This window comes from Fringilla coelebs, assembly GCF_963513975.1.
Source record: "Fringilla coelebs genome assembly, chromosome: 2".
NCBI lineage: Eukaryota > Metazoa > Chordata > Aves > Passeriformes > Fringillidae > Fringilla > Fringilla coelebs.
The window spans coordinates 115,443,044-115,514,400 of NC_140029.1; the positions used below are offsets into that span (position 1 = coordinate 115,443,044).

Below are 71,357 nucleotides of genomic sequence, written 5' to 3' on the forward strand. Positions count from 1 at the left end.
TTAATGACAGCAGCTTGTAGCTCCCAGAGACTCCAGAGGATTGCATCTTCTTTCATCAGGATTGAATTTGATCCAGAGTGTACAAGAGTTGTGTTGTGCCTCACAGCTAATTGAGGATTTGTGGCTCTCTATCTCTCAGTTGGGAAAGGTCAGCCTTGAAATTTCCAGGTCAGAACTGCTTGACAAGGATTTAGTGTCATCCACAACTTGGGACATGCCAACAGGATTTCTTGTTTAAAGGCAGTTCTCTAACTGTAAAAGGAGGCTAAGAGGGCAAAACTGGGAGGAAAGAGATGATTCATTCCAGTGATTTATCCTTGTACTTCCAGGCTCTCAGACTGAAAGATGTTCCCTCTCATTGCACGAGGCATGACTGACCCAGCTTTCCATTACTGCAATGCTGTGCTGAGTTATTGCAGTTTAGAGATGTAAACAGGACAGATTTCCTAATCTGTGGGGTTATTTGCACAAAATAATTTGTACCTTCCTGGAAAGCCTGGATCCTTGCTTGGTGTAACAGGGCAGCCCAGCCAACTTCTCTGGTCACTTGGGAAATCAAAGACAACTCCAGAGATGAGCAGTGGAACGCACCATTTAATTATCAGCAGTCTTTCTAAGCATTCCTGTTTTTCCAAGGTTATATGGCCGGACAGTTGGAATTAGGTGCAGCCTGGGAGAACATTACACTGGCCTCCTGTGCACCATATCCCTTTTCATTGACAAACTAACACTTCTTTAATGAGATGTGCTGAGCTCGTTATCCAAAATACATTCCTTATCCCGGATCTCATCTCTAGCACCTCTCCCAGGGGCATCTGGGAGTTTGGACCCAGACATATTTGCAAATCCAGGGCTTGATCAGGTCCCAGTGAAGTCAATAAAAATATTGTTGGTGCTGAGCATACATGCATTAGACTCAAAGGAAAAGTAAAAGCCATCCAAGAAAATTACGGGTTCTTTTTTCAATCAAAATATGTCTTCTCTCTCTAATTTTTTTCTGCTGTTTTAACTTTATAAGGAGTTTAAGTAACTGAGAAATGTTTAAATTTTTAAATGTTGAATAGTCCTGGCCCAGTGCCCAAAAAGTTAGTGTGACCTTCCTAATACATACTTCTTATTAATTTTGAAACTTACTGATTCCAGTGAAGAATTTTTGGGGATGACAGAACACTGACATGTAGAAAAAGAAATACCAGGAGGTTGAGAAGTGAACTGTAGTTCGCAGACATCACCATTTCCGGAAAAATGGAAAAAGAAGAATGAACACTTGCAAAACTTTGGTGAGTTAAACATTTCATAAGCACAACCTCTGAGGGTTATGTTAATGCAATCATTTACACGGGAATATTAATTTTTGAAGCTTTTGTGCCTTCAGTTAAGCTGTTCCTTAAAGAAACAGTGGACTTGCAAAGCAGTCCCTGGAAGCTACAGGGGCAGGTCTGTGCATCCCACCACCCATCCTGACCCTGCCAAGCATTACAGGTGTGCACATCATTTTCTTCTAGAGCGGTCATAGGTTCATTTGCTGCTTGCAGGGGAGCATGAGGCTGGAGACCAGCATCCCTGCAGAGTCCTGCAGCCAGAGAGCACCTGTTCCTGGCACTGTCCTGGGACGTGCAGAGGAAACACGGGATAAATAAGCACTTTTGTTTGTCGGTGTGGGGTCCGGACCTCAGCAGGGGGAAATCAGTCGGAATCCTCAGGGGACCCCTCTCTCTCACCTTCCCAGAGCCGTTCCAGCCCAGGGAACAGGCCATTTGCCATCTCCTCCCGTTCCACTGGCAGTGCTAAGGTGCGGAGGTGACCGCGGTCACCTGTCCCCGCTGGAGCCCCGAGCGGGGGGCGGCGGACGAAGGGCCGGGGACAGCGGCTCTGGGCGACAGCGGGGGATGACCCAAGGGTCCGAAGTCATCCCGGAGGTCAGAGCAAGCATCACCTCCTGCCCGCCCACTCTGCCCCGGGCTCGGGGAAGCACAGTCCGCCCCGGTGGATGACAGCTTGCGACACTTAATGACAGGCTGGTGCAGACAAAGACGGGAAGTTCGGCGCTGCCCGGGGCAGGGGCCGGGGCCGAGCGGGGACACGGCGGGACCCGGGGGCTCCATCAGCCCCACAGAGCCGCGGCCGCTCCCTCGCCGGCTCCGGAGCCAGGCACAGACCTCTCCTCCTCTTCCTCCTCCTCCTCGTCCTCCCCGAGCCCTGCGAGCCGCAGCCCCGGCAGGACGCGAGGTAAGCGCGGCTCCGGCCGCGGGCACATCCCGAGCCCGGCGGCTGCCGGCGATGCGAGGCAACCTCGCGTTTTTCACACTCACACACGCACTCACACACACAAAAACATCTCTCTCCCGCCGGTCTCTCTCGGTGCCGTGGCCCGGCTTCCTCCGGCTCTTCTCCTCTCCCGCTTCCCTCTCTACCGCTCACTCTCGCTGGTTTTCTCCTCCCCCCGAAGCCGCCCCCCCTCCCCCTTTCCGCCTCCCCTCAAGTTTCTCCTTCTGTCTGATTAAATGAGAAGGAAGTGTGGGAGTGGTGGTTTTGAAGCTCTCCCTTTAAGAGGCAGCCTGCAGTGACGAATTGTTGAAATTGCCATTGCAGGATGGCATTCCGCTATAAATTCATTGTTCCACCTCCTCTCATCTTCACATTTCTCTCCCTTCTCCTCTTGTTCACATCGACAGACTGGGGATAACAACAACAACAACAGGAAAGATACAGGGAGGGGGCTTTTACAGAAATCCAGGACGTTTTCCGCTTCTTGGGGGTTTTTTTCTCTTTTTTTTCTTTTTTTTTTCTTTTTTCCTTTTTAACCATCTCACCGGAGACGATCGAGGCGGTTTTTGGTGCCTGAATTTCTTCTTTCCCCTTCTCCTCCTTCTCTTCAAAACAAAAGAGGGCAAAAGAAGGAAAGGAGCCCACCGGAGCCCGAGAAAGTGCCGAGTCGCAGCAGACCTGCCCCTGCTGCTGCTGCTGCTGCTGGTGATGATGATCCGGTGACTACAGCGGAGAAGTGGAAGGGGAGTGGGAAGTGCTCAAACTTCTCTACTTGCCGGCTCCGAGCCGTCTCTCCTCCTTTTCCTCTCTCCTCACTTTGCCTACCCGGCAGCAGCGATTTGGGATTTTAATTTTTTTTTTTTTTTGCCTCTCTCTCTCTCTCTCCCTCTCTCTCTCCCTTTCCATGTGCTCCCGGCTCTTCCCTGCAGAGAAACACAAAGTTCACACGCGAGCGGCTTTTGTTGACATTTTTTTCTCTCCCACTCACACTTGACTTCGGGAGAGAGAACTTTTTTTTTTTTTTTTTTTTTTTGATTTGTCGTTCCTTTCCCCCCCCCGCTCCCCTTCCCCTCACCTCTCCTTTTCTCCCCATCCCCTAACTCCGCTGCCGCGCTCCGCCGGCCGTCTCCCGTTATCCCCATCATTATCACCACCACAATTACCATCACCCCGCTGCCCCGCGCCGAGGCGAGGATGCTGCCGGCGCTGCTGTGGCTGCTGCTGGCCGCCCGTGCCGGCCGCGCCGCGCCGCCGCCGCCCGCACCTGCCGAGCCCGGCGCGCCGCCCGGCCGGTCCCCCGCCCCCGGGCCGCCCCGCGGGGCCGTGCGGCGCCTCGACCCGACCTACGCGGGGGGCGGCAGGGCGGGCTACGTGCTCTACGCCGGGGGACAGCGCTTCCTGCTCGACCTGGAGCGCGACGGGCCGCGCTGCCACTACCGCGGCACGGTGGACGGCAGCCCGCGCTCGCTCGCCGTCTTCAACCTCTGCGGCGGCCTCGACGGCTTCTTCGCCGTGGGCCGCTCCCGCTACACCGTGCGCCCGGCGCGCCGCGCTCCGCACGGAGAGGCCGCGGCGCGGATCTACGGCGAGGGCCCGGCCCGCGCCCCCCACGTCTTCCGCAGGGAGAGCTTCAGCTTCGAGACGGTGCCGGCCCGCACCAGCTGCGAGACCCGAGACCCCGCCAGGCCGGCGGGAGGGGACGGGCGGCGGCGGCGGCGGCGGCGCTCCGTGTCCCGGGCCCGGCAGGTGGAGCTGCTGCTGGTGGCCGACGCCTCCATGGTGCGCAAGTACGGGAAAGGGTTGCAGCACTACCTGCTCACGCTGGCCTCCATCGCCTCCCGGCTCTACGCGCACGCCAGCCTGGAAAACCACGTGCGGCTGGCCGTGGTGAAGGTGGTGGCGCTCGGCGACAAGGAGAAGGGGCTGGAGGTCAACAGGAACGCCGCCACCACGCTCAAGAACTTCTGCAAGTGGCAGCACCAGCACAACCGCCTCGACGATGACCACGAGGAGCACTACGACGCCGCCATCCTCTTCACACGCGAGGTAGGCATGGCCCTGGCCCTGGGCATGGCCGTGACAGCCACCAGGTGTCCCTGGGGTGGCCGGGCTGCCGGACCTCCGGCCACCCTGCTCGGCTTTGCTGAGCTCATGGATCCGGCTCGTCCATCGGGCAGTGCAGCATCTCAGGGACCGGCACCCACTGCCGGGCATGGCAGAGGGCTTGAGATTTGTGTATGTCCCCGGGCCTGTGCCGTCACCCCCGCCGTGGGTTCACCAGCGCAGTGCTGGGACCCCAGCCCGGTGGAGAGGTGGGAGCTTTGATCGTGGGACTCAGCCTGACGTCCCTTTGCTTCAGACTGTCCTGTCCGTCCCTGTGAGATGTTTAACACTCTCTGCAGAGGTGGTCCAGTCTGATAGCACTTCCTAGCCTAAATTAGCCCCGGAATAAACCTGCTAGGGAAGGTGGTGGAGAGCGCCTTAAGAGCACAGACATCTTGCTGGTGGAGCACATCGGGACGCTATTTCCAGCAAGGATAGCTCCACCGCGCTGGAAGCCAGCAGCGCTTGTGGTTCAGGTGTAGGACGTAAGTGCAGACCGCAGGTAAACAGGGCTGCACAGGCTGAGTGAGCCAGGCTGGGTGGTGGCAAGGTCCCTGTCCTGTCCCCCAGTGGGTGCCCTCGCCAGCTGTGGGTTGGGTCTGCTCGCATTGCCCATGCAGAGCCGTGCCTTGTTGCTCCACGCTGGGTTGTTGATTAATTGCATTGCCAGAGGTCGTTAAGGGACATTGCTCTGGTAGACATGTGGCCGAGTTTATGCAATGAAGTTCTGTAAGAATATCCCTTTAGCGGTTTGGGTTTGGTGTTTTCTTTTTTTCCCTTTCCCCAAGTACGAAAAAAATAACTGCATGACTTTCCGTTCATTTGAGTTCTCCGGCTTTGCTACATCGTAGGAGCCTGCCAAAAAGGATGCTTTGGATGGTTTGTGGAAGGAGTTGCTCCAGAAGGGAGAAAAAAAGCGCCTGGCTTGCTTTTATAGCTGTAAATAGTTGAAACATTAGGTTCTGTGTCAGACATCACTTGTACAACAGGAGCCCTTTTTAGCAGTTTAAAGCCCATCAGTGCAATTTGCAAGCTTTCATTTTTTTATCGCTGTAACATGAATGAAAGCAGGCTACCTAGACTGGGTCAGAGTGTCTTTTGGTTTGCTGTAAACATCTTTTCCAATGGCTTATTAAGCCTGGGCCAGAATCCATCACTTCTCTCTGAAGAGTGTTTATTCCCACTTATTTCCCTGGGCTACATGACAATTCTGAAACAGCGACTGTGAACCTTTAAGTCAATCATTAAGTTAATTTGAACGAGGCAGGATGTGACTTTAAAGTGCAGTTGCTTTACAGATGCTTAGCTGTAATTCTTTGCATGGACACCCTCCTGCCAGAATAAGAGGGTGCTGCTAATCAGTAATCAGCTTTCAAAGACTCATGAGCAATGCACAGATTACCTCTTTGGAGTGTATAGAATAGTGCATAGAATAAACAAATCACCACGGTTGCTGTGGTCTCCTTGCACTCTTAAGATGCAAATGTTGCTTGCACTGCTGCTCAAGGCTGCTTCATGAGAAGAAAAGCGCAGGCTTGTGTTTTCTTGGTTTACATTTTAACAGCTTTAACTCTGGGATTAGCCGCTCGATGCAGTTCAGGACAACTTAATCTGCTTTAATGCTTTGCTGTGTGCACACGGACATTGTTTGGCAGTGTTTGACTGAATTAAGAACCAGACTGGAGTTTCTTGCTACATGTGTTCATGATGTTCTTTGCAGAGAGTGTGTGTGAGCCCACACGATTTTTATATGCTTACCCTTGAAATGTCAACATGAATCTATTTGCTCCCTGTGGAATGTAAACACGAAAAGGGTTAAAGGATGAAAAAGCAGCGGAGATGTTTCCTGGAGAAAACAGCCCCGCTTTGAACTAAAGGAGAGATTTTTTCCAGTTTAGCTTTTCAATGAGAGTGGCAGCAGTTGGCAGGAGAGCACCACTTTTACAACTCTGTTTTGGATGGATGAAGTTGGTTGCTAAGCTACAAGACGCCGAGCCGTGGCTGTGTGTTTTGATGGGCTCTGAATATCGTCATGCTGATTTTTGAACATCCAGATGTCTCTTTCTAAGTGCCTTGGGTTTCAGGCATTGGGCAAACGTGTGAGGTACATTTTCCATCGATGTTTACTGAGGCCACCTTGAGCTTCGTGTTGTCAACAGAATAATATTTGCAGATCGTTTGTCAGCTGAATGCGTGGCCTCAGCTGTATGGAATTGGCTCTGTGCAGATAGAATCTGCATTGTGCATGGCTGATGCCATACAAATCCCTAAATAATAATTATCTTTGTTCCAGAGTGACATTTAATTGGATGGTATTTTTTTACACCAAAAGAGGGCTTTATTTGAGTTCCTGTATGAAGGAAGAATCCCGACAGAATTCTGCAGTGTTGCTTCATCCTCTTTGGTTGTCTTTACTTCTTTAAAGATAAATTAGTAACCATTTATTATTAAATTAGTGGTGGTTCACACTTCATTATATAAGTTCAAATTATGGTTGTCATCATCATCATCATCATCATCATTTATACTAGGAAGTACTTCCTATGTTAAAACATTTAGAAGGAAATTCACTGATTCTGAGTTAAAACAGCCACTTGCTTCTGGTCATAATCTCTATTTAATTGGATAAGGGCTTTAAAGCAATTATTCTGCAGATCATAGTAAATCAATATGAACATGAATTCAGTTTGGGGTGATACAGGCAGCATATAAAGCTGTTTTTAGGCTTTGTGTTGATTATCAGTGATGGGAAGGGTCTATTAGCTGCAGTGGGTCCTCTGCTTACTCTGTAAATGCAGGGATCACTACACTTACATGTCTGGCTATTGTGAAAACCTTAAGTGGACACAGAAATCATCTGTCATTAAATATTGCAGAAATTTATTTGGGTTCTACAGTGATTTTCAAAATCTGATAATGAGAAGTGTATTTTCCCAGTGGTTGCCATCTGTCATTTTGACCCATGAGAAGCAGGATGAAGCGTGGCAGAGGTCTGACTTGACAGTAAGCAAACATGATAATATTCTGATATTTCTAAATTTCCTCAAGGCAGCTTGACCGTAAGAGCCTTAGTGAGTACATGGGTCCCTGCTGTTGGACTACTTTGTGGTTGAGTCCTTGGCAGCAGCTGTAACTCTTTGGGCCTCATGAATCCTGCAGCGTCCTCCATGGAATGTGGTGGTGCAAGGGTGCAATTCTGGTGGCCAGGTGAGTGTCCTCCACCCTGCAGAGAATTGGCCATGTGGTGGGGAGGAGAAAGAGCTTGCAAAGCCCTCTTTCCCTGGAGATCACTTGTTGTCCACAGCAGTGAAGGCAGCAGCAAATTTAGAGTTTATTCTTTTTCAGCCTTTTTTATAGCGAACAGTTTGCAGGAGCTGGAAGCAGATTATCTTCAGATTTTTATGGGTGCAACAAAACACTTGCCAGATGATTTGCTGCCGTAGCAAAACAGATTATATGGGACTTGCAAACTGCAGTTGAACTCACACTGTTCCTTTTCTGAGGTCCAGCCTGGCCTGCAATTATCCTCTAGAATCCATCCAGTCTATTTCATTAGTGGCCCTTAGTTAAATTTCAAGTGAACTATTGAATGCATTTGGACAAAATCCAGCTCTCTTCCTTTCCCCCCCGGTTCTGAATCATCTGAAGATTAAAATAGATGTTTCTCACAGTAGATACAGACATTAGGAGCAAGGAGAAAATCCTTTCCTAAATGCTTGTTAGGATCATCTGTGATAGTACCATCATGCCTGGCTCGAGCAGAGGGTTCATGCTAGAGCCAAAGGCCACTGTCCTGCCTTTTTCTGCACAGTAATTATATGGGGCTGGTGTGTTTGATTTAGTTTAACTGTCCATCTGGCAGTGCTGTTGAAATTTAACAGCAAGCTTTGTATTATCTCAGCTCTGTAGATGATAATTTCACTGCATGGAGTACATGCTTTCTTTGGCTTTGCTTCTTTCTTCTTTTTTTTTCTCTTTTCTCTGTTATCATCTTCCAACAATTATTATCCCCTAGCAGTAAAACAAGTCACTGTACCAATGGTCACATTTAAATAACTCCCTAGGGAAAACAAAGTGGGACAAAACTGATAGAGGAGAAGTCTCCGGGTCTGGAGAGATGGTGTGGAGTTTCCCCACAGAGGAACTGTGGCTTAGGCAGGTTAAATCACACGTTTTTATTTGGTCATCAGTCACCAGTTTCATAACTGAAACTTCTCCCCATGCAGATCCCAAATGCTTTATTTGCATTTTGCCAGTATTTTAAAATAACCTGTAGTTTGTAACACTTTGCTGTTTCTTCTTTTTCTTTTTTTCAAATGCTCAAGCCCCAGGCTCATAAGTAAATGACCTCAATTTTTAAGCTAAACTGCTGGGGAAATACATTTGGGTTTGGCCAGTATCACCACTGTGGTTTTCCTCAGAAGGTAACCAGGCTTTGGCCACCCTGTCAAGGGGAGGACAGAGCAGTAACCCAGCCTTTCCTCACCCAGGATCCTTTTTGCTCATGTGAACATTGCATTTGAAACCCCGTGTGGCATCCCAGGTTGCTGTGACATCAATGAAAGTTCACCCATTTTGCAGAGGAGCTGAAGGGAGGGTGGATGTGTGTGTTCCTAAAGCCACCTGACCCCATCCTCCTGCCCAGGCCTGCGGTGGGAACGCTGCTGCAGGAAGTCGGAAAGTCGTGCTTAATTCCTTCCTCTGCTGGAGGGATTTTAGGTCTGTATCGCCCACCTCCCAGGAGAAGTCCTTAACCAGGAGGTCGTAAGCTGTTCCAGGTGTTAAGGAAACTTTCCACCCCTCTGACCAAAGGTCTGTCACTGTTTAGTGAGTAATTCATATGGTGAGAACGAGGGGGATCGTGACCTGAAGCCGCTGAGTGGAGCGCAGCGCCTGGAGCAAGGTGGTCTGGGTTCCTCGAGCACGGAGAGGAACTGTTCCTGTGATTTACCACAGGCTGTTCAGTGGGAAAGAAGAAGGATGAGCAGTAGGGACCAAAAATTGGGTCCCTTCCCTGACTGAACTTCAGCTGCAGCCTGGGCTAGGGAAACCTTGGGCTCAGGGGCTGCTCCAGGAGGAGGCACAGGTCCCTGTGTGCTTGGCAGGAGCCTGGTGTAGACCATAAAGTGCTCACCTAAAAAAGATGCTTCTAGTTGGCCTCGTCTCTGGAAGGACTTTGTAGCTGGATCACTGTTCTCACTGGGAAAAGGCTTGAGCTGAGGAGCTGCTGCAAAAGGACCAGAAGAGCAAGTGAGCAGAACTGTAAAGGTTTTAGTTGTGCTTTACAAGAAGGTGATGTGCAGCTTGGCCTGCTACAAAGCTTCATCCTGTGGGTTCCACTCATTCTGGTCTGAGAAGCTCTGTGGGCTCAGCTTCCCTCAGGGCCAAAGGTGGAGAAACATCTGAAACATCTGAACCCCAGGAAGCAAAGTGCCCAGCTGTTCCGGGCTGTGGAACTGTGGCACTTTGGGGCCCACAGGATCTCAAACTGCAAACCCTATGAGGGGTGGATAACTCAAAAGACCTGAGGACATGTTCTTCTGCCCTTAAATCCCACCAAAGTGTCCACGTTGGTGCTCACGTCGTGATTTGCATCTGGTCAGCGGGCTCTGACCTAACACCACGTTTCACTTAACAGTTTATTCTTGTTTTGAAACCTGCTATAGAACATATTTCAGGTGAAATGAACTCCCTGCTTCAGCCAGGACATAGTGACAGTTACCTCCCTTCACAACAAGGCCATGTATACATGGCAGCCAACCAGCTGCTCCTGATGGATTCAGAATGCCAAGAAAACTTGGCCTCTAATGAGCTGTCTAATTAACTACTAGACTTGTGATGTACAGCTTAGTTTTACTAAGCCATTCCTTTGCCAAAGCTTAAGTCTTAACATCTCTTGCCTCCTGTATAGCAAATGCATTTCCTTGTCATTCTTCTGTTTTGAAACTACTGTAAAGTAGATTGAGGGCCATGCTGCTTTCCTTCTTTAGAAATATCAAAAAACATTCTTTAACTCTTCTGCCATTGTTTCAAGGCAATTGAGCATCCAGATCTGAGCAGCTATTAACTTTCTAGTAGAAGCAAAAAACCCCAGAGTGAAATAATCATTGGAAACTGATTTTATTTATCACGAGTCCCCTCCTTCCTCGTGCTTTAGCTGGAGTATGAAAAGTTGAGGCTACCCACACAGATTTTTTAAGATTGCATCATTACATTGAAGCCTGTTTTTAACAAAAAGTTAAAATATTTTCCGGGGAAATAAAACCTTCTCCTGTGCTCCCAGAAAGTTTACTTCATGAAAGTAGTAGACTGCTTTCCAGGACTGCCCAGGAAAGCAAATATAGCTATTGATTCTGGTAGTAAATAATCCATAGCCAGTGTTTGATGGCTGAGCGGGCATGATTTTCAGTAACATCATTTGCAGTCAAGCTATTTGGAAGCTGGTATTGGTGAATTGACCCAAAAGCAAACTTTTCAGAATATTTGTCTCAGAGATGCTGCTTGACAGGCTGCACTTTTGTTTTTAGTATATACTAGGAACAGAAATATATTCCAGTTCAAATCATGCAGAGGCAGGAAAAGGGAAGAAGTGAATGAGATAATGACAACAAAGAGGAGCCGTCAGTAATTTGCCTAAATGATTATTGATAATGTCAGCCTTAGCTGCATATGAGCATCCTCAGGCAGCCACCGAGGGCTGGAATTGACAGGGAAAACCAGGATGCTCAATCCATGCTCTGCCCAAAGCATTGCCATGCCATTCCCTGCTCTAGCAGCAGATGGGCAACCCCCAGACATCCCCATAACAGCTTCTGACAAACGATCTGATGCCAGAAAAAATTTCCTGTCCTTGTTTCCAAAATCCTTTACAAGCCCCTCTGCTGCTTCCCAGCTGGGATTTGGCGGCGGCTGCAGGACTCCCACACCGGCTGCTGGGGGACCACAGGGAGGTGGCCACGGGGCCAGCGAGGGAGCAGGGCTCTGCTGGAGCACTGCCCACCCCTTTCTGACCCCAGGGTGGGCACTCTTCTCCTTTGTGGGGATGGCTGGTCCCACGTCATCCAAGGACACCTGTTTGCCAGCTGTCTGTGGGGAGTTGGAGGAGCTAGATGATTTGGCATATCAGCAGTTTGCAGAATCATGTCTTTCCTGCTGTGGGATTTTCTAGGACCAGCCCTGACATCTAGGGAAGACACTGTAATGCAATCCTGAGCATAGCTTTTGAAGTGCTGAGGGGAGATTATGGTACCATCTCTGCCCTAATATTCCATGCTCCACACATCCCATCAGAATTAGCTCTGTGGAAGTTTACAAGATTGCCTGCTTAGAAAAATTTATATTTTTAAAATTACGTTTGTGTCATCAAACCTGGTGAATCATCGTGAAGTCTGACTGTGGCTGCTGGTGTAAATTCCCAGTGTAGCTGCTTCTTGTGTGCAAATGGGAGTAAATCCTGAGTGCCATGAGGCATCTGGGTGCTGATACCATTGTGCCACGCTGGGAGCAGCAGTGATGTCAGTACCTACATTATAATGACACCCAAATACCAGAAAATACTGAGTGACATAGAACCTGCATGCAGAGACAAAGCCTGAATTAATGCAGTTTATACTATTTTGGCACTCCCAACCTGTCTAGCCCTCCTCCAGTAAGCTGCTTTCTGTCTGATTTATGTGCTTTTCAGTACTTGTGTAAGAATTTCAGTTCAGCTGCTTGTGTGGGTTCAGGTTATATTTTTCCCATCACAGAATCACAGAATCAATCATGTTAGAAATGACCTCTGAGATCACTGAGTTCAACCACCTTGTGCTAGACCATGGCACTGAGTGCCACATGCAGTCTCTCCTTGAACACCTCCAGGGATGGGGACTCCACCACCTCTCTGGGCAGCCCCTTCCGATATCTAATCACCCTCTCTGTGAAGAAATTCTTCCTAAATGTCCAACCTAAACATCAAGCTTAGGATGGTGTCTTCTTGTCCCACTGATAGTTTCCTGGAAGCCAGAACTGAGCCTAAAATTTCTCCTCCATATATGTAATACTGCTTTGTATTTTTAGCTTGAAAAAAATCCTTTGTTGGGAAAAAAACCCTCTTTTTTCTTTTTTTTTTTTTGTGTTTGTTAAGAGATGCTCTGTCACAGTATCTGTGCGCTTAGGTGTGGTTTTCTTTGACTTCAGTGGGATTTGAATCCTGTGCTTTTCCAGGTTTGCCTAACCTGTCATAATCAGTGAATGCTGCTGCTCTGAAGCCTCCTATAAGGTGTCTGTTATTCAGGTGGATTAATTATGAAAGGCTTCATAAAAGGAAGTCCTTGTGGAAAGAGATCTGAAGGGAAGAAGAGAATCTTGAAAATGAAGGGGGAAAGTGCTCTTTGATCATTTTGATAATAACATTTGTCATGCCTTGAAAATGACAATTTCATTCGACCACAGTGAAATGTTGAAGTGTTCCAAATAGCATGGCTCCTACTTCTCATCCAAAAAATGTGTGTATATGTGCATGCACGCTAATATTCTTCACTCTGCTTCAACAGAAACATGGAGAAATTACTGCTGGTGAGAAAAACACAATGTCTGACCAAAGTTGAAGGACAAAACCTGATGCTACCTGCATGGTTTTCAAAGACACCTCATATCTACATGTGGGAGGTTGTTGGGATTTTGAAGTGGTTAAGTTGTTGGGATTTTGCATTTTCTCATACCACTGACTCTCAGCAATCTCTGAGAATTGCTAAATACTTGGTATGTTATTGGGCAAGACACTAGTAATTGTACTGCTTGACAGATGTGGAATGAGGTTTCACATGTAGCAATCTCATTTCTATTAAATGAGAATACAGGATTGGCTTCAGAAAAGAAAGGTGATCTCTGGTTCAAGGACTGATCAGGAGGCTGAAGCATTCTCTGGGCCTTGGTTTACATAAATAACGAGAATTTTCTGGTTTCATTGTCAATGAGGAAATGCTTCCACACCATATTTTCAGCACCTATCTCAGTGTAAGCGTGAGCATCGCAGAAATACAAATTTACAAATGTAACAAACGCAACTACAAATTAACCTAACAACAATTAGCTGTAACAACTAACAACAATTAGCTGCAGAATGTATCCAAAACCCGTTAAAGTTTATGGAATATACTCCCACTGACCTTACCAGGGATTGCCTTGCTGTGCTTTTAACATCTTTAGCTGGAACTTTGCACTGATATTTTCATCCGGGACCTGTCGCTGGCAAAGGCGCCTTTAACCGGTCGTTACCGCTGGGTGTAAAAATTCATTGTAACGATTTTTTTTTCTTTCTTTTCCCCTTCCTGGGCAGGATTTATGTGGGCATCATTCCTGTGATACCCTGGGAATGGCAGACGTTGGGACCATCTGCTCCCCCGAGCGCAGCTGCGCGGTGATTGAAGACGACGGCCTCCACGCAGCTTTTACGGTGGCTCACGAAATTGGTATGCAGTGCCTTTTCTGTTCCCCTGCCAAGCCAAACACTCCCAACAGCTGCATTAGGAACCAAAATACCCCGCAATTAATTCCAGATTTCCCCCGGCCCAGAGCCCCGCCTGGGGATTAGGGCTGTGTACATATGCACTTCAGGGTTAACTAATAAGGGATCAGAAGGCAGGGGAAGGCGCACAGTAGGTGTTTCCTCCCTGACAGTGGCCTTTCTAAGCAGCAGTTGAAGTGAAAATTCAAAGGCTGCTGCTACTGCCCAGAGATGTCTGTGCATGGCCCTCCTGAGAAAGCTTTTGGCCCATCTGTTGTAATTTGCATGCACTTATTTGTTGGAAAATAAGTCACATTTTTCAGCTGGTTGCATGCGCTGCTGTTAGGAAGGTTTTTTTTTTGTATTACCTGCCGAGAAAAGCTTTTGTGGCAAAAATCCAACATAATTCCAGTATCTTTGTAAGTGTACAGAAATTCGTTTGAAGTCCTGTAATAAGTGAAATAGTATTTAGGTGATAAAAGGTTGGTCACAAAACCTGTTTAGCTTTGTTTCAGTTTCCACCTCAGAGAACAGCAAGTAAATTAGGAGCCTTGCATGTACCCTTCAGAAGGGTTTAGGATAGAATTAGTGGCAGAATAAAGTTTGTGTTCTGGGATATGAGTTATTACTTATTATGTCATGATATAACCCTTCAAGAGAGATGCTGCCATCTTGCTAATGTTTAATTTGCTGATGTTTTGTGTACTGTGTTCACTGGAAATACATGTGGTATAAGGACTGTTCACTTTGGGGAGTGAACAGCAATTTGAAAGTGGAGAACGTTCTTTTTTTTCTCTTTTTTAAAAAAAATATTCTTGGAAGGAAATAACAAGGAAAGGAGAACTTTCAGAGAGAGCCAGCTGCTGAATTGCCTTGTACCTCGTGCCAAACCAAAGTAAAGTTTGCTTTGGGAGTATCATTGCAGTGGTTCCATTTTCAAGGAGCTTGCAGGTAGAACCTGAGACCTGAGTGCCTTAAACATATGGCTGAGGAAACAGAGATCACCAAGGATGGAAAATGACCTGACTCTTCAGTGACAAGTGATCCTAACCCTGCTCCTCTTATGGCTCTGCAAAAGAATTGCATCAGTGGTGGCTGGAGAAGTGATCAGATATTGCATGAAAACATGAAATACTGTTGCAGGATGAGTCCCCAAAGCAGAAATTTTATTTTAGTAAGCAGTAATGTCACAAGAAACGAAAAGGTCCTCTTGAATAACTAATTCAGTGCATTTAGAGAAAGCTGCAGCAGTGTAGAAAGATTGACAAGGGCTGTGGATGCTGTGTGAGCCATCACAAATCTGGGATGGGTTAAATAGCAAACTTAGCCTGTCATTCATAGCCAGAGTGCTGGGGACACTGCTTGTGTCCCTTGCACCCAGAAGTGATGTGTCTGCTGAGGGTCATGGATAGGGTTGGGCGAGGAGCCCTCTTGTTGGTGGTTCTAGTGTGTGCTGAGGAAGGCAATGTCTTTCCTGCCATTTTGTCAGCAATAAATACATTTTTAGGTAGATTAAAAATGAAAGAACACAGATCAGTAAAGATAAGGATGAGCAGTAAACGTTCACATTGTTACCTTGAATTCCACACAGAGAAAATATAAGCAAAAGTGAATTATTTTTGGTGATCTAGAAGTGCATTTTGGAGAAAGGCCATTTACATACCTAGGCCTTTACAGGAATCTCTAAAAACTATAATTTTCAATGTAAAAAAGGCATGAATTGAAATGAATAAATAAGAACCCTAATGGACATAAAACCTCAAGTTTGAGGCTGTTTAAAATAACATCCTCTTTTTTTTTTCCTCCTCACCAGAAGTTTTTAAGAAAGGAGGGGTGTCAAGTCACAGAATGATCTTTGTGTGTGTGGCCTGAAGTGGGAGAAGCTGAGAAGAAAACACAGCTAAAATTGCTTGAGTACTTAAATTAAATCAAAGGTCAAAAAAGGATGAAAAATAAAAGTGTGGCATGGATACCCTTTAGTTAAGCACTTTGGGGAAAACCTTGCTGTATTTTATTTGGAGACCAGATTTCTTCCTGCAATCCAGAAATCTCCACGTTCCCCCTGTCGTGTGGGCAGGGCGTAGCTTTAATTTTACAGTGGCTCAGTTCCTCATTCAGAGGGGATGCTCTGAGCCTGAGATGTTCTTTTCTTTCACTTGGAAGGTCAATTTGAGCCACTGGCTGAAACAGAGTCACTCTCCACTGTCAGGGGGTTTTTGTGCATGGGGAGCAGATGCAGCATCTTTAGCATGGGCTTGGTCCTCTGAGTGTCCTCACTGTGACTTCCAGTGGATCTGAATGCTCTTTCTTTCCCTCTGAAGGATCCAAGAGCATTTTCCAGGCTCAGATTCTTTCTCTGGAAGGCAACCAAAGTAAATTGAACTGCAGCTCAACCCAACAGGAGGATGCACAGCCCGGGGGCTCAGGTTGGATTGTGCACAGGAAGCCAAAAAGCAGCTTTGCTGCAGAACAAACCTGCTGCTTCTGTTGCCAGGGTTTCTGCCACATCACGTGGGAGATGTTTGTTTTATTTCTTCCAGATAAAATAGATGGATTTTGACCAGTATTTTTTGAGGGAAAGTGAATGAATGAGCAGCAACAGGAAAACCCTCCACAGGTCTGTAGAGGAGAGCAGAGGAAGGAATAGATGCAACCAAATTCTTGGTATAAATGATTAGCTGGCAATAAGAGGTGGAGATCTTCATATAAAGTTTGAAAGGGTAGGACCTAAATCTTGTCTTACTCGTATGTAGAAAAATCAGTAATAGCTTGTCTCCAATGTCAAATGGAAAAAAAAAGAGGATAATGCAACAAAAACCTGGAAAGAAACCTTATGACTTTGAATGTGGTAATCCAGTTTCTCCTCAGAATACAGAGGAGCAGTGCTAGTACCATAAATGTTATTTTGAAATCACAGCCTGCCAGGACATCCAGCCACCAACAGTAAATCCATATCTGGTTATCTTCTAGCAGGGTGCATACTGCTGTCAGGGGACAGCAGTAGCTTCATTTTCTCAAAAATAAGCCCCTGGATTCTTGCCGGAAATCATCATCCTGTTGTGGCATATGGATGCTTTTTTTTACTTCTAGCAACTCCTTCAACTACACCTCCAGAGCTCTGCAGAGCTGTCTGAGCTTAGGCACAGTATATAGCCATTCTCTAAGCCTTTGTTATCAGCAGCCTATTGTCTGCAAAAAGTGATGTTTCCTTGCTTCATGCACTTCCCAGCCTCTTGGGGACATGTGGAGGAGAGCAGTGAAGAACCTGAGATTGCTCAGAATCTCAACAGTTATTTAATGTTTTCATAGGGCAGCACTACATTGCTTCTCCGTGTGTCCCTTTTTAAAATAACCATCAGGAAGCAAAACCAATGAGATTTGCACTCTAATAGCCTGGACTTTTGGATCAGAGATTTGTTACTTTGACAGTGCTGAATTATAAACTAGTGAAGATCAGCATGATCCAGCAACAGGCACAGTTGGAATTACATTTGACATATTTTGTGATGGGATGTTTCCATGTTTTTCACCCTGCTGCTGTGTTTGAGGTACAGTCATGGTCAGAAGTTTGTGCTGGAGTCCCACTGTGCTTTGGCACAACCATACCACCACCCTGAACAGTTTGCCATCTACAAAAGCAAAATGAGAAGAGTTCAAGGGGATCTAAGAGGAGCTACTGCTTGTTTTATCTATAGGAAATTTCCCCAAATCACAAAGGGAATCCTAGGGAAAGCCAAGAATTAAACCTGAGTTTTCATCTAGAGTCTCCTGAGTTTTAATCTGGTCCTTAAGTACAAAAGCATCCTTCCTGCAGCCTTCAGGCAGGCAAAGCTCCAGTTCAGCTCAGTGGGAGTTACATTTGTCTAATATTATAAATTATATTTATTTCTGTTCTTTCCATCAATCTTAAGAAACTTACTTTTTAAAAAAGAGGCAATACAGCCATTTTTTCTCAGTGATAATGTTCATTTGACCTTTTGCAATGTTCCTACTCCTCTGTTACACAAACACTCTGGCATGCAGTTACTCCTTCTGTCCTCCTGAGTAATATGGTTTACTGATGTTCTTTCCAAGTATTTTATTTTTAGGCTATAGCTTTTGCATTGCTGCGTGGAACTAATTAAACCTTTGTTCATTAGTTGCCTTTTATCTTTCACATGTGACTTTTGGGGAGGCAAGGCCAAAGGGTGGGATAAAAGCAGCCTTCAAGTACGTTAAAAAAACTGCTGCAAAAATTTGCATAATAAATCATTCCCCATGTCCACCTGGGACAGCACAAGGGGTAATGCCTGAAATTGCAGCAGGGGAGATTTGCTTTAAGCATTAGCCAAAATCATCTGAGCAGGACAGTTGAGGGCAGGAGTGAAGTGCTTGGGGAGGCTCTGATTCTGGAGGTTCACAGGAGCCATCTGGCTGAAGCAGCTGTGGCTCAGGGGATGCTGATCCTACCCCAGGGCAGAGGGATGCACAGGATGCCTTGTCAAGGTCCCTGCTCAGCATCATTTTCTGTGGTTATGAGGAGTTATCACAACATCCTCCACAGCTGGGATGTGTAATGCCTGAAACCAAGGGGCTGCACAGAAACTAAAACTCAAAAATCATGGAATGGTTTGGGTTGGAAGGGGCCTTAAAAATGATCCAGCTCCACCTCCTGCTGTGGCCAGGATACCTTCCACTATTCCAGGTTGCTTCAAGCTGGCCTTGAACACTTCCAGGGATGGGGCAACCACAGCTTTTCTGTGCCAGGGCCTCACTGCCCTCACAGCCAAGAATTTTCTTCATATATTAAATAACGAGTTTGATACCAAATCTTTTCCAGCATGGCATCACTCTCTGGCCTCTGTCACCACTGAGGACACAAGTGTCATGAGCACTGTCAGCAAAATGTATTAGAGAGCATCATTTTCTGCAAAAAAGCCATTTTAGAAGTGAGGTTTGCTCCTGGCATCTCTGCTCAGGTGGTTCACTGAAATATGTCAGAATACCATGAACTCTGAGTGGGTTGGAGCTGTTCATTCAGAGCCTGAGCTGTGTTTAAACTGCAGGGCACTGAGGAAGGAATACCATGTCTAACTTAGAGCAAACTCTGATTCTGACTCCTTCAGTAACAAATGAAACTGAGAACAATGTGTGTGATACTTAGAGAAGTCTTTTGATGTCCGTAGAAGAGTCAAAAAATCCTCCCACTCCCTGTTTTGCCGCATGTGCTCATTTTGTGTACACTCAAAAGTAACTAAAGACAGCAATCTTTCCTTTGCTGTGTTCTGCTGAACATGCAGCCCTTTGATTTCCAGGCTGTCAAGATAAAGCAGATAAAGACAAGCTTCAGACCTGACAGCTACAAATCTCCTGGAGCCTTTCATTTCAGGGGGGATACATTGCCAAGGGCACAGAGTCTCACAGCCACATGAGAAAAACAGTGGAGGTTGTGAGTCTCATATTAGGTTTCCTTCATCACAGATGAAGTTTAGGCAAATATCCAGGTAATCGTAATTAGGCAGATTTGCTTTCTTAAAACAACAAAAAAACCCCAGAGAGTACACTCATTTAAGTCTTCTTGGCTGACACACATCAGGAAAATTGCTTGATTCCACCTCTTTGAACCTTTTTTTTCCAAAGTTCTATCTTAATTTCTGCTTGCAAAAGCTCTCAAATGAAGCCTTCTTGAACATACCTCTTTTGATTAAGAGGAAAGGTGGGCAGACAAAGCTACGCCTTCACAAGAGCTGAAGGTGGGGCAGAAAATTAAGCTGATGCCTCAAAAAGCAAACATCAGCTGTCTAAAAGGTTGCTGGTTAAAATTTTGAATAAAAATTCTTGGCTTGCCCAGCAATATTTTTATTAACTTGTAATGTTATATAAAATATATCATTGCTACACCTGCAACAGATGTGGTGCTTAAAGCAAACTGTAAAACTCTGTGTTTTGCCTAATATTTCACAGCAGTCGTTATCAAAAAATATATTATGGATGTGGTTTAGTGGTGGATTTGGCAGTGTTAGGTTTCTGGTTGTGCTCAATGCTTTTTCCAGCCAACCTAAGTGATCTCTAATTTTATGATCTTAAAAGAAGTCCAGTGTTCAGCCTGGGCCTCCAGCCTTCCAGACTGCAGGGTAAAGTAGGGATTGCTTTCCTCCTTGGCAGGTGGATAATACCATTCCAATAATGTAGTTTTTGTGGGGGGAGGCTTCTGGTGCAGCAGACAATGCAATTTTTACATTCTTGCTCTGTATACTCTCCCAGAGTTCATTCATTTACCACGAGCTACTGTTAATTATGTTCTTTCCAAGCTCCTCTGAATTGAACAGGTGTGAAATAGGTGTCACCATCTCCTGCTTCTTCATTAAAATCAATATTTCTCTTCTGCATGCCCCATTAATTAGTGCAGTGTGGACCTCCAAGGCCACATCTTTTTAAGGATTACTTAAGTCTGCGTGGACACAGTGGTCTCTGATTGCCTGGGCAGAGCCTTGCCTGGGAATTGCCAGTCTGACAGGGCTGATGGGTCTGTGATCTCCCACAAGTCTGTTACAACAAGCCAGCTCAGCACAGGTTTGTTTTGTGTAAAGTCTGCAGCACTGGTGGGTAAATGTCTGATTGGGGCTTTTTTTTTTTTTTAATGTCTGCTCCTGAGAAGAAGCTGTACTCCAGACTATTGTTTCATTGAGTCTGAAGAACTCTTTTAAGCCAGAAATATTAAAAACTGCCTCTGGGCTGGAGATTTAAAAGAGAGAGTGATTTTTAAATCCTTTTTCTTTCATAAGTTGCTGATAGCAGTCAAAGAAAAGAAAACTGGTAGTAAAGTTCAAGAATAAAAAAAAGAGGAATGTCTAGTTTTATATTCCATGCTTTTTTTTTTTTTTTGGTAAGCTTGTGTAATTCAAATCACTTCTGTTTATTAAAAAAACCACCAGCTTTATTAATTGTTATTGCTTAGGTCCATCATGACTTCAAGAGGATTCCTGAGTGATAGCAGCATGAAGTTCTGAAGAAGGAGTCACAAACTCACAGGAGTTAGAAAAACAGCCCATGCCAGAAGAAATGGTTTTATTTTGACAGAGTTCCCACGTGCAATCTTTGTTTAGCCAAGGGGAGAGCAGGAGGCTGAAGCAGAAGGTCTGGGCTGGTGATTATTATAAGAAATGTTGAGCCAGGAGCTTCCTGAACCCTGATCCCACTAGAGCCATTGACTCACAGGGGAACCTGGGGCAAATCTCTTGACCTTCCTTTGCTCCCCAGTTGTCCCAACTGGAAATGAGGTGAAAGGCATGACCTCACTGGCAAACATGTGCTTCATCCAAGCTGAGCTCCTCTGAGAAAACAAATTACAATGCCTGCAGCATTTTCAGCCTGCTGTGTCACCTTGCATGTCTCCTGTGGTCACAAGGAGTGCAAGAACTGCTCTCTGACATGCTGTCCAAATTCTTGTCCATAAGCAGGTGGCTTTTTTCCAGGAGACCCACCTTGGTTTGTGCTTTAGCAAAGCCTGGGGTTGGCTTGCTGTATGTTGTGAATATTTTCTGTTTTCTTGTTTCTAATGCTTGAAATACCAGTGAGAAATGTATGACAGTAATTTTGCATGCTGTTCACTCAGAGAACCTCTGCAGATAATCTAGAACTGTATATTAAGAAAAAACGGAAATATCCAGACTCATTTGGACAATGCTCTCAGGCACATTCTTGGGGATTCTTGGGGCTGTCCTGTGCAGGGCCAGGACCTGGACTTGGATGATCCTTATGGGTTTCTTCCAGCTCAGGATATTCTGTGATTCTGGTTTGCTTCCCCATGTTCCTGAGAGTAAGAGAGCGGCTTCACCTCCCATCCAGCACGGCTCTGGTGCATGCCTGCTTTCTCGGCAGGGCTCTTGTGTACTCATCCTTGAAATGAAATGTTTTTACTGACTTGTCATGAAAGTTTTAACTGACTTGTCATAATTTCTCTGAAGTATTCCTGCCTTGTATTAGGGATATATCCCCCATTCCTGGAAGGTGTAGGGATCATTTTTGAACCCTTTTCAGGTATTATTTCCTGTTGGGCTGTAGCAGGTGTTGGCCTTCAGCCGGGAAAGCTGTAAGGCGAGGATGTCACTCCATTTGGGTTGTTGGTCTTTTTGGAGTTTGAGATGAATTTACAAGCAGCCACCTCCTCCTTGGCTGTGAGAGGGCAAACCCTGCCTCCCCTCCATCTGTTTCCTTCACCATTTTGTGCATTCCTACAGCATAACTTAACGAAACACCATCCTGCTGGTAAAATTGTATTATGTCATTTTCACTCAGTGGGAACTGTCAGCACCAGTAAGATGCTTCATTAAGTAGAAAACAGCAGATAATCTACGAACCCATTCTCAATCAGTCATCATTTTACACAGCTGCTGGGAGCCTTTTCTTTTTCTTCAATAGCCCAGTTTGACGTTTGTACTGGTACAAAATGGGGTGGGGCTAAAATTGGCATTGTTTTCAAAAGCCTTCTGTGTAAGATTTGTATTCCTCGAGTCTTCACTTCTGACCAGAGCTTTCTCCAGAGCTCTGCTTCCATGCAGGGTCACTTGAAAGATCAGCCTTTCCAATTTGGAAGGCAAGCACCCCACCAGAAAATGCCAGAAAGCACCCTAATGTCATGTAATAACATCAGCAGGGTTTTATGCATGTGAGGGCTGGTGGGGAGAGACTTCCTGAAGTAGGAAAGGAAGTGTCCCCTCCCTTAATTTTTGCATGCAAAGGGATGAAAGGTACAGGTGTTAAAGAACTTTGCTGTTCTCACTTCTGTGCTAAAAGGAGCAAAACTTAGCCAGGCAGTATTTAGAGATTACACAGCCCTGTGGTATTTTGAATTTTTATTCTTTTCAATGAAATGCAAAACCAGATTGCAGCATCACTGGAAATTTGTCATATGCTTTAATCCCTTCTAAGTCTGGTCAGAATGCCTTAAAAGGCAAAGTTAGAACAGGGAGAAATTTAGGTTGTGGTAAGAATTAGGAATTCTAGCTCTATAAAATCCTTTGAGAGTTGCATTCACAGTGTTTATAAGTGAATGTGTTTGTCACCCCAAGACATGCATACAAAATTAACTGGCAAATCAGTATGGAGAGCTAAAATCCATATATTTGATGCTATTATCCTCACTGACATCACTGGGGGCTAATTTAGAAGCCCAAACACTGACAATCAGAATTATGTATTTTGCAAATTATTCACTACTTACTGCTTCTTTCCTTGTCATGATGGGTTTTTTCAATTATTTTTGAAAATTTTAAACATAACAAGGGAGATTCACAAATACTTTGGGAAGCCTCTCCTCCAAGAGGCTGAAGTCTGCCAAGTAAGTGACTTGGTTCTTGTCATGCACTGGAACAATGGCCTGATTTAATATGACAAAGTAGTTGCTGTTAATGAGGTGTGTCCTCAGCTCACCCCATTTATCACTGTAAAGCAGAGAAGTTATGCTGCTCTCTCATTAAAGGTGAATTCAGTAGCCTGACACTTTCCAGGAGATGACCCTGTTTCAGATTCCTCTGCTTTTGCCAAAGTATTTGGGATGAAATGTTCTGTGCTGAACAGTGGCCTGAGAAGCATTTCATTTTATTTATTTACTCTGAAATTCTCCAGCCTCAATTCAAATTGAGGCTGTCCAGGCTTTTTTCTGAGGAGGAAGGCTAAATTGCAACGGTGTTATGAATAAATCCTCAGTGTTTTTGCTCAAAGTGAAGAGTTTAACATTGACCTGCAAGCTTCCTCATATCCAAAGGATATTTTTTTATTTGTGTTTATGAGGGAGAAAAAAAGATGTCATAGGTAGCAGAGAAATTCGAGAGCAGCCCAAGCTGCAGGAGCATTAACAGGCTGTGACTATGTGCACTGTATTGTTTAGTTATGTACTAACATGGGATGTCCTTAGCAGAAAATGAACAGTTCTGAAGAGTGAAGTACAGTTATGCAATCAAGGGATTTGTCTGGAGAGCAAAACTGCAGCTTACACGGGGAAAGTGCTGCAGAGTGGTGTGGGAAATGAATTTGTAGAGAATTTTTAAAGTCTGACAGAAGGTGGAAACTACCTTCTGATGGAAGATTGAAATGGAACTAGAAAAAAGTTTCAAAGGGTGGCCTTACAAATAAGACTAGGTCTTTGGAGAAATAAAACTGTGAAAGATGCATTGTAGTAGGACCCACGAGGGGTAGTTTTAGATGGTTGGCTTTAAGGCATTTACAGCATGGTGTGACAAAAGCTGACAGGCCAAGAAACACTTATAGCGTACTGTAATTAGGAAATAGTTGGCTTCTGATTGTGATGGTGTGAATTATAACATCTGTATTGTCTCACCCTTCTCATGACACTGAAAATGGAATAAAAGTTTTTAAACACCTCTCAATTGCCCCATCTCTAGGTCAGAAAAAGGCCGAATGGATAGGGTGGTACCAGAGGCTGTGACAAACTGCAGTTCTGCCCTGCAGGACTGAAAGCTCCATGTCACAGAATTCTGGGTAGTTCTGAATGGTGCTATAAAATGCTGAGCACTCTGAAAAATTACATCCTGGAGCTGCTGGTGAGCACCCAACTATCATTCATATCCCACACTGAATCAGTGCTGAATGCTCAGCCAAACTCTTTGGATCAGTGCTCCAGCTTTTTTTATTCACCCAGGGCTGTTTAGTTCCAAGGCAAAGACTTACACTCCTTTTCCACTGAGAGACCCTCATTGCCTTATTTCACAAACATTCTGCAGTGAGGTAATTTCTGCAACTGTGAGCAGTCTTGGATCAGTAAATACGATGTAAATACAATGTATTGAATGCTCAGCCCATTTCCAGAGATTTTGGTTACTCTGATTATTTGGTTACTCTGTCAGAAGAATCTGTCAGTTTGAAATAATAATCTTAGCAGTGAATTGTTTTGCTCAACACCAGCATTTATCTGGAATGAAACAAAGCTGTTGTCATCTCTTCCGAGCAAGTCTTTGTATGTAGTGCTGTATCAGATTGAAACTTGACGTGTACCTCCTGATATTCAGTGTCTCAGTGCAGCATTAAAACAGCTTTATCTGGCCTTATATAGGAAGTATTGCCAAACAGAAATGGTTTTACTTACCTGAAAAAAGAAAAGGCCAAATCTTGCAGAATGAATCCCTTTCAGGGCATAAGGCTTTTATCTCTGCAGTGGCTTTGATGGGTGGTCTTGTCCTTATTGTTAAAGCACTCTTGGTTTAGCCCTGCATATCTTATTAATCAACTTCTGACTTAGGCTGAACGTTTTGAGTATTAAGTTCAGGCTTCAGCTCTCTGCAGCTTTATTCCCATTCATTCTTCTACCCTTTGTTTAGTTGCATCATAAATACTTTTATTTTTAGCTGTTTAAAAAGATGTAGCACCTTCTAGACAGTTGCAGAACATTTTCACAAAGTTTTTCTTGCTGAAGGTGATTTGGAAAAACATTTAGAAATCAATTGTTGATAAATATGAGTACAGTTCCCTTCCTTCACATGACTGTGAGCTCCAGCTGGTAAACTCTGGATAGTCATTTAATTTTATTTGTTTCATTTCCACAGGGCACTTGCTTGGGCTTTCCCATGATGACTCCAAGTTCTGTGAGGAGAACTTTGGTTCCATGGAAGACAAGCGCCTCATGTCCTCCATTCTGACCAGCATTGATGCTTCAAAACCCTGGTCCAAGTGCACTTCAGCAACTATCACAGAATTCTTTGATGATGGCCACGGTATGTGTTATCACTTCCTGTGTCAGCTACATGGTACTTTTTATTGTCAATCTGTATTTTTTAATAAGAACATTTTAAAGCAGCTTACTTTCTAAATATGACATTTACCCCTCAGGGAATAAGGACAGAAGTTTCATTTTCCAAAAGTAGAATTAAAAAAGCATAGTCTTCAACTTCACTCTGTAATGAATTTTAAAGTCTTCACTTTGCTCCCAAAGCAACTGCAGTTATTAAACAAACCACTCAAATTCCAAAATGCTGAGATAAAAATTACATAATTGAGTGAATGGATCAAGTTGTTATGGTAACCAAAATGCTTATGGATAAATGTATGGTGTGTCTGCTGAATGTAAAGATTTGCTTTTAAGTATTTTGCTGGCTGATTTCAGTGCTCTCTGAAATATTTTTCTTTGAATGACTTAATTTTTTCTCTCAATTTTATTAGATCCATTAATCTGTACTATCCTATTTTATGGTCCGTATTGCTCTGGCATTGATTTAATAGTGCCAAATTAATTTCCACAAACGAAGAGAACTTTCCCTTTTGAGTTACTGAGGTAACTCTCCCACCATCATGAATGACCTCTCAGAGAGTGTAAGGAACTGTTTTCTCCTCAGTTCATGAGCAGCCATCATTTAGGTGTGTGGTCTTCAAGAGTTATTGATATAATGAAATTATTCATGGCAAATTTGAACCTCTCATCATGTAGGTCTGTAGTCCTCTGGGAATTAACTGTATTGCTGATGCTATTGGTGTGATTTCAAATGCATATTTAAGGAATATCCTTTTTTGATGGATTAGCCATTCAGAGACCTTTTCTAAGTAAGTCTTCTTTTCTGTAGAAATTTATAATTTCCCCATTTTTTTTTTAATCAGAGATTTGTCCTAGCAGAATACAAACTTACATTAAGTTGAAGTGGAAGTCAATAATTTGACTTCAAATTATTTGAAAACTTGATTTGACAATCAGTGGCCTCAGCAGCACTGGGGACATGAGTGGTGCTGAATGACACCATAAACTGATTTTGCTCAGCAGTGAAACACCTGACAGCTGGGTGCACTGCAGACACCAGCATTACATGAAGTCAGCTGAGTAAATCCCAGCGGAAATGTCTCGTCCAAGGTCAGCCAGGGGGCTGGGGAGGATCAAGGTGCTGATTCCCTGTCTCCTGGGGCCTGCTCTGAGTACAATAAACAGCTCTGTCATAGTATCACCATTTTTTTTGCATTCATGAGATGACCCCAGACAACAGTTTGACATTTAGGAAGAAAAGGTTCAGTTCCTGTCCAGAGGAGAGTGACATTTATATCCATCTGCTTTTAGCAAAGCCTTTCCAAAGGTACTAATTGCCTTTATTGTCATGCCAACCACCAGGCTGTGGGATGGTTGCTTGGGACTTGGTGTGTTCAGTCCCAGTGCTCTGTGCAACCTGGAACAAGGACTGTTTGTATTTTAATTAATTTATATCCTGCTTATCTGCTTCCTGCACAGATCTTGTTCCGTCTTTTTTTTTTCCCCAAGATATATTACACATGGCATTGAGAGAGATAATGAGATGGCTTAATTAGCACTGTCATCAGCCAACAATGTTGCTCTATTCCAGGGCACAATGTTGCTCTATTCCAGCAAAGATGTTCTTTGCTGCCCAGGACAAAAAAAAAAAAAAAATGGAAATAGCAGTATGTATATGCTCTGGATGTTGAAATGTAATGCAGAATTGAAGCCCTCTCTGCCCTCCCACAAGGGGCCATGACAAGCAGGAGGTTGGACCAGCTGCTGGTAAAAACACCTGCAGTTCTCTGCACCCTGTCTAAACACAGACACTGCTACAGTCTACCCGTATAAAGATGGGGTTTTTTTCTGTGGGGAATCCTGTGGGGCCTTCCCTATCTTCAGTTTTGAATTTATCATGTGAGATCAGCTGGAGCACCTGGCTTTGTAGAGATTGCCTCAGTTAAGTCAACTTCCCTCAGTTAAGGAGAAGTTTGGATCTCATGCTATATTTGCTGTGTGAGCTTGTGAAATTGAAATGACTGACACATGTGTATATCCAAGGATGAGACTTTTCTTTCCTTTTTCTCTACATTTGTATTTCCAGTCAAAAGGAAGTGTTATTAGGGTGTTTTAAAATACTGAAAACCAGCTCTGCTTGGGAGCTTGATAAACTAAGGCATACAAAAGCAGTGTATAATACTGAATATTGACATAATACAGCCTTCCCACCACTGCCCTCACATTTCAGTTGCTTTCTCCCTTCTCATAAGGTATATAAAGGAGGATCTCCACTGCTGTTTACTTTTACAAAGTGTATTTTTGCCAGAACTTTTGCAAATTATGTCCAGAAACTCCAGGAAGAAATATAGGTGCTTCCTTACTCCTCATCACAGCTGTAATATTTTACACTACAACAACCCTGGGTATTTTTATTTATCTTTATGTCATGACAGCTAGCATTGGCACGCCTTGTGTGCATTAAAATTTCAGCATAATCCAGATTAAATAGAAGGCTAGGGTAAATCAGGGTCAGCAAATGGAACAGGTTTAACAAGACAGTTTTTGGTTGCAAGTCATCACACAGAAAGAATTTTTGGCTAATTTGGCTAATTGGCATTAGTCTTTAGAAGAGCAGAACAGTTGCAGTAAGTGTGTGTTTTGGAAGGAATACTCAAGCTATTGAGAAATGGTGTATTTGGTTTGCTTAAACTCCCTGCCATAGCTTGAAATTCTATTCCATTTTGTGTAAATAGTGAGGGTTTTATAGATAGGCTTTTTTCAGCCATGATGCAAGTGAAGAACTCTGGTGTGGGTTCCAAAGTGAGGTAAATTGTGGTGAGTTATTTTGGCCGACGATGAGTGAAGCTTGCCCAGACCACATATCCCTTTCATGAAGTGTAAAAGAGGTTACACTGAATAAATAGTTCTGCATGTCAACAAGTGAGGTTTTCAATAGTAAAAAAAAAACCAGCTATCAGAAGATACCTAGAACATAAATGTGAATTCTCATTTTTAGAGTGTGCCAGAGAAATCTTGACCACTGCAGACCTTAAAACACAAATACAAATCTCTACATTCATGCAATTTTTTCTTCCTGTTATTTATAGGTTTTTGTATAAAATACATAACCCTTTTCAAACTAGTTCCATAAGCAGCCAAGTATCATTCCTTAGAAGAAAAATTCAGTCCGGCTTTAGTGGCAGCATTAGTTTTGATACCCAGCTTATATTTTTCCTTTAGCCTGGTAGAAATTTTGATTTTTCTATCTGGTTTTTTTTTGGGTTTTTTGGCCTCATTGGCTACAAGTCTGTGCTTTTTGATTTTTCTGGCATCCCTTTAGAAGCTTTACTATTTCTGACATCCTGATTTAAAACTCAAATTACAACTGTGCTTGCTTTGAGTCTTGCTTACATGAGTCTAGCTCGCTCCTTAAATCACAAACCGATAAATAGCGCGGAATGTGTTCCGAGTCTTGCGTAAAGGATTGAAAGGCCAACAGGACCTGGGTAAAACTCATTTACACCTCAAGCTGGGAACAGGCAGCTCAGCAGCACGGTCAGAACACAGTGGCAGCAGTTTGACCTTGTGAAAACGTGCTACCACCTCATAATCTTCACATCACCATCCCTTCAACGAGGCTCGCTGTTGCAAAACAATATTGCAGCACTGCAGGGAAAAGAACAGTAAAAAACTGAGTGAAGAACACCTTGGCTTGCTCTTGTAGGGAGCTGCCTGCTGGACCAGCCCAGGAAGCACATCGTGGGCCCCGAGGAGCTGCCGGGGCAGACGTACGACGCCATCCGGCAGTGCAAGCTGGCGTTCGGCGCCGAGTACACGGTGTGCCCCGGCATGGACGTGTGCTCGCGCCTCTGGTGCGCCGTGGTGCGCCAGGGACAGATGGTCTGCCTCACCAAGAAGCTGCCCGCCGTTGAGGGAACCCCCTGTGGAAAAGGAAGGATCTGCCTCCAAGGGAAATGCGTGGACAAAACCAAGAAGAAATACTACTCGGTAGGTTACCCCAAGAGGAATTGGAAAAGGTGATCCCTCGGAGGGGCCGGTTTTTGTGGGAGTCAGATTGAAAGCTGCCTTGCTTTTTTTAGCATGTAATTGGGGTGTTGTTGGTGAGGGATGTAGAGAAAATGCTGCTGAGATTCAGGAAGTGTATTTTCTTCCTTAAGGAAAGCCTTTGTTCCCAGAAAACTGGAGGTGGTGATTTTCCCATTCAGTAAATGACACTTATCAGGACATGGCTTTCTGACCTGGCACGGAAAGCAAGATAAATCTCATCTCCACATTTAACTTACAGCCCTCATCTGAAAGGCCCCAGGCCCCTAATTCTAATGAGGAAAAGGGCAGATGAAATTAATCCAGAATATAACTTCTGGATCAAAAAAGTTTTTGCTTCCAGTGACAGAAAACCCATCTACTCTATACATCTGAAGAACCATCAGCCCCATGAGAGCTGTCAGCTGCACAGTTCAGATACTTCTACATTCTCTGGGTAGACAGGAGTCCCTTCTGTTACACACACAGAAGAGATGTGGACTTGTAGAACTTTGTGAAAATATTTGCAAACTATGGGAGCCATTCAAATCAAGACACAGCATTTCTAACACTTTTAAAATGGATTTCTTTACCCTTTTTAATTGATTTCTATGCTTCTACATGATTCTGCAATACTATAGCCAATGTAGCAGAGTTGACAGCTCCATCTCTTGCCAGTAATTCCAAGCAATACCTACACATCACAATAGCTGGATTTAATTAATCTCAGATTAGCAGTATGGGTATATTCTGGGAGGTGAACCCCTTGGAGCCAGTTTAAGAGACCTTTTTGGTAGGAATAGCAAAAAATAAGAGAGCAGCCCATGAAACCGTGGGTGTGTTCTGTGAAGAGGCTGAAGGCGGCTGTGTGGAGCAAGGCCCAGCATTGGCTTTGCACCCACAGTGCAAATGAGATGTCATCAGCATGCAAATAAAAGATAGAAATTAACTTTGCTGGGAGCAGGAAGGTTCCTAACACCTATTTTCCCTGGATGGCCAACTGAAGGAATTGCCTTCAGTTGAGGAAAACATTAGCAGTGACTTTGAGGCAGCAGCTGCATTCAGGCTTGGATGATGAACTCACCTCCTGCTGTTCATGTGTTTTTCAGGCTTCAAGCCATGGCAACTGGGGATCCTGGGGCCCCTGGGGACAGTGCTCCCGTACCTGTGGAGGGGGAGTTCAGTTTGCCTATCGCCACTGCAACAACCCAGCCCCCAGGAACAACGGGAGATACTGCACAGGCAAGCGGGCCATCTACCGCTCCTGCAACGTCACCCCCTGCCCTGCCAACGGTGAGTGCCCCCCTGCTCCAGCCCTCCCCCTTCACAGACACTAATCACTGGTTATCTGCCCTGAAACCACACAGCAAAGGCTCACTGTAGCCTCCCCAGATTGTATTTATCAAGGCAAGATTTTCAGCATTAGTACAATATCCTAATTCTTCATCCACGCCTTGCCCTGGATGCCATAGAGAAAGCGAAAAAAGTCAGTCCTTTAAAATAAAACATCATGCAAACTTCAGGCCTTTACTGCTTGTTATGCCACTGGGAGATTTCCAAGCTAAAACAGTAGAGGGATTGGAAGGCCAGTTCTAAGTAAAGAAGTGGTGTGACATAACTTAAAAATGATGTAGGAAAGAAATTGGAATAATAGATGGTCATAATGATATTTGCAGCATGGTCTGAAATAGCCACTAATGACGTGAATAATTCCACAGCTAAATCCTTCCGACAAGAGCAGTGTGAAGCAAGGAATGGCTATCAGTCTGATGCAAAGGGGGTCAAGACTTTTGTGGAATGGGTCCCCAAGTATGCTGGAGTTCTGCCTGGAGACGTCTGCAAGCTCACCTGCCGAGCCAAAGGAACCGGCTATTATGTGGTATTTTCTCAGAAGGTAATGGCAGCTCCAGTCAGGGTTTCATGCTCCAGCTTAGAAGTGTCCCATATTTTAGAAATCTTTCCCTACAACCAGGGAAAAGAAGTTAATTATGTGATGCAAATATTTAACTGTGTGATCAGATTTAAGGGTTTGATCCAGTGGTTGTACCTTAGGGCCAGAAAATGAGGCAAGTTTTTCCATATCTCAGTATGTGAATGCATGAAAATTATGGGCCTCTCTGTGCTAGGTAGTTTTCAGTAGTGCATAAAGGGCTTTCTGCCTGTAGTCATTATGGGGTTTTCTGAAGGAAAAAGAGTATTAGGAGAAAAGAGTACATCTAACCCTGAACTGTGTTTAAGGAGTCTAGAGTAATTCCTTAAGAACCAGTTAGCATAGGATAATGAGTGGAACAGATGTGACTGATGCTCAATTTGTTCTATCAGATGCAATCCAAACTGAGAGTTACCTGTCCTTGCTTTTGTCCTTTAGCTACATTTCATCTGCTTTTTTACCATGAGTATTAGAGAAGCTCAGTGTGATCTGTCGGGGGAGGCAACCTGCTCTGAGTTGGTGACTTCATTAAGGAACTGGGTTTTGCCAGGTGGATCCAAATCCACAAATCTCTGTGGCAGTCTGAACCAAGTTTTATTTGCTTGCCAGGTCACGGATGGCACGGAGTGTCGACCCTACAGCAACTCAGTCTGTGTGCGAGGGAAATGCATCCGAACGGGCTGTGATGGCATCATTGGATCCAAGCTCCAGTATGACAAGTGTGGGGTGTGTGGAGGAGACAATTCCAGTTGCACAAAAGTCATGGGAACCTTCACCAAAAAGAGGTACTGATCTCAACAGCAAGTGCATCTTGTTGTGCAAGTAGTTACTCTGCCGCGTGCTGCTTGCTTTCCGCCTCTAAATGCAATTTGCTTTCACATGGGGGAAAAACCACACTGCCTGTAGCTTATTGCAGTTTCCAGATGTGCACAGCTGGCTCCTAGCATTATCCTGAAATTGGCAAAGCACCAACTGGCAAAACACTGCACCCAGCTCATTTCTGACACAAAGTGCCAGTGAAGCAGGAATAGCAACTCATGCCACTTGCAAATCTTGCTGTGTCAGATGGATCGTGGTTCCTAGAGGACAGAGGAAAAGGAAGAGAGAGGTGAATCGGAAAGTTGTTTGGGTCAGAATTATCTGCATCCCTCTGAAATTTTGCATTTCTCCCTTGTTGCTCCATTAGCAAGCTACACCCTGAGAGTGCTTTTTCATCTTGTCTATTTTGAGTGGCACTGAGGACATCCCACCTGATTTTGTGACAAACATTCCTTGTATTAGAAGTGCAAAGAAGCAGACAGCTGTAAACTCCTTCCTTAACAGCTGAGAGAGATTATACCCAAAAATTCCCTTTTCCCACTGCTGAATATGTGTGGAGTTCAGGTAAATAGATGAGATATCAGAAATATCATCAGCTTACTCATGACTATATCTTCATATCCCTTCATGTCCACTGGCATAATACCAATCTCCAGATGGAATTTTTAAAGTCAAAATATATATGGCATTTATCCACGTGCCATTTTTCTCTCAGAGTTCATATTCTAACTGTAATAAAAATTAATATAAGTAAAATAAAAGGAATTGCTGCCATGGTTTTCCCTCACCACGCTGGGGCCAGTACTGATAGACCAATCTCAAGTAAGTCCATTCTGTCAACTAATTTTTTTTCCTTCTTCGATTCTTAAAATTCGTAGAAAAATTTGGATTTTTAATCCTCATTTATACATAGTCCAAGATTTCAAAGGACTGATCTACACATAGGAACTTTTAGTTGACAGTTTCTATTCAGAATCTGTGACTGTGTTAAGCATCTTTTATACATGAACTTGATTTTATAACTTCCAAATTCTTACATAGCATGTTGAAAGCTACCAGAAGTTGAAATCTGACTCCTGAAATGATCTTTTATTTCTATACATTTCAACAGACTGATTAATAGCAGTCAAAAATTGCTTGGAGAGTGAATTTATTCTTAAAATAAACATAACTAATCTTCTTCTTGGTAAACCAATGATTGCTCACCTAACAATGCCAAAACACCTCTGCCAAAAAGAGTGGCTTTCCAACCAAATTAGTAATTACATAAACCAAATCTTTTCCAATTTGTAAATACTAGGATGTCTGGGAATGTCTTAAGTGAAGTTGACAGTGGGAGATGTATTTCATGTGATTTGGCAATAATCAAGCTCCGGGAGAAGTGTTAGAGAGGCTCCATGAATTTCAGGGAGGCCAGATTTGTACCATAGATACACTTGGAAATGGAGAGATTTATTATAATTATCCCTGTGAAGTTACCATCTTACTCCTCAAATCATGCTTTTAATTGTCGTGAGACTGGCCAGACGGTAAATTTATGTTCTAATATGATTTTGATTGGATTTGGGACTGCTGATTTATTTTTACTGGAAATGTTGTCTGGGGCAATTCTTCTCTGCAAGTAATTGACGTTAAAATAAACCCCCGATTAAAATAGTTAAATCTTATTTGTCTGTAAACTGTTCTTACAGTTTTGTTTGAAAGGGCAGTGCTGGTACAAAAATCATCTTTCCACCACTGAAAAATGACAGCTCCCTTGTTGCTGTCCACTATAAACTTCAACAATCTGTGCACGAAATGTACAGGGAAATTTAAATCTACAAGGCAAAACCAATATTTCCCATTGCAGACAATTGCCATGACAACATTTGTTTGTGCTTTTTTTTTTCTTTTAAAGCAAGCAAAACTGAATCTTCTGGGAAATCTGCTTCCTAGGATTTTTGTTTAGAAAGCTGTAAAGCCAAATTATCAGAAGTTGGGAAAGAGGGGAATTAATCTGTACATGCTTTTCTGTGCACATGGAGCATTAGAGCTCTTCGTGCAGACAACTTGAATTTTCCAGGACTGCTTGTAGGTTTTGAACAAATGATTTTGTAATTTTAATGACATGTTTGAACTGAGTTATTCTGGCAACTCTCATGTAAAAATATTTGTGCAGTGCTTTAGAGCAGAGTCCCCAGCCTGGGATTCACACCATATTGCTCCAGCTTTATGGAGGTGCTAAATCAATGGAGTCTTAAGTCATTGTCCCATAACTGCTGGAAATAGCAGGGTATCAGCACAAATGTTTCATTTGTAATATCTGCAGTCTCTACTTGTGCAGCCAAAAATGCTCAAAATTAGCAGTCTGTTCTTTAAACAATCCCAAAGGAGATGCCATCACTTTTATGTACTTTTCATGTATTTTCTCATGAAACCTGTAAGATATGAGGTACTTTCAGGATGGCCTTGTCACGGGTTTAGGAATGAAAACACATCTCCAATGTGTCCAGCTGGTAGCTTACAGCTATGTAAAGCCTTTAAATTGTTTTCTATATATCAGTAAAGTTAAAATAACATACTTGAGATAGTGATAAATTCCAGCACACTTGCAGGTTTTGAATGCTTGTCACTTTTGCTAAAAGAGTTTAATCTCTTTTTCTAAATCCCAGTTGAGATAGTTCATAACTAATGGAGAATTCCGTGGTGGCACAAATGAAGTCTTTGGGTGCCCCTCTTATTAGACACTTGACGATTAATCTTTGGCTTTATAAATTTCAAAGTGAACAAATTTTTCCTCGGTGATCAAGACTATTTTTAAATGTTCCCAAGGTACCTCTACCCAGCTGTTCCTCTGCTCGTGCTTTCCTTAATCATCATTATAGCAAAGACAGCAAGAAACAGCTGTAACCAATGCATATCTCATTATCTTTTCCTTGGCAGGCAGCGCGTGCATCGTATTTCATATCTCCCACCCTTTGCTGAAATCTATAAGCTATCTGTTATTTTTCATTCCTCCGGTATCTGACCCACGTCAAACTGTCCCTAAAGCAAAAGATTAAGCAATGTGCAAGGAGTGCAGTAGAAGCTTCTTGGGGAACAGCACAGCAGGCCAAGAGTGGAACCCGGTTAAATTAATCTTAGGGAAAATCCAGGTGGCCTGAACTGAAATGAAGCAAGATGTTGTTGTCCATAGGTTGGACTGAAAGATGTGTCCCAGCCTGCTTGGTGCTGTGATTCTGTGTCATGCCAGTGACTTTGTGAGGCGTTGCAGTGAGACTCTTCCTTCTTTCTCTCCCTTCAGCAAGGGCTACACGGACGTGGTGAAGATCCCCGAAGGGGCGACCCACATCAAGGTGCGGCAGTTCAAGGGCAAGGACCAGAGCAGGTTCACGGCCTACCTGGCCCTGAAGAAGAAGAACGGGGAGTACCTGGTCAACGGCAAGTACATGATCTCCACCTCGGAAACCATCATCGACATCAACGGCACCGTCATGAACTACAGCGGCTGGAGCCACAAGGACGACTTCCTGCACGCCATGGGCCACTCGGCCACCAAGGAGATCCTGATCGTGCAGATCCTGGCCACCGACCCCACGCAGCCCGTGGACGTGCGCTACAGCTTCTTCGTGCCAAAGAAACAGGGCCAGCTGCCAAACTCCGTCCCCGGCGGCGGCGGCAAGGTGACGGCTCAGGCCGCGCAGCCCCGCTGGGTGACGGGGCCGTGGCTCTCCTGCTCTCGAACGTGCGACACGGGCTGGCACACCAGGACTGTGCAGTGCAAGGACGGGCACGGGAAACTGGCCAAGGGATGTCTGCTCTCCCAGAGACCCTCAGCGTTCAAACAGTGCTTGCTGAAAAAGTGCTAACCTGTGGTGGTGAGCTGCTCTCAAAGAGGTTTGAGTAAGCCGCTGTTGGCATACTGGTGTCAGGTCTGCCCACACAGACAGAAGCAAAGGCTTCAAAGTACTTGTGTTCAGTCTCTAATTATGGGCAGAATCTGCCTGTTTGGACCAAATGAAGATGTGCACTGCTTTAAATAATAGTAGGGTGGTCTTAATATGTCAAAGAAAGTAAGCGTTAAAGTTGTTATAAGCCCTCTGTGTCTGCAAAATCGTCAAATAAAATAATGCAAAAGAAGTAAAACTAGTGAATGGAGGATCCTGGGATATTTGAAGGTTACAGAATCATCTCCCCTTTTTTCACCTACCTCTACTACAGTATGTCCTTAGGAAATGTCACACGTCCCCATGATCCCACAGTAGCTTATTTTATACTGTTTTGTAAATATCTTTCAGTTGGTATATCACTTTATATCACTTCCTTCTATTAAAGAAATCAAAAGACAAACTACATAAGCAAAATGATTGACCAAAGTATATCTGCAGCCCTTGTGGACTTGGTCCATCCTTCAGAAAGGGCCACAGATGTTTTACTGGAAAATGAAGAGCTTGCTGCTGGTTTTAAAAAGTGATAACTTTTGGTTTTGACAAAAGGAAATACGTTTCCGTGATAGGAATTTCCTGACAGTATATCATTAATGTCTGACAAATCCTGTGTTTCCACCCCAAAATTCTCAGGAGGAGCCTTGCAGCAGCTTGCAGAGCAGGGAACTCCCCACTGCTCCAGCAGGAGGAGCATCAGCAGCTCCTCCTCGTGTGTGTGTCAGGCATGCACCCAAGGAGGAGCTGGCTGCAGGTGGAGTTTGTGTACGCTGTGCTTGTAAACCTGTGTGGTTCCAGCTGTGTCACAGCCTGGGCTCCTTGTCACTGAGCAAGAGCTGCTCCTCTCCATGAAACAAAGGCATACTGTGCTTTGTAGAAAACTAGTTAGAGAACCCAAACTTACAGGTGAGGTAATCAAGTGTCTTCTAACTCAGATATTCTGAGGCTGTGTTCAGCTGCTTTCTCTGGTATTTTCTCTACGGCTTCTGCCTTGAATTTAACAATGTGTAATGTACCTACATCTTTTCAAGAGGCTCTCAAGGTCAAAAAAACACAGCAAGCAGTTAATATTTTATCACTGTTTTGTCCATCGTGTCTAACTCTGGTATTCATCTTACCAGCAAAAGTTTGTAACTATTTGTCTTTTTTTTTTTATTGTTTTGTGTGTGTTTTGGGTTTTTTTTAAAGCTATAGAAGGCATTCATGTTTTGTATATCTACCACATTTGGGAGCAAGAGGGGTCATTAGGAAGTCAAACCACATCAGGATGTGGAGGACTTGTCCAATATCAATAAGACTGTTTCCACAGCACGGGCAGTAGCTGGTAACAGTTTTCCTTGGCAGCAATTCCTGAATCCTGTTATTGTCTTGTGGAAGTTCTGTGACTGAGGCTGGGCATTTCACCTTGTGCAGGTGGAGGCCTGAGACCAACACTGGTAATATTGCTCTCTTTAATATCTCTTTAATAATAGGCTTTGAATTAGACCCTAAGATAATTGGCACCAAGAGAAATGCTAAAAAAAAAAAAACTGATGAAAGTAAAACCCCACCTTTTACTCCTTTGTTCATCCACACAGGAGAGCTGGAGACTGCAGGAGAATTTTCAGACAAGCCTCAGCTGTAAGTCAGTGGTACTTGAGCACTGAAACACCTCAGGCTCTTCTGAAAATCCCAGGCATTAAATCAGCAGGGAAAACTCGCTGGAGTGTGGAGCAAGAAGGGCAGGTCTGGCTTCAGGCTGACACAAACATGTTTTTGCAACTGTGGCATGTTTGTGTGAACTCTAAAAAATCATGTGATGATTTCAAAACAGCATAGAGTTGCTACATCTACAACTGTGAAATCTGGAGAAGGATCTGGTTTTTTACCCTGATTTAAATAAACAGTACCAAGGGCAGGGCCTCCTCTGTTAAATGGATTGCCAACAAATGTTATTAATCATCTTTCCAAAATGGTGTGGCCTTCTGTTCAGGAGTAGATCCTGTGCAAACTGTGGATCTTGAGGAATACTCCCCATTTATTCTTGATCCCAATCTAAGAACTGAGATCAAGGCTCAGATGATTTGCAGAGTGCTAAAAAGTAAACATTTATGCCTCCTCTGCCTGTTAAAATAAGATCACTTTGAAATGCCTTTTTTTTCCTTCCAAGTAATCTAATTTTGATGCTTATGTATGTATTACACATGTCCTAGAACCTCTCCAATAAGTGCATAACAAATAAAAACCATCATGAGAGGAAAATGATCAGGAGACTGAATGTGTCTCAGCATAGACAACATTTGTCTCAGCATACAGCTGCTGAATTAAGTAGTGTTTGTGTTCTGTCATAATAGACTCAGAATGTGCAAGTATTTGTGTTTGCATCATGGTAATAATTTATTATATATTCAATAGGCTGAGTAAAGCTTTTGGATGCTATCTAGGCATGCCATATGCAGGTATAAATTCAGACCTTCCTTAGATCAGGAGTATCTTTTTCAAACAAAAAAGTTTACTTAGAAATAAATACAAGAACAAACCACTGCAGTGATCTTCACCAGTGTAGCAATGAAGCAAACTCACACAAGCAAAGATGTGAGGGGGCAAAGGGGACAGACCAAGGCAGGACATGAAAAATGTAAGATAAAGCGTAAGCCAACACTTGGTTTTTCAGGTGTTCCTAAATAACAGTCCAGTTCCAAACCTTGCCTGTGGCAGTCGTGGTTGTCCCATGTACTTGATGGATGAAGAATTGGTGCCAGGTCTGTTCTCAGCTGAATCCCGTGTCACTCACACTGTGACATCATTGTTTACATTTCTGCCCAGTGTATCACAGATGGATTCATGAAATGCACCAAGGGGATGGAAACCTGGAATTCTGCTCTTGGCACAGCCAGGAACCATCTCAGTGTTAAATTCACTCTGACTTTGGGACGCACTTCCAGTGCCCATGGGTGGATTTGGACCCCAGAGTGTCAGTGGGGTTTACAGCATCTGCTTTTCAAGTAGGATATTCTCATTAGGAAAAAGCCTGGCATCTTTGGTTTGACTGTGTACAAGAAATTAACTTTATCTGCCCTCCTGTGGAAACAGTTTTATCACAAGGGGAAGAGGGAAAAATCTTGTGGATTAATAACAACTGTTTAAAAAAAAAAAGCAACACAGCACTGAAAAAAATAAAATAATTTATTGTTTTTACAACTGGTATGTGAACGGATGTAATGAATTTATTTATTCTTATTTAACAAAATACGAATTGTGCAAATTCTATATTTAAAATGTTTTGCTATCATCTCTGTCTCTCTTTCTGGCTCTCTTTTAATTTATGCTTCGGGTTTGTGTTGAAAGTACACCTTGTGAGTTTACATAATATATGGCATTGGTCATTTTTTGTATGATTTTATTTAGAAGACTTTCTGCACGGAACAGGAGTATATGTGTATACACACATGTGTAGATGTTTATTCTTTTTCTCCTGCCACCTTTTCCTTCGAGAAGTTGTAGCTTTTTAATTTGATGACACCTTGTGCTCCAAGCTCCGTGGTACACTTCAAAAAGCTCTCAAGAAGCAAGTCCCAAAGGTCTGCAGACCAAATAAAGTCCTGTAGTGGCTCCTGAAGAATTCACAAAACAGATTGTTGTCTCAAAGGCAAGTGCAGTTCATGCTGGAGGCCTCAGTGATTGACCCCCAAAGCTGATCCTACCCCTTAAACTGGAGCAGAATTTCAGTAACTGGGAGTCCTCCATGGGAGTGAGGTTCCTCTGAATTGCCAGCACTCATGCAGGTTATATTTAAGTGACAACACAAAAGAGAAAGCTCCTGGGTGTCTCTATAAAATAGCTTGATAAACATGATTTGGTTAATGAGGACGGAACCATTAAAAAAAGCTAGTTTTTTCTATGTTATCACTGTTTATATACATATATAAGTATGTATGTAAACATATTATATGGCTATAAAAAGTCAAAAGTCCAATTTGGAAGGCTTTGCAGTGTTTTACTTAATTGCATTTCAGGTCTGCACCACATCAGGCAGGTGCACGTTTCCATGAGAATAATACCTGGTTTTCCTCCAGTTCAATTGGAATAAAAGTGTAGACCTCAAGGGAACTAGAATTGGGTGCAATGTGAGGGGAAAAGTGTGATGTGGACAAACCTCCAGCTTTTCTGCAGTCAGTTCATTGACCAACACAAATGGCTCTGCAAGGGCAGCACCAGAGCCTGCACGTAAACAATTCCTCACTGCTGGAAGTCACCTTGCTCCAGTGTTCACCTGAGTTAAATTCCAGCTCAGCCTCTCTTCTGCCACCCAGGACCTGCCCAGAGCCAGTCAGCCACGAGGCTTTAGAGTTAGGGATGGCCAGTGGGTGATCCTTCCTCTCAAGGCCCAATCCAAAATGCCAGGGAATACAAGGCTGGGCTTTGATGATTTTGAGGGCAGGCTTTGAACAAGGTTTCATCATTAATTGTGGGCTTTCAGCAGTAAGTTCAGGTGAATGTTTCTCTTCATGCCATGCTGTTGTTGCTGAGGAAGTGGAGCCTATAGCAAGAGGTAAAATCGGATTCTTTGGGGATAGGCTGGAATTCTCAGGGGGGGAAAAAATAACGTGGTTTGGAGAATTTTTTCCTTTTTTTCATGAAGTGATTTGATTTTTATAGAGCTGCCAGAGTGCCTCACTGCATTCATACTTGCCCTGTTCAACATTTTCAAGGGCTTTTTTCGTATGGGTGCCCTTATATTAACTTGTATAGTAAAGCTGGTTCAATTCTTGTTTCAAACAACATTGCAAATGCAGATACTTCTGGTTTATTACACACACCAGCAATGTCTCAATGTAAGAGATAATTGGGTCCTCAGCTGGCACCCCATAAGGGGCTTTGGGGCTTAGAAGGTTTAACCACAAGCACAAGTTTTCATTGATAAAGTTTGAAAAGCCTTAAACACAGGTGAGTGGTGTAAGAGCTCCTCCCCACACCACACCAAACATCCCTACACCATCCCACTGCTCTCCATTCTGTGAGTCACAGGACAAAACTCACAGCATCTTTTGCACTGGAAGTTGTCTGTGGAGGCTCAGAACCAGTGTAAGGACAGTGAAATCCACGTTCAGACACCTGTGGCTAAGTGCAGGTGCATATTTTGTGTGTGTGCTATTCTGTGTGAGTACTTGTGTCTCCATTACTCCTACTCCCGGGGGAAAAAAGTTACACTGGGTTTAGTAATACCTACATAAATTTAGAGTTACTTCATGGCATCATTTGGCTTTGCTGGAGGTGCTTCAGTCTTACACCACTGTGACAGCATAGATTTTTCTTTATTTATAGTAGCTGGTTTACACAATTTATCATGTGAACTGTGAAATCTGCAAATAGGTTATCTTGTGAAACATAGTGACAGGCATACAGGCATTGTTAAAATCCCATCAGATACAGGAAATATGCTGAATTAAGTAAGTTGGAGACTGGGTATCGTTCTGTAGAGCAATAAATTTAACTTCTATTGCCAGGTCATCTGCTTAGCATCAGATAAGAGAAAATGAACAGGGTATTACAGGCAAGACTAAGAGGAAAGCACAACATTTGGGTTTGCTTAGTTTACTTCATGTGCCTCTTTATGCACTGTCGGTATCAGCATATTGTGGGAAGTCACTTTGAAATACCAGTACCCTTTCAGAAAACAAGATGTGTCACAAAACTTATTTTTTATCCTAGTCTGTGTCTAATCAGAGGGAGTTAATATTTTTAGAGCACCACTGTGTCAGCCAGTTTGCAGCGTAAAAAAATGTTACGTAAAATATAAATTCATTTGAGCTGAACTGTGCAAGGTCTACACTGTACAATGACACACAGAAGGCCAATATTTTGTTTTGTAAACTATTACATATGTATAATTTACCAGCTGTGATTTCAGTAAAAGTAATAAACTCTGTGATTTCAGTAAAAGTAATAAATACAAACTGTATCATAGGTCCAAAAGATTTGTTTATATGGTATATCTGGGGGCCTCTTTGTGCCCCACTGCAGGCAGATGAGCATAAAGATCTTGAGCATAAATTTAAGACATAAATATTCTTCCTGTGTGTGAACACTATGTTTTAGTTGTGGTGGGGTGGAGTTCCAGAGTGTTCTGGGGAGTTGTGAAACAGCAGGAAAGTACAGAAGGTGGTGTTTGTTATAAGATTCATAATTATCCATCTAAAGCAATCTCAGAGCAATAAAGACCTGCCAGAAGGGATGGTGTTGGTGCACTCTGTGTGCTGAGATGGTGGCACAGAAAGTTGAGAGGTTTTTTGGGGAGACAGAGCTGCAGATCATACTCTAGTTGAAGTGTGGCTCCTCAGAGGCACTATTACAAAGATTTACTTTTCTAATAGAACCTTGTAATTCATTTTCCATGCTGATTTCTCGCTTATCCTTTCACATTCCACAATACTATGCTGGGAGCTTTTCTTGTTCCCAAAAATGGTGCTTTCCAAAAAGATATTCTTCCCAAAAGTAAAACCAATCTCATTCTAAATCTTACCCCATGTGTGTGTCTAAATCTATTGATTGCTGGCATTTTTATGAATTTTGGATTTTGCCTTTTATTAACTTGGAGGTTTTGCTTTCTTGTGTTTTACAAATTGTGAATGAAATTGGTTTTTATTTACAGAAACAGTTTATATATGCCTAGGAACATCTTTTCTTCCTAGGCTGTTGAATAATGGCAGTGCAGCTTTTCAGAGCTGTCAGTACCTACAGAGGGGCCCAAGCTCTTTACAAGAAAGTCCTGTCACCACCAGGACACATGCCTTCTCCACAGCTTTGCATAACAAGCTGCAATGTCGCTGTGATCATGGCAGGTCCTGACTCCCCAAAATTCCATTTTCATTTCCCACTTCAGAGTTTGCAGTAGCTCAGAGAAAGCCATTACTGGCAAGGGAAATCCATTGGTGTACAAATCAAATGGAGCAGACACAGCATTACAGACTTTCCCAAATGTCCTGCGCTGCCATAATCCAATTACTGTGCAGGGACTGTTCTGTATCAGGAAGATGAACTCATTCTCTCTTAATGCATATTCCATCTCATCATATTGTGACATTTCACCTCTTCAGAAACTATCTGTAGTTACATGTCAGGAGGGAGATCTTTATTCCCAAGATTCTCAGCTTGTAGATCCAAATCCCAATTTTAGGTGGGGATGGAAGATGGATTGGATCCAATTTCAGTATTCAAATCAGTCTTTTTTTTTTTAAGAAAAAAAAATCCGTTTTGGAAACCTCCAAGTACATCCAGTAATCAAACTAAAAAATGTACAAATCTTTCCACATTGCTTTTGCTGTTACCTCATTCTCCAGTACTCTGTGAAGTTTAAAGCAATAAATCCATCATACTTAGACCACTCACCATTCTAAGCTGACCCAAGGACAGGGTTGAAGAGTTAGAGCATGGGAAAAATAATTTAACAAAAGCCAAGGAAAAAAGACTCTTTTCCACGCTTGGAGGGCCAGGGCGGCAATCTCTTTGCTTTCCCTTGATTATTCTGGGGGAAAAACCCACATCTAAGTGAAAAGTCACAGATGTTTTCTTAAGCAGCTGCTCAAGAAGGCTTTCTTGTAGTAATCTAAGGCTAAGCTTATTAAAACAGCCAGTTTGGCCATTGCCACCGTAGCGACTGCTCCAAGTGTTGCTAAAGAAATACAGTGAGACAAGGAAGCTGGGTGGAATTCTGGAACACGTAGGTGTGGGAGAAAGAAGGGTGAAGAGCCCTTACTCCTTTTGAGTTTTAAGCTGCTGGGTAGCAGGTGCTGTGCCCTCTCCCAGTGGGATGCCCCCCGTGCCTGTGGAACATTTTGCTTATGATCAAAGGCCAAATGCCCTGGTGAGGTTTGCAGGTGTGAATTCTGCCCTAGTGACCACGTAAGGGCCATACACACGTGTTAGTGCACATAAACTACATTTGGAGGGGGGGGGAAATGTTCAAATGGCACCTGACTGGGAATGCAGCAGGGAGACCCATTGGGAATCAACCCTGTAAAGCCATGGAGGGACCAGAGAGGAACATCACAGTGAACACCAGTGACACCTTAAGTTTTAACTTTCATATTTTCCAGATTCTGTACTGCATTGGTATATAACTCTGAACTTCACATAAAGTGTTAGCAAGCTCTCCTCACAGCTCAGTCGGACAAAACAATCCTTTTCCAGCCCCAGAACCATGGACACCATTACAGCTTCAGGCCCAAAAAGCAAAAACAACGGGGAACTGAGAACAGCAAATCTGGGAGGATGGGACTTCATAACCTGGAGCCGTAATTGGACAATTAACCCCAATATGGAAATGAACCAACACTCATGAAAGTGTAAACGTTCGTGACACACCGTCCATCTCAGGTGCGTCTCGGGTAGAGCCACGACCAGGCTCTTGCACTGCCCAAGGTATATCCTGTGAAGACCTTTGTAATAAATCCCTGCTTTATTCCCTGAACACTGTTCCAGGCAGCCTCTCGAGGCACCACCAGGACGGTCCCGCCGTGCCCCCGAGCATGGCGGAGCTCACATCTTGAAACACTTGAGAGCTGGCAGCAGGCCACCCCTGCGAGGGCCGGGATGGCAGCTGCCCAACAGCCAGGCCTGGTTACCTCCTAAAGGTGGTCTGTAACTAAAGGGGAGCAGGAATTGCACTGGAAACTTTCCGAGAGCCCTTTAAAGTGGTCGATCCGAGGCCGGGCCCTGCCCACTGGAAGCGGCCTTCGCCGAAGGCCTCGCTGCGCTAGGCCGGGCTTGGTCCAGAACAAACAGCGCCGGGCGCATTCTGTGTGGGCTGGGAGGAATGTTTTCTCACTGATATTTATGTGGCATGCTAAGATCTGACAGGCATCCAGAGCGGGGTTTGGGGCCAATATTTCATTTTAAACACAGGCTGCGCACGGAGGAAGGAAAGCAAGGCGCAATGGCATGGCTTGTGAGGGGTGACGGGAGCGGCGCAGCCGAGACGGGCTCCGTACGGCCAGGCAGAGATAGAGGTTGTTTCGACAGGAATTTGAGCTATGAAAGGATTTAAGGGGAAATTACCAACCAGTCTGGCATTCAGATGCCAAAATACACAGGCAGACTTGGCCGCACAGGCACGCTGTAATGCTCCTCAGCTTGGTTTCAAAGGGAGAAGGGAAGCGGCAGGACCTGGCGGTGCAAACCTCAGCCTCTCCATGCACGCAGGGAATAAAAAATCTCCATCGCGACACCACCCCTTCGTTGGGATCAAATCAAACTCTAAAGAATTCTACATGAAGAACTTTTCCTTCAGTGAAGAAAGAAGCAAAGGATGCTTTGCTTCCCTCTCCATCAGAATATTTTGCATTTTGGGATGAGTTTGTTGTGCATTTTTGGCTTTTTTTCCCCCTAGAATAGGCCAGGCACAGATGAAGCCAGAACCTAAGGTGAGCTGTGATGTTGCTGTGTAACAGCTTTGCCTCCAGAAGGTTTCTGCCTGCCTCAGCCTGCTCAAGGCTTTCCCAGTATGGCCCCAGACTCAAGCTCCTCTTCCCCAGAGCCCACATCTTCTACCCCTAGAGCCATTTCCTTTGGCTGCATTCATAATGCGTATTTAAATCATCACCTGGTTTGCTTTCAGAGCTGGTCAGGTTTCTAGAAATATGGAAAAGAGGATGTCTAATACCAAATAGATTAGGGGGGAAAAAACCACATCAGAAAAAAAAAAAAAAAATTAGGAGGTATAGTTACTTCTCATTTACAACTACAAAAGAGAAAAAGAAGGGGAAAGCTCCAAGAAGGAACAGTATCTATGATCTGTATCTCTTCTCTCTTGAATCTGGATGTAAGCCATAACCAAGCAGCGTCCAAAAACTTTGGAAAACGCAGGGAGTTAATTTAGATCTCACAGAACTCAATATCTTGGGCTAAGCTTTAAAATATAAAGCAGGACAGCTAAAATAAGAGGATAGAGCAGCAACGGAGGAAAAAATACTTTAATTTTCAATTAGATACAGCAAGGAGGGAAAATTAACTAAGAAGGGAGCCCAGATTGGTTTAAGATCATTTAATACAAAGTTAAATGTAACAGATAAACATAAAGGAAAAAAAAATTGATTCCAAAAGGATAAATATGGATTTCCATTAGAAGCAGTAGCTGAAGAATTCATAGCCCATTTTTTATGAGAGTGTGGATATTGTTACTAAAAACCTGCAGCCCAGTCTAACATTTTAACCCTTTTAAAAGCCTAGTTCATTTATTTAATTAGATATTCCAGGAGGCTCCTGCTCCTGCATGGAAGCAATGGTGGCTGGTGTATACATTACAACTCCTGAAGGGGTGGGAGTGAGTCAGTCACTCCTGATGTACCTCTCACTGTAACAGTGGTTTTCAGAGCAAAGGGTTAGCAGGGAAAAATAGAATTTCTTCGTACACCTGCTCAGGCCAGGAAGATGCACCTCAGAGACCCAGGATTCAGGCATCAAGATTAACCCCAAGGGTTAAAAGAAAAAGCCTGGGACTGGGGTGAAGCTCCCTGCTGGAGGTGCATCATGACCAAGGGTTGCAAAAGGCTCCTTGAGGGACAATTTCTGTGCTGACCCAAGAAATTTGCGAGGATGAAGGAATAAATCTTGCCTGGGAGCCAGTCTTTCAGCAGGGCTGTGAGGCCAATTCACCTGACTTGGGTCTGTGAGTAAATCATTTGGGACACAGCTCAAAGCACTGCAGGGAAGTAGCTGGAGGACCACAAAAACTACATTGGTGTCTATATGGCAACAGGCAGAGGTTATTTTAGCAGTGTGAAATGTTTTCAGATTCCAACAGCATGCAAATAGTGCCCGAGTAATTTGCCAGTGACAATAATGTGTGGTGTAATGCTGAGGATGAAAAGCCTTCAGCTGGGTTTGACCCAGTATAAACCATTCCTGGGTTCTACTCCAGTTGTTTGCAGTGTTTATCAACTATATCTGGGCTTTTTATCTGGGTAGTATCCATCACTTGAATAAAGATAAATATTAAATTATGTCTACAATTACATTTACAGTTAAAAATGTAACTTTTATTTCTAAGTCATTCCAGTGAATTTGTAAATCCCATCCTTAAAGCTTTTGAAAAACATACTCTTTTTTCACTCTGCTATTTAACACCAGAGTGTGGCTCGAGCCAAAACCTGAAATCCCACGCAAGGCAGATTATGTTCAGCTCTCTGGCTGTCTGTGTATTTTCCTCTCCTATGTACCTTACAAGCCAAAGCCTGAATTTAGCCCTAAAAGCATATCCTGAGCATACACTCAGGAGACCACATTCAGGATCCTGCCACCCATCATACTGAACTGATGGATTCTACCAGGATTGGTTGTAAAACCATCATTTCAAAAAAGGCTCTTTACTTAAAGCCTTTTCTTTTTTTTTCTTTTTTTTCTTTTTTTTTTTTTTTTGGTTTGGGGTTTTTTGTTTTGTTTTGTTTTGGTTTTGGGTGGGTTTTTTTTGTTTTAATGGTATAGTAGTTATGGCAACTGCTTCCTGCCACCTCTGCTGCCAAAAGCCACAATCCATCCATGAAAAAGAGCTCCTCCATCCAAACACATTTTTCAGTGGACAGCAGCATTCTCTGGCTGGAGCACACTCTTCCCTTCCCTTCTGCCAAACAAAATGTGTAACGAATGTGAGCTAAGAGTGAGGAATTAAGTGAACTACTTACAAATGACTTTGTATTTTTACACAAACATGCAAGAGACAAGAAATAAGAACACCTCTCAGGGAGGGTTTAGGGGGAGAAAAGGGTAGTGAACCCTCAGGGCTGTTCAATGAAAGAAAATGTTTTCCTTTCTTAGAACACGTTTGGAATTCAAACTCTTAAAAGTCTTGGCATAATACTAATTAAAAAATTGGGGAGTTATTTCCCCTTTTCCCTTAGTTTTATTCTACCTCCGAGATCAGTGGCAGGATTTCTCAAGTCTGGGGTATTTCCTGCACAATGATCAAAGTTTGCTGTATGAATTTGAAAATATAATGTTCCTATTACTTGCTAGTCCCATAACTCTGTTTCTGTGGGCAGTTCTTCCTAGTCTTGACACAAAGTAAGTCTTAAACTTCTTGTTTGACAGCATGTTTTTAGAAAAGCTTTACAATGCTTCTATAGGCTGTATTAATAACTATTATTTCCCCCCCACCCTCAGGTGTAATTCCAATGCAGAGCTGTTTGGATCCTGCATGTCTTTCCCTTGCTTTGTGGGCTGTGACCTTTCACCACTCAGAAAATAATTAGTACATTTTCCAGCAGATAGCTGGATGTTTTCATGCCCTCTTATTATGGGAAAACATTGTAACAGAGCACTGGAGCAATCAGTTCAATGTGCTGTTCTTTCAAGCCCCTGTGCAGCAAATGAATTTAAATTTACAAGAAAGTCCAAAATGGAGGGAATCAAGAATGACCAGCAGCTTATAAAGCAGGAACTTTCCGATATGGACTGAATTTGGAAGTTTTCTCAAAATGCACCGCAACCATCATGATTCAAGTCCCTTGGAGACTTGTGGCTGCCTGTGAGAAGACAAGGCATGGGTTCCAGGTCTAATTAGGCATTGCACGCATTGGGGTCATTAATGATTTCCACCACAGTAGCTTCAGCTGATGAGATATTTTGCAAACAAATGGCAGAAGCACAGTGTGGGCACCCAAACACACATACAGTACACAAGCTGGAAATCATGGGAAATAGAAGGGAAGGTAACAGCAGAGACACGAGTCCAGTCCAAAATTTGAGGTCAGTATTATCAGCTTTACTTCCAGGTTCAGCAACACATTGCGGCAACAGGAGAACCAGAAGAAATGAGAAGGCAAAGCTCATACATATGATGCCATGAAATAAATTGATGTTTGCGTTTCCAAGGATTGACTGATTAATTCATTGCTTGGATTTTTTTTCCAAGCGAGTTATGGTGGGTTGATCCAGGCCTAGCCTAGCTAAAAAGATAGTGCTGCCATTCAAATCCTAATCCTAATGAAATATCCCCAAGTTCCCCTTAACTGTGAGGCTGAGCTGCAAGATTTCAGAGTTTGTCTAGGCTTGCACAGGTCAAATGAAGTGGTGACAAACAGGCACCAGAAGATATTCTTCCCCCTGTTTCCCTGCTGAAGCAACTGGAAGACATAAAAGTCATAATTATCCTGGTTTAAGTCACACAGTGAGCAGAACCACAGCCAGGAATGTACCGTGGGCTTCTAGGCTCCAAAATAGTGATATAAAACAACTGTTCCTCTGTTACCAGGATTTTTTACAGCTGCTTTCAGCATCAGGTTTACATTCGCAGTTATTTTTTCATTCCAGCCACCTCTTGCAGCTGCATCCACAGAAGCAGCTCCACACTGCAGACAGGAGCACTGGCCCTGCCTACAGAACCTTTAATTAGTCAAACCAGGTACCTTTGCTAATTGACAGAAAATCCCAGAATCACTGAGCTGGGAAAAGACTTCCAAGACCATTAAGTCCAAGTTCTGTCTGATCCCCTCCTTGTCCCCAGCCCAGAGCACTGAGTGCCTTCCTTGAACACCTCCAGGGATGGGGACTCCAAACCTCCCTGGGCAGCCCCTTCCAAGGCCTGACCACCTTTCCAGGAAATAAATTCCTGCTGATGTCCAACCTGACCCAGCCTGAGGCCGTTTCCTCTCCTCCTGTCCCTGTTCCCTGGAGCAGAGCCCGACCCCACTGGCTGTCCCCTCCTGTCAGGAGTTGTGCAGAGCCACAAGGTCCCCCCTGAGCCTCCTGTGCTCCAAGCTGAGCCCCTTTCCAGCTCCCTCAGCCTCTCCTGGTGCTCCAGCCCCTCCATGTTCTTCTTGCAGTGCGGAGCCCAGAACTGCCCAACTTGGTTTCTTCTGCAATTGACTGAGGCTGCACTCGATCCCCTCATCAAGATCATCAATAAAGATACTAAACAGCACTGAAGATATCAAACAGAACTGAAAAGCAGGCACCTAAGAGGTACAGTGCTTGTGGCTTTTGTCCCTGACCTTAGGATCAAATGAGCAGGCTCTTGCTTCTCCCCTGTGGTATAGGGCATTATAGATGGAAAATCTCCCTTTGACCAGACAAATCCATCCCTGGGCTCAGATTGCTCTACAAGCTGCATTATGGAACAATGGCTGACTTTTCTGGGAGTAGATCTGTGAAGACAAACACTGCTGTCATAATTTATTCCAGTGGCACGCTGTCTGCCAAGGCTGCATTACACTGCTCCTCTTATTTATTTATTTTTAAAGCCTGAATATATAAAATAGTTGCAACTGTTTAATGGACTTTCAAGAATGTAAAAAAAAATATTTTGACACTGTGGAAGGGATTTCTCCCAGGGCTTTTGGATGTGCCTCTGAACAGTGTTTATGGGTACCTTTAGGATTCAGCATGGAGACAATGGGAACTTCACTCATGCTCTTCTTTTGAGCCTGCACTGGATGTCCATAGTGGGTCAGCTGGACTGCACATTCCAAATGTGTGCTCCTTTCCAGTGACAAAGGGACATGGGGTTCAGATGCAGACAGGCACAGTGCAGATGTCTGAGGCTGAGTGAGATGAATCTCCTTCCAGGTCTCCAAGGGCTCAAAGTGCTTGGGAGCAGTATCCTGTTTCCAAAGAGTTTTCAAATAAGAACTCAGTTCCAAATGGCCATAATTCTTTCCAAAAATTGACTGGATGAAGGCAGGTTTGTTCTGCAGCATTTTTTTTCACTGAGCTACCATTGTGAGAATTAGTAATGTTCCAATTCAGCCTCTCTCCCTCCCTATCATCCCCCCCTTGACGTCCTCCAGCTCTTACTTCACTGCAAAGTAATCTTCGAGCCCAAAGTAAGAAACTGTACCTCCTCTCTGCTATAGAAAATATCTGCAGTGCCTTCAAATCCCCTCAGAACGTGAAGGTTGCAATGATTGTCAGAAAAATGCTCTGCTCACCTTCCCCTGCACAAAATATATCCCTGCAGAGTGACCTAATTATTATGCTGCGACTTATTTTCAGATTGTTTTAAAATTAAAATATGAAGTTGTTTAAAATCAAATTAGGAAGGCCTTAGAGAGATGTACAAGCATTTGCTTCACTTGGCCTTGATGCACAGCATCAAAATTGTAACTACAGAGGTTTTAGAGTCAATTCTTGAATTACATATTTGCAGTGGTTATTAGAACTCACTATCCCTATTGCACATCCAATATTGGCAAGCCATTAGCTTCAAAGAGCTGGGACTGTGAGATCCAAAATGTGGCCATGAAACACACAGAGGCTTTGACTGCTCTGCATTGTGCAGAATCTCTGGGTGAGGAACTCTTGTTGCTGTGCTACCAGCACAAAGGGACCCCAGCTCCTCACCCATTTGCTGTGTGTGTATTTCCACCGTCTCTCCTCTTTTGCCTTCTTTACTCCATGGTGAATAAATGTAATTGAGCCAGCTGCTGCTTTCATGTCTGTGCAGTTTTTCTGCAGGTGGCACTCAGTTCTCTTGAATGTGCTCCAGTTCATTCCCAGAAGAAAACCCCAACATCCAAACTTCTTATTTGTGATTATAACCAAATAGTTAGGCAGTAAGAGAGGCAGAAGTGAGTGAATTACTGAACTCATAGAGGGTACAAGCTTTGGAGCAACCGGTGCAAATTTTTGTGTCTGGTTCCTGGGAAGCTTCTTTTCATCCTCCTACTTTAGCTGCAGTTTTACAGGCAACCATATTCAAAAGAGGAGCCTCATAAAAAGGGGAGTCAAATATTTGTGGAAGGTGTTGGATCTCTCAACTTCTTTCGCAAATGATTTCTGCTCCAAGCAAAGGTGGTGCTCAGTGTTCTTTCATTTGTATCATTTATTATTAACATGTATTTGATTAAAATCATGAAACTGAAGTAATTGTAGAAAATTACTCCCACAGGATGTGAGGATTCCTCCTCTAGCATTTTCTGTGAACACACTCATCTTTATGGTTCGGTATAAATTAGAGGCCACTTCTGAGTGTTTAGAGGTTATAAATATGAAAGGGGTGTTTTTTTTCCTCCTTCAACTATTACATCATAAAATGAGAAGTGACTAGCAAAAACATGTCTTATTCTTCATACTGCAGAAAATAAGCTAATTTAAAAATCAAAATAATCAAACCTACCCATTAAAAAAGGGAGTGACAATCAGACCCTTGCTAACAGCTGTCATTCCTTGTAGCTCCATGGCCTTTGGTGGGATGGCTCCACATTGCACACACATAAATAAAAATACCTTGGGCCAATAACCACGGATTTATAAAGGTCAATGTACAGCTTCTAAAGAAACAAATATTTTAAGTGCAGTGCCTAATTCCTGGGTAATTTTAACCCATTTTCACAGCTCACCAAATGCCACATTGTCATGTTTACAAAGACATGAAGGCTTTCATGTGGGCCTAGGGAAGTCATATTTGCAGTGCAAAGTTTACCTGCTTACATAAAAGTCTCCCCAGTTTTCCTGTTGGTCTAACATAGAATTATCTAAAATGATTCCTACTTTTGCACACCAAATTACAGAATTAAGCTAGTGAGCTATTTCTAAGTATTATTAGCAAATTTTGTGTGTGGGTGCCTGTGAGCAGGACTAAAAGTTTTTTAGTGCCATCTTTTGGGTGGTCCTAATACTACAGAACAGCTTAATCAAAGCAATTATAGATTTGCCACCATTTCTGTGCCTAGGAAGACAAGTGTTACTTGTTTCTAGAGAATGTGGGGATGACACAAACTCAGTGGGAGCAGGAATTGCTGAGAGTGTTTCCATGCTACATAAAGAACCACCCCCTCCAGCCATTTCTTAGCACACAAATCCCCAAATCCCCAGCAGCAAAATATTTTCCTGTTTAGAAACACTGGGTTTTTTCCAGCTTTGGCCAATGTTCATGCTATTTTATAAGATAATTATCCACGTATTCAGTCACACCCTATAGCACCAAATTTCTTTCTCCTGCCTCTCAACATAAGACTGACAATAAAATCACTGATGTAATTGTTTCTCTTCTGTCTTTATTCAATATTCCTTGCTAGCCCTAAAAGTAGATCCATGTCAAAATCAGACAAAACCCAAGAATCCAAAACTCCAACTTAACACCTGCTCTGACAACGCAGAATTAAAAGTGTATGTAAGATATTACTCTCGTGGTGCCTGGTACATGAAAATTACAAAATCTAGTCATAAACCAATGGTTTTAATAGGCTTCTAAATAGGATTAGATTACAATGTCCCTTTGAAAAAGTTTGTTGTCAACTAATAGCACCTTAGGCAAGAAGAAATTGAGTGTACTGAAGTAGGTAATGCTTTCCTTTTGCTTTCATGGGATGAGAGGGCTTTCTACCCCCACTCCGGGACAAATGAGACACTTCCCACAGCAAAGCCTAATTTCACCTGCTGGGGAAAGCACAGGGCTTGGAGGTAGCTGGGCTTTGGTGCCTCTGAGGAGCACAAAGAGCAGGTCAGGGTTTGTCCTGTGTTCCCCGACACAAGGCAGCAAACACAAAGCCAAAGGAATTACTCATGTGTGGAGCAGCATTTATTTACAGCACTTGGCCCTGGAGTCTAGAACACCAGCTGATCCTTTTTGTGCTATCTGTGAGGGTTGAAACGACATACAGAGCAAAATTTTGGACAAAGCAGCCTCTCCAGCAAAATGCTGATGTCTGTAATTAAACTTATCTCTGTGTGGTAATGTTCCCCAGGCACTGCTTCCTGCTCCAAGTGCTTGTTTGAGGCTTTCTGGAAGTGTCAGAAGGTTTGCATTCCCCTCCTCTTGGATAATCAAAACTGCTTGCAAATTTGTTTGGATGTTGAAACAAGCTCAGGCAGGGAGTTTATGCACGGGTGGTTTGCAGTATTTTAGGAACATGAATCTGGAAGTTGCTTCCCTCACCAGTGCATCCTTTCCGCTGCTGGGGTAAGAGGTAGACGCACGTAATTCAGCCCTGAAATTCATCAAATTCAATTTTACAGTTCTCTGTCTCCATCCCTCCTGCTGGAAAACACATCTACACATGTGCCCTCCCTGAAGCAAAAATCACGAGTTAATGTTGTCACTCCTTGCAGTTTCTGAGTGCCTGATGTCATAGCTGGAGTGTTTATAGCCTTTCAATTTGTTTCCGACACCATGTTTGAGTTTGGATCCTTTTGAGGAGGTAAAAAGAGAATATTTTTCTTGGAGAGCTTTGAAATCCAAATTGCAAAGCTGGCAGGGTCCTCTCAGTTAAATTTGGGTTCACTTTTCTCCCTTATTAGCAATTTCTTTGCACAACCTATTTTAGCTATGTATTTACCATATAAAGCAAAGCTAGCTCAGCTGGCATCACTAGAATTTTATAAATGTATGTTTTTATAAAGTGGAAAATTTTTACCTGTTTGCTAAAATACTGATGATGCTTTGGTTTTAAAAAGTGTGCTCTATTTGACAGCTGTGCATATTTGCACTGGAGCTGGGATTTTTATACCGCACTCAGTCCATAAATGGCATTGAGCAACAGCTTCTGAGATTTTTTAAATAATCAAGAAAGGAAAAGCGGGTGAGGGAAGCTTGGAAATTGTGCCCATCTACTCTGGGACTTTGGAGGTCTCAGGGAAGGGGCTTCCCTGGATGGCTTGGAAGACATAACACAGAAGCAGAATGTTTATTGGAATAATTAGAATAATTGCAATGTCAGCCTCAGAAGTCCCAGAAGTCTCCTCCAGTCTGTAGCTCCCCGTTAAATCCCACATTTCATGGGGACCAGCCCTGCTCCTGCCAGTGCACCCCTGAGGATGAGCCCAGCAGCAGCCACATGACCTCAACCAGCACCTCCCTGAGCCAAAACCACCCAGATCAGCCACACAGCGGACTCGGCGTCCTCTTCTGCTTGCATTTCCCAAGGGACATGCAGATGTGCCGCTGAGGCAGCAAGAGTCAGCTGCAACCCAAAGAATTTGGGGTTGCCTCAGCGGTGTTCCCCACAGACCCAGACTGGGCACCAGACCAGGCCTCTTTCCCAGCAGGGGAGGGCAATGCCAGAGGGGAAGGGGACATGATGTCCACCTCCCAGTCACGTCCATCTTATGGTCATTAAGGATGGCTGACCTTGTGCAGGCAATTAAATTAATTATTCTGATTTAAAAAAATATCCCATGTGAAACAACACTGCATCTTTCTGCCTGCAATATTTTAACAGCATATCTAAATATATTTGGAAATAAAACTTATAATCCTCCGATTAAACTGAAGGTGGAAAACAACTAAGAGAGAATGAGTCAAAATACTGAGATTAGATAGAATAATACTGGGGAAAACTTTCCTCATGCCTATTTTACCCCTTCCCTCTCTTCTTACGACTTTGCATAATGGTTTGCATATCAAAGCAAGAGGAGAAATTGAGTGATGCTGAATGGAAGTTACACAGTTTGTAAATCGACTTCTTGATGTTTGGTCTTATGCAGCAGCAATGTTCCCTTCAGAAGACCTAAGAGCAACAAGAGTGAAAACACAGATTTGGTTTGCCTTGGTTTACCACTGTCTGTTTATTTCCTGCAGTGTCCGTGGGATAAACTGACCTGGGGGATGGATGGGTGTTTTGTTTGAAAGGCCTCACTTCTTGTAGAAGACACTGCACATGCTTCCTCTCCATACCATTTGTAAACAGAGCATTTCAGCCAAGTTTTTATGAAGCTTTCGATCCTGTGAGAGGTTAGCTTGATGCTGGGAGTTAAGCCTGACCATAAATATTCCCAGGAGTGGGGCCTATGTGTCTGCTGAGTCCCCTTTGTTCTCGTCTGTGCCCCAACTCCGCGTCCCATCGCTGCACAGGGGCTGCTCCTGGGGTGGGAGGTATTAGCAGTGGGAATTGCTGTTGTGCAAGAGAGGTTTTGTGCCATAGGGACTCCAGGGAAGTGCCAGCCAGGGACAGCCAGGAAGGGGCAGCATCAACTCAAACCTGATGGAAACAGCTTGATCTATTTTGTCAGTTCCTGGTGCTGGCTTTTTTTTTTTGCAAATCAGTGTGAAAGAGGAGCTCTCCTGGGCTTAGCACAGCCCTCCATTCCCCATCCTCCTGAACCACTTCAGAGCAAGGCACAGGAGTCAGGAATTAAGGGGGAAAAAAATAAGGCAGGCAACATCCTGTCTTTGCTCCTCACCATCCCACTCCAATTGGCAGTAAATTAAATTAACTTTCCCCAAGGTAACTCTGCTTTGCTTATGACTGTAACTGGTAATTGAGCTCCCTGCCTTTATCTCAATTCACGAGCTTTTCTATCTTATTTTCATCCTCCTGTTCTGCTGAGGAGGAATGAGGAATGAGCTGACATCCAGCCCACCATGATACCCTGCAGTTCTTTGTCTAAGATCAGTGTTACAACCTTTTATTTCTCCCATTTCATTGATCAAATGGAAATGTTAAGCATCCCAATGCACCAGCCACATTATGTGATGATGTCTTGCCTCCAGTTAAACTGACCTTATGATTAAAACAGCATGTCAGTGTTGATATAGAGAAATTATGTGAATTTAGAGAGACCTAAAGCCAGGATTTAGGGAGACCTTTTTGGAATTTGTTCCATCCCAAGGCACCTAAAAAGTCTTACTGACTTACATGCCCTTCTACCGGATGGCAAACAAAGATTTCCCATTCACTTCATCCCCAATATTAAAAGAGAAGCGAAACTCAACCTGAAATTAGAACCTAACATTAGAAAACAAGGGGGATTTAAAGCAGAAAAAAACCCAAGTGGTAATCATCCCATGTCCTGTTCAAAATAAAATTTGCCATACAATTTGCCAAAAAGCAAGAATCAATCAGCAACATCACGAGCCCCATCCTGAAAATTATGGCAGAGCTACAGAATCTGCAAATGTCTAAGAACTGAATTGATGTAACAGAGGTATTTTGTCTTGTTGCTACGAAATTGCTAAATCCCTTTGTACCTCAGGTTTTTACCTGTTAAAGAAGGAGAAGCTCTCTAGGGGTATTTAGGAGATACTCATTACCGGCAGTGAGTTGCTCATTTGACCCCCATCCCTACAAACCAAGAGGAAAGTCCAAGCAAACTTCTAGCAAAGCACGGATTGGATGAGTCTAAGCATGTATCTGAATTGTTTGGGGAGTGGAGAGTGGTTAAGCACTTTCCTGAAAGGTTTGTGCCCTTTAATACGCTCACTGCCAATCAACTTTTGATTATCCAGCATAACAGGGAGGAAGAGTGGGAGAAGAGGGGATGAGCCAGGGTGAGAGAACTGATATTTAACTCCACTGAAAATGTTTGGTGCTAATGTTCAAATATCTTGGCACTTTTTATAAGCTGTATCAGCACGATATGATCTTTGGTCAGAAAGAATGACCCAGCACATCCAGGACAGCGTGGAAATCTTAGTGGACAGTGACCTTGGAATGAGTGTGGCATCACACACTGAAATCTCAAAGGTAAAAAATTATTAATAGGTGCAGGGACGAGTTTTCATTAGGAGGAATTCCATGGGAACTGTATCATGTCTTGCACTGCTTGTGAAATCCTCTGTCCACAGCACAGGAGAAAGTGAGGGATCTGTTGAAATCTCTGTGTGATAAAAATATCAAAATGTCAGTGGAGCTCAGGGCACTATGAATGTGCTCCTTGCCATTTGCCAAGGGACTTTGGAGCCAGTGTTAAAGCTGTACTTAACTCCTGAAACACTTTTAAAGCAGACATGCCATAATGAAGCATTTTGCTTTGCCTGATTGCTTTCATTTGATCCCTGGCAGTTGTTTTGACCATGAAAATTCAGATTTAGGTCAGCTGTTCACAAGATATTCAGATGGTGGCAGAAATTCTTCAGTGGGAACACTTCTACTACCACAAAGTGAGACACAAACTCAGACCTCAACAGCCTTTTAAACCACTGATTGTGGATTTCTGCAGGGTATGGACAGGTCTGAATTCACATTGTCATGCAAACCTCCTTCTTTTTAAATAGCAAAATATTTGACTCACTCAGAAGTGTCAGTCCAAGTTCCTGCTGGATCCCATTTTGACAAAAGTTTATAAGGGAAAGAAGAAAGAATTGTGAGCAGCTCATTTTGAGTGCACACAGGCCTACATGGGCTATTTAGCCATAAAATTTGGAGGCTGCCCAAATTTCTGCATCTATTTTTTTTTAAAGCAACTTTGATAATCAGTAATGTAAAAGCAGAAATTACAAAGAAACAGATAACCACGTTAAATCCCACGATTCTCCTCCAAAATAAAAATATGTACTTCTCATTAATGATGGATATTGTTTTGCTTTTTCCCATTTCTGCTGATTATCAAAACAGGCAAAATTAGAGGTTTTCTCTCTTAACCTTCTTACCTTACAAACAAAATACCAATGGTTAATGACCTCAAAATGAACAATAAATGGAAATATATAAATTAATCACACAAAACACAAAGACATCAGCGAGAAACAATCTCCAGAAATACTCCTGGAAGTGTTTTTCAGAGGACTTTTTCTACAGCATCAGGTTTTTTATCCCCTATTCAATGGGCCTAATGTGCCATCTGCTGTTTTAATTCTAAATTAATTTTAATTATAGCAGTTTTTGAAAGAAGCAATCATTCTGCAGCACTGAAACAAATAAGTCTGGGATGGTTGTTTGTGTTGCCTATTTTTCTTTTTTTTAATTTTGGAAGCAGCCATTATTGCAAACAGTAGTGAAGAAATTAAAGCTTCAGCATTGTTAATCCTGCTCAGAGACTGGCAGCGCTTGGGTCTGAGCCATAAAACTGTTCTTGCAGAGCAAAAGACGACGATCTGACCCAAAAACGATGATGTGGTGGCGCTATCTGGTGGCTTAATTGGCATTACACTGTCTTGTACTCCTGACAGGCTGTGTGCTTTCTTCCTCCAAGCACTAGCAATTTCTTAAAAAAGACCAATTTTATGCCTTTTTCTGGGTGTTTATCTACGTGAAATCCTGATAAAGGTCAGTGTGTTTCTTTCTACCTCTTGATTCACACAAACTGTGATTTGGAGCTGGCACAGATTTGGTAAAATACAGATTAAAAGCACCTATACAGTGGTTTCAGTGCCCTGAATAATCCAGGGGGTTGTTCACAGGAAGCAATTTAATTACTTACAAGATGATCCAAGTGGTGATCCAGGTGTGACAGGCAGCAAACATGCTGTAAAAATTCCTTCCCAACACGATTTGTGTTCAGGTAGTGCAACAGAACAGCTGAGTTCTCTGCTGAAACACTTCCCTGGATGTTACATAAAGGCCAGGAAAACTTCTGTTCTAATCAGGGCACTGTAAAGCTCTCTGCTAAAATGCAACCCTTTCCACCAGGAAAGCTGGGAGATGAACCATGGAACGCTCCCATAACAATTTTTTATAGGCGAGTGCCACCTGGTGGAATATGGAAAAGACCTTTCAGCCTGAAAAAGCTGTTTTAAGGTGGTCAGGATCTTTTCAAAACAGAGAATTAACATCAAAAAACAGCAGCAAAACCAAAGGTGCATCTGGCAGCTGGGTGGACACACCTTTGGTGGCCTTGCTCTGGTCCCTGCTGATCTACGAATGACACTAATTATGCTGACAGAAAAGGAGATTTTCCAATTTTTAATTCACATATATATGCAAGAGCGTCTATCCTGAACCAATACAAATTGAAAAATAAATTATGAAGATGCTTTCCTTTCAGTCCCACGTTTCTATTTCCAGGCTTTTAAACTGGCAATTCCCTAAATTAGGAATCATGTGCAGCACCAAATTAATTAAGAGCTTGAATGAATAGTACCTTTGTTGTGTTCCATCCTGGAAAAAGCACAGCAGATCTGGGCACACAGAGATCTCAAAGGTAAGGGTAGAGATTGACACACATTTCCAACTCATGTGAAAAATGATCATAACTGAATGGTTTTTTCTGCTGCTGATGTATTAATGGGCAGCAGTCACAGCCTCTGGAAATCAATCCAGCACTTCCTGCTGTGAACCGAAGAAAATCCCACATTTGAGGCCTATTTCTGATTTTGCCCATCACTCTGTGGGACAAGAGCACTTTTGCTGAGCAAGTAGCTGAGAAATTGGGTTCATCTTTTCGTATGTTTCTTTGCACAGCTTCAAACAATGTGCAATTCTAGGCTTGCAAGATTTACAGGATGCCATGGGAAATGGAAGCATTGTCAGAACTTAGCAGGCAGTCAGACTGGGCTATTGACACGAACATGTGGTTCCAAGTTTGTCTGACATGGTTTAAATTAGGAAGAAAAGCCTTAGGGTTATTAGATTTAGTGGCATAAATGGGACACTGCATCCCAAGAAAACAGTGGATACATAAAATTTTACATAAAATTTTAGAAACATTTGCCCTATCCCAAGGTCATACTTGTATTGAATGATGTGTTGACAGACACAGAAGCATCTTTGTTTAATTGGGAAGCCCAGGAGTTGTCACCAACAGGTACACACATTCTGTTTTTATTCACTCATTTACTCACCACTTCTCTGCCCTCCTCCTCCAAAAAGGCCTCCAGAAACAGAAAGCTGGGGCTGTGCACATAAAGAATTAAGGGGATTAGCAGCACCACCATGCTCGGGTTATGGCTTCAAAGCAAAACATTAGCCGGACCTACGTAAACGCCTCTGTTTAAGTATTGGAAATGAACCATTTCTCAGAAGTACAGGTGCATGACAGACCGCAGCTATTAGGGCTGAGAAAGGGCAGGAATTGCTTGAGAAGGCAGGGATTAAAAATGAAAAAATTAAAAAAAAAAAAAACGGAAAAAAAAGAAAAATAGAAGGAAAAGCCACGAAGGCGAGCAGGGATGTGTCCCCTCCCTCCCGGTTCGGGGAGCGGCAGGTGGACACTCCGGAGCTCCTGGGGCGCGGGACGGACCCGCGGCGCATCCAGGCGCTCCCACGAGAGATCCCCGCGGCGCGCAGCGCTCGCAGCCGGGCACAAAGCACCCCCGGGGCAGGCGAGGGGCGCAGCCCAGCCCGCTGCGGCAGCCGGGGGCCGACCCCGGGCCGTGTCGGTGCCGTCCCGCCCCGTCGGGGGCGGCGGGAGGGCGGCGCGGCGGGGGCCGCCCGCGGGCGCGTTACGCACGCAGTGATCTCAGCGGCGCGGGCGCGGCGGCAGCGCCGGGCTGGGGGCGGCACGGCCGGACCCCATAAAGGGCAGCGGCGAGCCCCGCTCCCGCACTCACCCCGCACGGCGGAGGCGGACGGGCCCGCGGCGCTCCGCTCCGCAAAGGACGGGAGGCTCCTCGGCGCCCTGGAAGTGCAGGCGGGACCGTCCCGGGGCTGCCGGAGACTCGCCGGAGCGTCCTTCCCGCCCGCCGCCGCTGCTGCTGCTGCTGCAGCCGGGGAAGGCTGAGGAGGAGGAGGAGGCGGGCAGGAGAAGCGGCAGCCGGAGCAGGACAGAAGACAGAGGGACGGAGCGAGGGGCAGCGGTGCCCTCGCACAGCCGCGCTCCCCGGCATCGCCGCCGCGCCCCGGCCATGGGGAAGCCGACGCCGCCTCTGCAGTGACCGCGGGACGCGGCTCCCGCGCGGTCCTCCGCCGGCAGAAAGACTCAGACACCCCCCAAAACCTGAAAGCAAAAACCCACATCTTCCATATCCATTCCTTTATAAAGTGAAATAAAGAGAGGAGAAGGGCTGCGCCGAGCCATGAGGAGCGGGGGGCGGCTGCCGGCGCTGGCGCCGGTGCTGGCGGCGCTGCTGGGGCTGTGCAGCGCCGAGCGCAGGGCGCTGGTGCTGCCGCGGCGCCTGGGCGCGCCCGGCGCCCGAGAGCGCTTCCGCCTGGAGGCCTTCGGGGAGCGCCTGACGCTGGAGCTGGAGCCCGACAGCAGCTTCCTGGCCCCGGACTTCACCCTGCAGTACCTGGGCGGGCCGCCGCCGCCGCCCGAGGACGACCTCTCCCGCTGCTTCTACTCCGGCACCGTGAACGGGGACCCCGGCTCGGCGGCCGCGCTCAGCCTGTGCGCGGGGCTGCGCGGCGCCTTCTCGCTGCGGGGCCGCCAGTACCTGATCCAGCCCGCGCCCGGCACCGCGCACCGCCACGGGCCGCACCTCCTGCGCCTCCGCGGCGCCCCGCGGGCCGCCCCCGCCGCCCGCTGCGCCGTGGCCGAGGCGGGGGCCGGGGCGGAGGGGCCCGAGCCCGCCGAGCCCGCAGGTACCGTGGGGACGCCGCGCTGGCCTCCGCGGGGACGGGGAGGGCGAGGGCGGGGGGTGTGGCGGGGATGCCCGGCTGCTGCTTGCCCCGCATCGCACCGCGAGGGTGAGTGCGGGGGTCGCACAGAGCCGCGGTGCGCATCTTGAGTATCCGCGGGTTTGGGCTTCTGAACGGTACTCTCTTCCTGTGCTCACCTGAGCTTTCCCTGCCTGTCTTTTTTAACGCAGAAACGAGAAGCAGGAGGAAGAAGAGGTTCGTGTCCAGCCCCCGCTACGTGGAGACCATGCTGGTGGCCGACCAGTCCATGGCCGAGTTCCACGGCAGCGGGCTGAAGCACTACCTGCTGACCCTGCTCTCCGTGGCCGCCAAGCTGTACAAGCACCCCAGCATCCGCAACTCCATCAGCCTCGTGGTGGTGAAGATCATGGTCATCTACGAGGAGCGCAAGGGCCCCGACATCTCCTCCAACGCCGCCCTGACTCTGAGGAACTTCTGCAGCTGGCAGAAGCAGCACAACCCGCCCAGCGACCGGCACGCCGAGCACTACGACACGGCCATCCTCTTCACCAGGCAGGTGAGGGACGCCGAGTCACATGCAGCCCCACGCCCACTGCTCCCTACCCCTTCTGCTAGGAGACCTCCGATAAAATGTCCAGAGACAGTCGCGTGTCACCGCAGCAGCAGTGAAGCAGGCTAAATATTGCATGAGCTGCTTTTCGTTTTATTCTTTTTTTTTTCTTCTGCTGTTTGTACCATGTCTGGTGAAGCTCACAGTTTGTGCACTGTCTTTGTAAACTCACAGATTGTGCACTGTGTTCCTGCCCCATATATTTTTAGCAGATTTCAGATGGAAATTATGCATTTCATTTCTACGTGTAACCCTCGCCTGTGTTCCAGAGACAGATTTTTGCCATCATACCCATTGAAGTGCTGAATATTTATGCTCTTTCCATAAGTAAAGGCAAACTGCCAGGGCTGGATGGCTCTTGCCAAGGTTAAGTCTCTGATCTGATTAATAATGAAACTGCCTTTTTTTACAGGACCTGTGCGGTGCCAAGACATGTGATACTCTTGGGATGGCTGATGTGGGAACAGTTTGTGATCTAAACCGCAGTTGCTCTATCATAGAAGACGATGGTTTGCAGGCTGCCTTCACAACAGCCCACGAATTAGGTACTTGAAACTTTGCAAAGCCATTCCCTGGGATTAATTGAAGCCAGCTTGATGCCGTAAAGCCCAGCCTGCACCTCCCCGGAGCAGTCGGGAGGAGGCAAAGCCCTGTCTTGGAGCAGGCTTGGTCTCGGGAAAGCAAATCCGGCCTGCACAGCATTGTCTGCAAGAGGCCGTGTGTGTGCCTGCAGAAAAAATAAAAAAAAAGGGGGGGGGAAGAGAAGATCCAGTGCCATCTGCTTGAAATCTGGGAGCGTTCAGCTTCGGGTTATTAATTACAGACCAGGCTATGAGCGGGCTCTAGAGCAATATTTAAAATACTGTTGGTAAAGCGTAGCACAGACTTCCTAAAGTCACAGACTTTGCTTTTCTCCTTTTCTCCAAGGCCACGTGTTTAACATGCCTCATGACGATGCAAAGCAGTGTGCTGGCATCAATGGAATGAGCCGGGATTTCCACATGATGGCATCCATGCTCTCCAACCTGGACCGCAGCCAGCCCTGGTCTCCATGCAGTGCCTACATGATTACAACATTTTTGGATAACGGTCATGGTAAGGTTATTAAGCTTTCCATTCATGTGGCTGTTGAGCTCTTGTGCTTTACTGCTTTGCCTTTTTTTTTTCTTTAAGTGTTTCTGCTTCAGCACAGACTTAACCCTTTTCATGCTGTCAGTGAGTTTAGAAAAGCCTTATTTTTACAAAAATGGTGGCTCAAAAGCAAATGCAGTTCCCTTTTAAAACTGACCCCACAGCATCGTCTGACTTTTTTTTTTTCCTTTTTCTTCAACTTTTTCAGGGGAGTGCTTGTTGGACAAGCCCCACAGGCCCATCCAGCTGCCTTCAGACTTGCCTGGCACGCTGTACGATGCCAACAGGCAGTGCCAGTTCACGTTTGGAGATGAGTCCAAGCACTGCCCCGACGCAGCCAGTACGTGCACGACGCTGTGGTGCACGGGCACCTCGGGAGGGCTGCTGGTGTGCCAAACCAAACACTTCCCCTGGGCAGACGGCACCAGCTGTGGGGAAGGGAAGTGGTGCATGAATGGCAAGTGTGTGAATAAGACTGAGAAGAAGCATTATGATGTAAGTAGTGAAAAAGAAGTGGGTGCAGCTTTGGGTTTTGCAGAACGCGGCAAAGGGAGGGATCTGTTAGATGGGGTTGATTTGATGCTAATGAACAAACCTAGGGCAGGTTTTTTAATGAGTTCGGGTGGGTACAAATGAGCGTGATGATGGCTTTTATGGGGTGGTTTTGTATGGATTTTCCTGTATTTAACCCGTGTCCTGCTTTTGTTGTCCTTCCAGACGCCGGTGCACGGGGGCTGGGGGTCCTGGGGGGCGTGGGGCGAGTGCTCCCGGAGCTGCGGCGGGGGAGTGCAGTATTCCTTCCGGGAATGCGACAACCCTGTCCCGAGGAACGGCGGCAAGTACTGCGAAGGGAAGCGGGTGCAGTACAGGTCCTGTAACATCGAGGACTGCCCCGACAACAACGGTAATTTTCCCCCATTTTTGACAGCCGGGGTGATGCCTTGTGGAGGAAGAGCAGGGACAGAGATGATCTCATGGACACCTGTCTTTTCTCGCCTGCAGGCAAAACGTTCAGGGAGGAACAGTGTGAAAAGCACAACGAGTTTTCCAAGTCTGCCTTTGGAAGTGGACCTGCAGTGGAGTGGACACCCAAGTTTGCCGGTGTGTCTCCAAAGGACAGATGCAAGCTGGTTTGCAGAGCCAAAGGAACGGGATACTTCTTTGTTCTACAGCCAAAGGTATTTCAAAACTGCACCTCTTCCAGCTGATCATGAGGGGGATTTTTATTTTCTCTCTGTGAAGAGTCAAGCAGTGTAGAAATGCGAAATTTCCTTTCTCATATATAAGCTGGCTTATTCCTCCATGCAGGAATCATTGCAAGCGTGCTTTAAGTGTTTTGGCACAATCCTTCCACCTCGTCTACCCGCTCCACTCTGGTTTCCTTCCTTCTCCTTCCACCAATCTGATTGCATTGAGATAGGTTTGGAAAACTGTGAGGGATCTTTGCCAGAACATTGGTGCTTTCTCATACTGGTTACTAACATGCTGACAGCTTAAAATAAACACGAGGAAAAATGTTCATCTTGCATAGCTACTTGAATTCGCTGTCATCAGATGGTGAGAGCCAGGAACTACCAGGGTGATGACACAGAGGGTTTTTGTGGAACAGCACTCCTAGAAATAAAGGATGTGCTGAACAGCATTAAAAGGAATGCTGGCAGTGTACTTTGAGGACAGGGCTGCCTTCTAGTGACACTAGAAAGCAAAGGGGCTTCTTTAGTATGAGATCAATAAACAGTAGGTTTTTAGGGGGAGGTATTAATGAAAATTGAGATGGTTTTCTCCTCTTACCATGGCATCATTTTGGCAAGTGGGAAGACTACCTGTGGGCTGCTGTGCTTTATACTTTCCAAAGCCCTGAAAACGACAGGTGCTGCGGGCTTTCCACCCGTCTGTATTTTGTGTCCCGCGGTTTCAGAGCACCGTGCATGTTGTAACCAGGCTCCTTGTGTCCCCAAGGTGGTGGATGGCACCCCGTGCAGCCCCGACTCCACGTCCGTGTGCGTGCAGGGGCAGTGCGTCAAGGCCGGCTGCGACCGCACCATCGGCTCCAACAAGAAGTTCGACAAGTGCGGCATCTGCGGGGGCAACGGCTCCACCTGCAAAAAGGTGTCTGGCACCCTCGTCAGAGCCAAGTGAGTGCGGGGCCGCTGCTCACCTTGTGCTTGTGGGGGGAAGCTCACCTTGTCCTGGTGGTTGGGATTCATCCATTAGCAATAGGGCTGCTGCCTCACCTTGTCCTAGTGGGTGGGATTCGTCCATTATTGAGCTAAACACCTTGACTTCAGACAAGGTTTAGTCTTGGCCTGGGAGGCTTTTTCCCCTTCCCTGCAGGGAGGACTCAGTGTTTCTCTCTTCTCCCGGGGCAGACCTGGCTACCACGACGTGGTCACCATCCCGGCGGGGGCCACCAACATCGAGGTGAAGCAGCGGAACCACCGGGGCGCGCGGCACGACGGCAGCTTCCTGGCCATCAAAGCCGCCGACGGCACCTACGTCCTCAACGGCGACTACACGCTGTCCACGCTGGAGCAGGACATCACCTACAAGGGCAGCGTGCTGCGCTACAGCGGCTCCTCGGCCGCCCTGGAGCGCATCCGCAGCTTCAGCCCGCTGAAGGAGCCGCTGACCATCCAGGTGCTGACGGTGGGGGACCTGCCGCAGCCCAAGATCAAGTTCACCTACTTCGTGAAGAAGCCGGCGCAGCCCGGCGCGGACAAGGCGGCGGCGGCGGGCAGGAAGAAAGAATCCTTCAACGCCATCAGGGAGATCATCTCCTCGGAGTGGGTGATCGAGGAGTGGGGCGAGTGCTCCAAGTCCTGCGGCTCGGGCTGGCAGCGGCGCGCCGTGGAGTGCCGGGACCCGCGGGGCCGGCCGGCCGCCGACTGCGCCCGCGAGCTGAAGCCCAGCAACCTGCGGCCCTGCGCCGACGTGCCCTGCCCGCAGTGGCAGCTCGGGGACTGGTCCCCCTGCTCCAAGACGTGTGGGAAAGGCTTCAAGAAGAGGTTGTTGAAATGTGTCTCTTCCGACGGCAGCGTGCTGCCCCAAGAAAGCTGTGAGCCCTCCAAGAAACCCAAGCACCTGATAGACTTCTGCAATGCCACGGACTGCAGCTAGATAGGACGGCTTGGGAAAAGCTAAAGCTTTTTTTATTATTTTATTTTATTTTTTTTCCTTCAGACCAGTGCACTGAAAAACACAAAAGAGGGCTAGAGGCAGCGCCTGTGTTTTTGCGTTAAAAAATTCACGGCTAAGATCCGTCGAGGTGGGACAGTGCAAACAGCTTGAATTGGCTTTGCATCCCAAAAATCCCCTGCCAACTGAAAATTGGATTGGATAGCAGACCCATGTAATTCATTTCTCTTTAGCAGATAAGGCCCAAAGGCATCAGAACTGCCTTTTCTAAAGTCTGTTATAAATTAAGCCAAATGTGAGCAGTGAGACACATTTCAGCAAACATTTTGGGGTTTGGTTATTTCACCCTTCTTTTGGATCTATCTTGTGGTACTGATCAAATCCCCACGTGTAGGAAGGGGAGGGAAAAAGATAGCTTAAAATAATTGGTCAGGGCTTACCTACCTCACAAAGGGCAAAAAAAACAAGATTGGAAAAGGAGCTTTAACTATGTCATTCATGGCTGCTATTGTTTCAGAGAATAGTTTTATATAAAAATAAAGCCATATTCTCTACCTGTCAAGAGTAAGAAATACCAAGAACAAATATCAACTCCACAAATCGCTAGAATTTCATTTTTTTTTTTAAGTACCTTTATGTCATCCCAATGTGCCTGTCCATTTCTTTCAGCCACTCCAGTGCCATTGTGGTGACGTGTGTAATCCAGAGGCTTGGAAAAGTGGAAATCTGAGTCTGAGTAGTTGCTCTTTGTGCCTTCTGCATACCTTTCACTGGCTTTTCTGATTCCAGCTTGGTCCTGCCTTCCTGCCAAACAGATCCATGGAGTGTGTGAGCATTCCAGTCGTGTCTTCACACTCAAACCTTTGGCCTTACCCCAGCCAATGGATATTATTTGAGTTAAAAAGGAAAAAAAAAAAGAATCCCATTAGGAATGGGTGTGTCCTCTGTGGCCTCTGCTGGGTTTGTAGAGCTCAGTCACTGTTCAGATGGGAAGGCAAAGCTGAGGGATAGCAGGTCCATCCACAGCGAAATGCCAGCATTCACATCATTGAAGATTGTGCCAGTCCATAGACCATGAGAGAATATGGCTTTCCATATGTATATAGTAAAATATATTACTATAGATTTTATATACTTCATAAGTATTTTATATTTCTCTCCCTTCTGGGAAGGGTTATAATTTGTAATAAATGCATATAATGAGCGTATTTATTTTTATACTTCTTGTCTAATGTGATCTTCTAAGTTATCGCTTTTTTAAAAGGACATATAACAAGGATAGAGTATTTATACAGTATAATATGTTACTAGAGGTAATAAATGAACCCTATAAATTTTGGAAATGGAGTGTCTTTATTTCACTGGACTAAAACCAGTCCATGGAGCAGAAAGAGAATCTGAAGAAAATACTAAGCAAAAGGCAACAACTTACCTGTGTTAGTGAAGAGGTTTAGAAAACTCTCTCCATAATGTCACACAACACCTTAAAAGAGGTAATTTTGTATCTTATTACTTAACCACTAACTCATCTGTTCCAGAAAATGGAGTGCAACCATACTGATGCCACTGGCTGTAATAACAGCCTGGGGAGGGGGCGGCGCTGTCAGTCGTGTTTAAAACCCACAAAATCCGTACAGAAGCAGCAGCTTTGCCTCACTCTGGTGGGAAAGGAGCAGTCAGAAACCAGAACCATTCACGAGCAGTCAGAGGTTTCCCTCACCGACTCCTGGAGAAGTTCCCTCTAATTTTCTCCTGATGCTGCTTTTCCAAGAAGCACCGTGTGAATGAGCTGTTCTAACATGTTTTATGATGTTAAAATGGATATTAAACATCAAAAGCTGATTTTTGCTCCCTCATACCTGATCTCATCGCCACTGCAGTCAAGAGAAAATCTTCTGTTGGGCTCCATTGGATTTTTGCCATGGAATTTGAGACATCAGTCATTTCTGGATACTTTTGGCTTTATGTCATGTAAAAATCTATTAAAACTTCCTTTGCCAAAGTTTGGACTCTGTCTCTGCAGAAATAGTTCCTGTTTTATTCTATGGATAAAGTCCTGGCCCCTCTGAATCTCAGAGAATTCTCATCACATCACACTTCATTGGGCATGGCTTTGAAGTGCAGAAATGCTGGGGAATATTTTATTCCTAATGTTATTCAGGAGGCAGCCAATCCCTGTTTTTATAAATAGTTCTTTATAAACACAAGAAATATTTATTTGTACGTATCGATATATATGAGCATATATATTTTATTCACCATCTAGGTTAGAAAATAACTGGGAGTTTGAAGAGGAGAAGTTATCCTGGAGCCTGCCAGACTGATGAGATGTGAAATTGTGGCTTCTGTGCTGGGTTAGCACTCTAAATGGTCTAACTAGAAAATGTGGAGTAGCTCATTTCCTCTGGTACTGTTAAAATAATAATGTGATTTGCTGCTTCAAATTGTCCTAACAGTAAATGAGAAAACCCCTCAAAACTCATTGAAAAATCAACATCTCCAAACAGTGGAGATGTTTCAGGAAAAAGTGAGACTTTGGCTTTTATCATTTTGACATCACAGCTGGGTCAGCAGATGCAAAGAGATGTGACTTGTTGAGTTTTGTATGAACAAATGAGGGTATTTTAGACTAAATATCTTCACCCACTGAAGAAAATACTAAGCAAAAGGCAAGTCTTCTCCATTCCCTGCCACTATCTAAGGTAGGGAATGGAGAAGGAAATAAAGGGAAATTCAGAAAGGCATCATCAGAGGACTAACCTGGGCTGCTCAGCAGACAGTGCCAGAGTTCAGGCTGGGCTGTGCTCATCAGCTCCCTGTGAAATTGCTCCCACAGCTCATCCAGCTGGGAAGGCTCCTCAATCCCTGCAGGGGCAGACCTGCCTGCCGAGCACCCTTTGGAGCAGAGATCCTCCTGCGGGATGTGGCCATTGCCTGCTGAGCCCTGCCGGCAAAGGAGGTGTAATTAGGTGAAGTTTTATCCCTAGCAAAGGTCACCCGAACACAGCAAAGGGATCCAGATCCCACGGACATGTCCAGGCTACAACAGCAGTGTGAGAGAGCACTTAGCTGAAATATTTGCATTTTGCCCCGTTCTGCACAAGCAGAGCTCTGTGTTAGGACATGTGCAGGCAGAAGGAGAGCAGCCCAGGAGGTTGCAGGGCTGGATGTCCCTCCTGTGGTGATCTATCCCATGCTTTCCTGGCAAAACAGCTCCCAACATTCACTCCTGCACCATATTCCCCCTCAGAACACAAAACAGGGACAGAAGATAGATGAATAATGAGAAGATTGTCTCTCACAATTAATGGATGAATATTGTGTGAATATTAAGAGCTTTATTGATGTATGGCTGTGTTACTGTGGGGAGATTGCACCCTCCGGATGTCCCTCCCGTGGTGATCTATCCCATGATTTCCTGGCAAAACAGCTCCAAACATTCGCTCCTATCTGATATTCCCCTCAGAACACAAAACAGGGACAGAAGGGAAGTCAAAACACGGTGATCAGGTTCACCGGTGGTGCTTGGCACAAACATCGGTGCCCCACAGCCTGGGGCAGCAGAGGCATTGTTGTGGAGATGAAAGCAGCCTTGTTTGGACTCGCAGATGGGTTTTACAGCCCGCAGCAAGCAAGAGGGGCTTGTGCAAAAGGGATTTCGTGTTGGGCAAGAGAAGTGCAGTTTCCTGCAGCCCCTCTGCCTGGAAGCTGTGCTTGACAGCATCCATGAGATTAAGGATCATTCTTGGTCCTGTTGCAGCCCAGGACAAGCAGCTGATGAGATTCCAGACCCCTGGACAGCACCTACATTTAAATATCCAGAACCTAAGTTGCTAAAGCTGTCCTCTTTAATATGTTGTACTCTTGTGTCATAGTGCTGCAGTTCTGAATTTCTCCTATTTTATGATCCTTCACAGATATTCCAGTTGGAAATTAGTATTTTCTCCAGTATTAGCTGCTCTCAGCTATAAGATATTCTCCTACAAACACACAAGAAGGAGCTGCATGTTCCAAGAGGGGAGTCATATGGTAGAGATTATAATCAGGCACGCTGAGAGCAGTGGCCATTTTAATTGTGCACCAAACATACTTTTTTTC

At 44.7% G+C, this 71,357-nt stretch overlaps 2 protein-coding genes across 2 annotated transcripts; both read left to right on the forward strand.

The window, feature by feature from the left end:
• Positions 1-3,462: 3,462 nt before the first annotated feature.
• Positions 3,463-36,269, forward strand: ADAMTS5 (ADAM metallopeptidase with thrombospondin type 1 motif 5; the record flags this gene model as incomplete). The annotated part of the gene is made up of 8 exons (XM_084201074.1): positions 3,463-4,314; positions 13,691-13,823; positions 25,399-25,566; positions 29,287-29,570; positions 30,716-30,899; positions 31,325-31,500; positions 32,146-32,321; positions 35,639-36,269. The coding sequence occupies 8 exons, from the start codon at positions 3,463-3,465 to the stop codon at positions 36,201-36,203; spliced, it is 2,538 nt and encodes an 845-aa protein (XP_084057200.1). The 3' UTR covers positions 36,204-36,269.
• A 25,121-nt stretch (positions 36,270-61,390) lies between these two features.
• Positions 61,391-68,578, forward strand: ADAMTS1 (ADAM metallopeptidase with thrombospondin type 1 motif 1). The gene is made up of 9 exons (XM_084225019.1): positions 61,391-62,365; positions 62,593-62,939; positions 63,406-63,538; positions 63,921-64,088; positions 64,333-64,619; positions 64,842-65,028; positions 65,127-65,302; positions 66,084-66,259; positions 66,494-68,578. Exons 1-9 carry the CDS (start codon positions 61,861-61,863, stop codon positions 67,239-67,241), a joined length of 2,727 nt encoding a protein of 908 aa, XP_084081145.1. The 5' UTR covers positions 61,391-61,860; the 3' UTR covers positions 67,242-68,578.
• The last annotated feature ends 2,779 nt before the right edge of the window (positions 68,579-71,357 follow it).

What these genes read in the sequence shown, in the direction of transcription:
- ADAMTS1 (XM_084225019.1), top strand. Translation starts at nt 61,861, where the DNA reads ATGAGGAGCGGGGGGCGGCTGCCGGCGCTGGCGCCGGTGCTGGCGGCG. An exon ending in ATTTTTGGATAACGGTCATG is followed by an intron (nt 64,089 to 64,332) that starts GTAAGGTTATTA and finishes CAACTTTTTCAG; the next exon opens with GGGAGTGCTTGTTGGACAAG. An exon ending in GGCACCCTCGTCAGAGCCAA is followed by an intron (nt 66,260 to 66,493) that starts GTGAGTGCGGGG and finishes CTCCCGGGGCAG; the next exon opens with ACCTGGCTACCACGACGTGG.